Source organism: Abramis brama (genome assembly GCF_963993115.1).
Source record: "Abramis brama genome assembly, chromosome: 20".
Lineage (NCBI taxonomy): Eukaryota > Metazoa > Chordata > Actinopteri > Cypriniformes > Leuciscidae > Abramis > Abramis brama.
In genome coordinates, this window is record NC_139982.1 from 29,068,657 (window position 1) to 29,136,879 (window position 68,223).

Here is a 68,223-nt window from a genome sequence, read left to right on the forward strand (position 1 = left end):
ACTGGGGGCCGTTTTGATGTGATGCTCAATTGGCAAGCAACCAAGGCTAGAAAACAGGTCTTCAAACAAAGTATTTTAATGTGTCATCTTTAGTCTTTATTTCATTTAGGTACTCTTCTCATCATCCCTAAATTTTCACAGGTTGCGCGTCCAAGAATCGCAGGTATCCTTCGTTGCCGTCAATACCAGTCTTTTTGAATTGAACATATGCTATAATTTCCTTGATTCATTTAGAGAGAATGCATTCATAATTAAAAAATAAAATATTATTTGCAAATAGTTAAAATTATTTCAATAAGCCTTTCTTTTTCTTTATTCCCTTAAATCGCTTTTATAATTAATTAATTCCTTTAAATAAAAATACCCAATTTTAGTTTGGGCTAAAGCCCCGAATATCCACTGACCATAGATCCGCCCCTGATGATACCAGTTACGTTTAACAGTCATATAGGGATAATAAGCTATTCATTGTGGAGAGTGCATGATGAAGTGTACGTCTTACATAAAAAAAAAAAAAAAAACGTTTCCCGATATCTTCGGATCGGAAATGCGTCCGTTGTTCAAATTTCCCACGATCAAAGAGGACACTAGAGATCGGTTCACGTGCCGCTTGGGATCTGTCACGTCATATTTACAAACGCCAAAACGGTATTTATTGTTTGAATTTCGTAATAAAATTGATAGAATCTGAGAGCTTAATTTTTTTTTATATTATAACTAACCTGCTCTGTCTAGTCTGTCGGTCTCCGTGTCCTCTTTGCGTCGCGATTTTTCTGTGTGTGAGAAAATGGTGTGGCGTGAGAGCGTGTGAAAAGTGTAAATTGCGTGAGTCTCACGGTGAATGCGTGAGAGTTGGCAGCTCTGCACTTGAAGTAGCCTATCTGAATTAATCTGGCTGCAAGTACCTACTTAGCGTAGACCTATTTTTTTTTTTTTTTTTTCACCAGGGCGGATACAACATAGCCTGAGTAGCAAAACAAAATGAACACGGCAAAAGATACAATGTTCGTTTATATAGGCTACTAGTATTATAAATTAAGCAATTAGAATCGATTATTAGAATCAATAATAATTATTAAACAATCCAAGTTAGCCTGCTTGTCTTAAGGGCGCTTTCACACTAGCACTTTTGGTGCGCACCCGGGTTCGAATGACGTCAGAGTTCGGTTCGTTTGGATGATGTGAACGCTGTTTTCCGAACTCGGGTGCGCACCCGCGAACCGTACTCGAGTCCGCTTAAAAAGGTGGTCTGGGGTACGGTTCATGTGAACTCGGGTACGGTTCGCTGTTGATATGAACGCAATCGTACCAAATCGCGGAAGTGAACCGCTATTGATGACATATAATGTGGTGCGTGCCTGCGTGCATGTGTTTAACAACTGTAAAAGGGTCTATATACACTTACCTTGACGAAAAGCGGGATTGACGCACTGCAAGCAGAGAGATGATTTCTGCTTGCCTCCACAAAAATTGTCTTCGGCGGACATCCCGCTGTCTTTGGAACGGTTTTAATACTTTTGCGGCAGACAGACGCAAGTGTGTTTCTGTATCTTTTCTTTGAAAACAAAACCAAAGGTTCAAAAAAAGAAGAAGAAATGTGAAGCGAGCAATTCTATCCATTTTGACGCTTTTTCATAGCGGTTACCAAGCAACACGTGTACGCGCCAGCTGCAGTTTGATGACGCAAGCGTACCGCGGTTCGGATACAAATAATATAATGTGAACACAGTCCATCGGGGGCTGGGGGAGGGGGGAAGCAATCGAACTCGGGTTCGGAACAGGCAATCGAACCAAGTGTGAAAGCACCCTGAGTCTCGCCGAGGCCAGACCAATCTCCCAAAAGCTTCTCAAACATTCCCCAGTCTTCTCAGGTGGCTGGAAATGCCTATATTGCAGTCAACGGGCCTGTTACAAAACACGCTCACCTGCAAACAAACGTTGTTTTTACGGCGACGCAGATAAAGCACAAAAAGAGCTCTTTTCTGTCTGTGTCATATGTAGGTCACGTGCCCACGTCAAAGTACGCAGCCCTACACACAAGCACTGTCCCCACAGTTTCAAACTTCCGTTCAGAATGCTGACAACCAAGTAAATCCTTGTGCAAATTCGCCCAGGGGATTGGTTTTTCTCAGTGGATCTGAAAGATTTCAGAGGATGTTGGGTCTCATGGCCTCAGCATCACCAGTACTCCAGCTAGGACTACTGCACATGCGTCCTCTCCAGCACTGGCTAAAACCCCATGTACCAGCTCACGCATGGCGATCTGGCCACTTACTAATCAGAGTGAGTCACGGCTGCATCAAAGCCCTGGCTCCCTGGAAAGCGACCGACTGGTACCAGTCTGGCGCGAGTTTGGGTGTTTCGAGGAGAAAAGTGATCTCGACAGATGCCTCCAACCTAGGTTGGGGGGCCCTCTACGAGGGCAGGCCCGTCTCTGGCCTATGGTCAAGCCCGGAGAAGCACCTACATATAAACTGTATAGAGATGAGAGCGGTCGCTCTATCACTGAAAGCTTTTCTCCCATATCTAAAAGGCTACCACGTGCAGGTCCGAACGGACAACATGGCAGTGGTGGCTTACATAAATCGCCAGGGCGGTCTCAGGTCGAACAACCTGCACGCCAAGGCCAGGAGTCTCATTCTATGGGCTCAGCACAACCTGCACTCGCTAAGGGCAGCGCATGTGCCAGGCATTCTGAACCAGGGTGCGGATATGCTGTCCAGAGACAAAGTTCCCCCAGGGGAATGGTCTTTCCACCCTCAAACGGTTCAGCTAATATGGAGCATCTTCAGCAGAGGTCGACCTCTTTGCCTCAGAAGACAACGCTTGTTGCCGAACGTTTTTCTCAAAGAACAGGGACGCGCTTGCCCACGAATGGCCGAGCCATCCGCTATATGCATTTCCTTCTGTCACGATGCTACCACAGGTCATCAAACGGATCAGGGAAAGCAAGTGTGCAGTGGTACTAATAGCCCCTCTCTGGAAGACCCAGTTATGGTTCTCCGAGTTGACGCAACTGCTGAAAACAGCCCCATGGCCAATTCCGCTGAGGAGAGATCTCCTCACCCAGGCAAACGGGAAAATCTGGCATCCCCATCCCGACTTTTGGGCCCTTCATGTATGGCCCCTCAACGGGTACTGAAGCAAGAGTGCCCTCAACTAGGCGCCTCTACGCTTAGAAATGGGGGGTGTTCTCTGGCTGGTGCACAGCACGGAGCCTGGACCCCTACTCTTGCGAAGTACTAAGTATACTCGCCTTTTTACAAGAGCTCATGGACGCGGGTCGCACCCCCTCCACGCCAAAGTATATGTGGCGGCCATAACAGCATCCCACGCTCTTGTGGCCGGACAATCACTAGGAAGAAACGACCTTGTCGTCCCCTTCTTTAAAGGGGCAAGGAGGCTGAACCCTCCGTGACACCCCACTGTGCCTATCTGGGACCTCTCTACGGTCCTGGAAGCATTGAAGGGTGCCCCGTTTGAGACGCTTCAGTCTGCAAACCTAAAGCACCTCTTGCTCAAGACCGCTCTTTTACTGTCGCTCGCTAACAACTCCAGAGCCGTCCTTAAGCCAAGGCATGGTTATATTCCTAAAGTGCTCTCGACTCCATTCAGAGCACAGGTTATTTCCCTAGCAGCTCTTTCCTCACCAGAAGATGAAAGAGACGCAAATTTACTCTGTCCCGTCATAGTCCAGTCATTTTATGAAAAAAGGTTGAACAAATTGCAATAGAAGCAAACTCAACTGATTTTGTATCCTCAATACGTCCTGAGTAAGGGAAAAAAAAGCCACTAATGGCGCTTTTCCACTACACAGTACCAGCTCGCCTCGGCTCAGCTCGGCTCGACTCGACTCGGCTTTGTTTGGTTTTCCACTGTGTAAAAGTTGTACCTGTACCTGCTTCCAGGTACTTTTTTTCGTACCACCTCCGGCGAGGTTCTAAGCGAGCTGAGGCGATACTAAAATGTGACGTGAAAACACGACAGACTGCTGATTGGTCAGAGAGAATCGTCACTATTCACTGCGTCATCATTGCACGCGCCAGACGGAGTATCCTGAATAAAAAACATCAAAAACAAAAACAAAAACATCCAAAAACAGCATACACTCGATTTCCTCCATTGTCCTGTGTGTGTGGGTGTGTCTCGCGCGTCTCGCGTAGAAGATTAAGTCACGGCAGTTTCCTGCAGCGTCGCTATGACGACCAGGTACTATTGTGGAGGTACTATCTGCAATGGAAAACGGAGCGAAAAGCGAGCCGAGCCGAGTCGATTCGAGTCGAGTTGAGCTGGTACTGGTAATGGAAAAGCGCCAAAAGAATCCCATTAGGGGAAAGATTCGAAAAAGACCCAAATATAGCCTATTCATATGCCTATTCATTCTTTTTCTTACGTGAATAGGGTAAAAATTGTAACCTTTAGATATCACCATGAAAATTACTGAGTTGATTACTTACATCAAGACAAACAAAAAATGTATTACAAGTTTTTTTAAATTGTTTGTTAACATGGACAAACGGTGCATAATCTAATTACGTATGTGCTAATTTGCATAAATACCACAACATATCTAAACATTAGGTATAGCCAGGTCAAAATGTCACTGGGTCCGTGGGACTGTTTCTGGGGATTCACTTTTTATTTTGCCTACCTTTTGTCTTCTGCATTCTCCTTACCATTGTCTCCTGTTGAAAGATTTTGTATTTTCAGTCATCAGATTAATTTACATTGTGACTGTGTATCAGATGTAATGCAGTCTGTCTGTGTCTGCAAAGGTGTGTGCCAAATGGCCATGCAGATGAATGACCCATTCAGATGTGTGGCCCATAGAAACTGGTGTGAATGAATAAAGAGAATCAGCATTGCTCAGAGTGGATTAGCAAGTTAGATTGATCTCCTGTGGGAGGTCCTAACAGTTTTCCTTTGTTTGTAGCCCTTTTGTCTTCATGTATAAAGTTCTGTCTTAGACACAGAACTTTGGGTTAAGATTGTTGAAGGGCAACATGCTAACATCACTGCTGAAGGACTGCTACACTACAAACCTTCAATAAATTCTTCTCCCCACAAGAACTCTGGTCAAGCTTACTTATTTTATGTATTGGAGAAATCTAATACATTGGCGAGCCACCCAAACGACTGCTCGGCCAAATACACCAAAATCTAACACTGTTCTTCCCTCAGACTCGTCCCCCAGAAACAGTCCCACGGACCCAGCCCCAAACCCCATCTCTGCAATAATAATTAATAAAGGCTGGTTTAAAGTACTTCTTCCTGCCTCTATGTATTAATGCTCATGGGTAGCCTAAATGGGTTCCATTCAGACATTAACATTAAGTATTTTACTGTTATGTGTCGTCAAGATTCAACAAGACATTTTCACCTGGCTATACCCAATGTTTAGATCTGTTGTGGTATTACTCATATTTATGGAATATACCATGTCTGACAGATTTTGTTCACTGAATGGATAATTTTGCATGTGAACGCTCACACAATGAAAGAATGTTAAGAAGTTGTTACAAATTGCCCTGTATTTAGCACCACAGGTAATAGATGTATATTAGTAGGACTTTCTTGAATTGACACATTCAATGACTATGGACTGTCAACACCCCCTTGTGGAATAACAGGGTAATTGGAATGTGCTGGAAAGTGTGTTATTTGTTATGAATCCGTAGTGTTTTGTTTTGTTTTGTTGTTTTTGTTTTTTTTCAAAAACAAAAAAGAAGAGCATGTTACAATCAGTACAGCATTTAAGAAAATACAGCAAAAGTAACAGAGTTGCACACTAGGGGGATTCATGTAGATCTACTTAAAGACATTGACATTTTTACAAATTTTCAAAGTTTTAACTGCTTTTTGCTTCATAGAAAATCTAATTGAGTCAATATAAAGCTCATTTCTTTCTTAAATTATATAAAACAGTTTTTTTTACAGGAAAATTTACATTTGTGAACATGGAATTTTGCCATTAAAAGAATAAAATGTATTATATAAACCTGACTGTGCTTTGTCTTTATAGTTTTCCAAAAGACCAAATAATAGATGTTTCCAAAACAACACAAATTGGCCATCAATGATTTTGCCAAAATGGTCATGAATCCGTATGTGTGCACGAGAGTTTGCCTCTTTTTATAAAGTGGTGTTATTTAATCGTGTGCGTGCATCTAAAAGTAAGTTTCTAGGTTTATCGATCTTTTTCATTTGTTGTTTATGGGTTATCAACATAATTCTGTTTGTTAGGTTAAATAGGCCTAATTAAAGTCATCTATACAGCCGATCGACCTGCTTATATTATCTTATTGCATGTTCATAGTTGTTTACACAGTACTTGTGTATATTTATATTATTTGTTGATATTGTCGAGTATGCTAAAAAAAAGTGCTTCGTCATTCTGTTTTGCACGCGCTATCTATGTGACGTAATAGACGCAATGGCCATCGAACCGATCTCCGGTCTGACAAATTAACAATGTTATTTTAAGTGATTAAGTGATAAGATAAGAAACATATGTGAATAATATAATTTCTGGATATGTTCTAATCTATCTCTAACCAGAAATGGTTTATCTTTGTTATTGATTATTGTATTGTTATGCTATTATTTATTAATGTTTAGTACTTATGTAGGCCTATTGTTTTCCATTTGTCTTATAGAACCACACATACACCCAATAAATCCTCAACGAAACCTATGTGCATCTTCATTGCGTCCTGACCAGACATAGGCCTACCACAGTGATTAATTTAACCCGAGCCACGGTTACTACATAACAGAAGTTGTGAAGAGTTTGACAATTTCACTGAGAATCAACTCATTAGTTTTGATCAACAAGCCATGTGCATTTAGTCATTGTGCAAATTGTGTAGGGAACTCAGAGAATAGGAGGACTCAAATGTTGTGATGAACGTGAGAAAAAAGAAAACTTAGAGAACAAAACAGAAACAGTCTCTGTGACTCAGTGCAAAAATGTAGACTCTCTGTGGTTCCCGTGCGCACTGCCCACACTCAATGGACACACAGGTAGAGGAGACCACCGACAGCAGAGAACAACAAGGCGACCCACTGAATGACGAATCCCAGGTCCAGCAAGTGAGATGGCCTTGCTCACTGTAATTAACCATAAGTATATTTTGTTACAGAAAAGGTGATTGTCTTTTATTTTGAAATGTTTTGTATTGAAATGGTTGACTTCCGGTCTTAAGCTACACGCTTTTGTTTTCTTTTTGAATGCGCGCTCCCAAGCTAGCGCAGTTTATTGCAGCTTGTTATCCCAAATACGGCAATAACTTCGACACAGAGACCTGGTAAACGTCGAACTTCATGCTTGCAGCCCCTCCGAAGAGGCAAAAGGTGCGTTAATTAAATCAGTTGAGATATGAGCATTTTGTCTGTTAATATGTTTGTTTTTGCACAAATGTAAGACACCATGTGAATGTGAACAATGTTAGCTGATCAGTTACATGTTTTGTATACATTTCAGCTCTTACGTTGGTGATATGGTGAATGGATTAAGGTTCATAAAGGATTAAACATCATAAAACCATCAGTAAAAGTCTCATCCTTGTTCGGGGGGCATGCTACAGTAAGAGCTTCACCTCAGTGTGCTACATCGAGAGGCCCGTGAATTCTAAGGACAATGGCAACAGCACAGGCAGTGAGCTACAACAACACGGAAAATGGACGGCATCAAAGAGCAAACACGTAAGCTACAAACCGAAATCAATGAAACAAGAGCATTATTACATCAAGGAGATACAGAGAGCATGTCAAGGCAGGAATTAAAGGACGATATTGAACGCAAAGAAAAACAATTAGCTGAACTCCATAAAATGGAGGCTGCGACCGAGTTATCATTACCCAGGCGTTCAGAGAGGCCTAGTGTGTTAACGGAGAAAATGCTAGCTTACCAAACTCATTAAAAAGTACAAAAAACTTCTAAGTCTCTATGAACAATGGAAAGGGCTAATCAGAACATCCAGAGAAAGCCTAAAGACTGACTTAAAGTCCCACTCCGATCATATTTTGAGCTATTTTTAAACATTCTCAGTGGTCTTTAAATGATGATTATGCCGTTTTTAGCCAAAATCACAAAACCTGTGCCGTTTTCTGGGACTTTGCTTCAGCAGAGCGGCAGTAGCTCATTAGCAATTCGCCTCTGCGTTGTGGGGGGAGCCGTTGGCACGGAGACGACCCTCCACGTCGTTCACACGCCGCCGACTTGAGCTTCCGAGAAAACGGAGGAGAAGCTGATCATCGCCGTTGCTGGGTTTCCTATCATTATCGGATTAATTGCAGTTTAACCATCAGAGTGAAAGTTTATCATTTGCATGTGTTTTTAAGTCCTGCCAGTTTAACAGGGCGCGCTTGACAGGGCATATAAGAACGCAGAGAGATAGCAGAGAGAGAGAGAGAGAGAGCCTCGGCCGCGCGCGCGCACTCACTATTAATAATAATAAATAATAATGTGACCAAAACGGTTATACAAATGCTGTCATTATAAAAGGTTTCTAGTGTCAATGTATTGCTTGTTTATTTTGTTTACTTTTCATGGTGTGACACTTCTCTTCTCCCATGATCGAACATAGAATGCTGCTACGTCAGAGCGGCCAAAGCGTCAACAAGCTTCCTCGTACTTTTTGACAAGCGTCCTTGACAGGGCGGCCAGAGCTTCTTTGCCGCTCAAGTCGGCGGCGGTGTGAACGTACAGTTAGCATTGCAACCCGCTACCGCACATAGGTGTTGATCCGCCATCGTCTTCTCTACTCCTCAGAACCTGAGCCGCGCGGGCGGGGGCGGAGGGGAGTATGAGCTTGTGGCACCGCCCAGTGGAGTTACTACGTCACAACTCCAGTCTATTTTAGCTGGCATTTTAGCGTCTGCTACTGATTCACAGCCATTTGAATGCAGAAATACTCAGAAATACAACTTTGAACTTATTTTTCTCAAGATATGTCCTCTAACATCAGAAAAATGCCACAAGAACATGTTAACACCTAGAAAAACATGATTTTCATCGGAGTGGGTCTTTAACAGAGCACAAGTTGTTTGCAGTGGCCGATGACATTGAAAAAGGTTTGAACAACATGATAAAGATGTACATTGAAATAAGGGAGCGTACTATGCCATCCTCTGACACAAGACGCAAAATGGATTGATGCAGCTGTGGAGTTGGCTGCAAAGGAAGCAGAATATAAAATTGCGCAGGAGGAAATTAAACAAAAGGAAAAAATTAAAGATATAGATTCTGAACTTGAGCGTTTAAAAGGCAGAAAGGGAAATGCAAGCTGCTCGCGCAAAACTTGAGATCTACAACAGAGAAATGAACATGTACAACTGAAATACAACTGAATAATATGCCACCAATCTGTTAATAAAGCACCAGCTCTATCTAGTGGCTTACCTCCATTAATGCCACAAAACAATGTGTCTATCAATATGTCAAATCACACGGTGAACAATCCAAACACTCAAATTATTACCTCCCACAGACATTTCCCAGTTGGCCCAAGCAATTCAAAACAGTAAAGTCATAAACAGAATCCCAGTGCCAATGCCCACAGTGTTCAGCGGAGATCCAAATAACTACATTGAATGGAAGGCTTCATTCTCTTCACTTGTGGACTGCAAAGGCATCTCACCTGCTGATAAACTTCACTTGCTCAAATGGTACGTCACAGGCCCAGCACAAAAATGTCTTGAGGGCACATTCTATCGCAGTGATGAAGAGGCATACAAGGATGCATGGCAATAGCTTGACCAACGTTTTGGACTGCCTTTTGTCGTCCAAAGAGCTTTCAGAGACAAACTGTCAAAATGGCCTAAAATAAGCTCAAAGGATGCAGAAGGATTAAGGACATTTTCAGACTTTCTAAATGCATGTCTCCAAGCCACACCATATGTAAAAGGCCTAGAGATACTAAGTGACTGTGCGGAAAATCAAAAGATGCTGCAGAAAGTTCCTGACTGGCTGGCAGCTCGTTGGAATCGCCAGGTCACAGTTACACTTATGGACGGCAAGGATTTTCCCTCTTTTAAGGACTTTGCACAATTTGTGGCAGTCGAAGCAGAGATCGCATGCAACCCGGTCACTTCTTCATATGCTTTTCACTCATGCAGCTCATCCTACGAGAAAAGGACCACAAAGGACTTTAAACCAAACAGATCCACACAAGTCTTCACAACGCAAACCACGGTACAAAACAACAAGGCAAGGACAAGCAACACAAAATTAAAGGTACCCTGCATGTTTTGCAAAGATGAAAAACACCAGTTGTCAAAGTGCCCTAACTTTTCAGATCAGCCCTTAGAGAAGCGCACATATGTTAAGGACAATAAACTGTGCTATGGACGCTTAAAGGTGGGCCATAATGCCAAAGATTGTTGCCATCACCACACTTGTGACATTTGCAAAGGAAGGCCCACTTGTCTGCACAATGACAATCACAAGGCATATGAAAGGTCTCGCAGCTCTGACAACACCACTACAAGCACTCCAAATGAAACTGCGGCAGTCACAGCTCTCAACGTTACTAAGGTGGGTGAGTCAAGTAGCATATCCATGATTGTTCCTGTATGGGTGTCTACGGTTCAGAGCCCATCTAAAGAGCAATTCGTTTACGCACTATTAGACACACAAAGTGACAGCACATTTGTCTGTGAAGAATTAAGCAACCAGCTACGAGCGGACACTCACCCTGTAAAGTTAAAGCTAACTACCATGCTGGGTGTTCACTCTATTGTTAAGAGTCACAGAGTATCTGGACTGCGTGTGAGAGGTTATAACTCAGACATTCGCATCGACCTACCCCCCTCATACACCAAAGACTTTATTCCAGTTAACTATGACAACATACCCACTAGTGACACAGCAAAACAATGGCCCCACCTGACAGAAATTGCTGATAAGATACCACCTCTTCTGAGTTGTGATGTTGGACTCATTATCAGATTTAACTGTCCCAGAACTTTAGCTCCAAGACAAGTTCTACTAGGAGAAGGTGAGGAGCCATATGCCATCCGCACAGACCTAGGGTGGAGTATCGTTGGAGGCTCCACACCAGTGCTCAATGAAACTCAGTCAAGTTTGTGTCATAGAATCACAATAAAGGAATTACCCCCTGTAACTCCCATGGACGTGATTAATGTGCTAGAGTCAGATTTTAAGGACACAAAGGCAAGCGACAAAACAGTCTCACAAGAGGATCTCATTTTTTTGGACAAGCTCAAGGAGGGAATAAGGAAAAACGAACAAGGACACTGTGAGATGCCTCTACCATTCAGACAAAGGCCGCACTTACCCAACAACAGAAAGCTTGCTGAAATCAGACTCGAACACTTAAAGCGAAAGTTCAACAAAGATGAAAAGTACAAAAGAGACTTTATAACTTACATGAAAGACATTATTGAAAAGGGTGACGTCGAAGAAGTACACATGAAGGAAAACAAGGTGAACAATGGTACATTCCCCATCACAGGATTTATCATCCCAAAAAGCCCACTAAACTTTGTGTTGTGTTCGATTGTTCAGCCAAACAATGGTACAAGTCTAAACGATCATCTTCTCCAAGGGCCAGACCTGATTAACAATCTAACAGGCATCCTCCTACGGTTCAGACAACATCCTATTGCTCTAATGTGCGATATAGAGAAGATGTTCCACCAGTTTCACGTCCAGAGGTGCAACAATGATTACCTGAGTTTTCTGTGGTGGAAAAACGGCAACACAGAGACACAGCCACGGGTATACAGAATGAAGGTACATCTTTTCGGTGCGACATCATCTCCAGGGTGTGCAAATTACGGATTAAAGTATTTAGCTAAAGAACACTGTCAAACACATCCTGTAGGATCTGAGTTCATGGAAAAGGACTTTTATGTGGACGACGGAGTCACAAGCACAAACATAGTTGAAAAGGCAATACAGCTCACACAAGAGGCCACAGAGACATGCAAGCAAGGAGGGCTCCGTCTACACAAATTTATCTCAAATAGCCCTGCTGTTCTACAAAGCATCCCTCCATCTGAATGTGCAGTAGAGACAAAAACAAAGGACTTAACATTCAAAGACATGCCACAAGAAAGGGCCTTAGGCATCCAATGGAACGTTGAAAGGGACTGTTTCAGATTTGACAACACTTTAAAAGACCAACCAGCAACATGTAGAGGCATCTTATCTACTGTTGCATCCATCTATGACCCCCTTGGCTTCCTGGCGCCACATGTGCTTCACGGAAAAAGGATCCTGCAGGAAATGTGTCACCAAGGTATCAACTGGGACGATTCCCTGCCAGAAGCACTGAGGCCAAAGTGGGAGAGCTGGCAACGTGACTTTGCCAACTTAGACAAGGTAAACATAACTCGTTGTTACTTTCCTGCTAGTTTCAGTGAGCTTAAAGAAATAGAGTTGCACCACTTTTCGGATGCGAGCACGAGTGGTTATGGACAATGCACCTATTTAAGAGCCAAAAAAGTTAAAAAGGAGATTCACTGTTCACTGGTAATAGCCAAAGCCCGTGTTTCTCCTACCAAGTTTACTACAATCCCCTGACTCGAGCTAACTGCAGCTGTAGTTTCAGTCTCAGTTAGTAGCATGTTGAGAGATGAACTCTGCTATGCTCAAGTCAAAGAGTATTTCTGGACTGATTCAAAGTAGTTTTGGGCTATGTAAACAATGAGGGGCATCGTTTCCATACTTTTGTAGCGAATAGAGTCCAAAATATTCGCCAAAGTACAAACCCTCAGCAATGGTTTTATGTGAAGAGAACCCAGCCGATAGTGCATCTAGGGGTAAATCGGTCACTGAGCTTCTCTCATCCAACTAGTTCACCGGCCCCTCCTTTCTCTGGGAGAGGGACCTGCCCACAACACTAAGTGTAGAGCTGGAACCGTCTCTTGGAGATCCAGAAGTCAGAAAAACACAGACAATGTTAACCAAAGTTACAGTGACATTTAGCCTTGTAGAACTTTTGTCCAAGTTCTCGTCATGGTCCAAAGCAGTCAAAGCTGTAGCACGTCTCATAAGAAGGGCCAAGAAAGTCAAATCAAATGCACCAGCTACAGTGAGTGAACAAGAAAGTGCAGTGCATGTCATCATTCAGGATGTACAAAAACAAACATATTGAAAAGAGATAAAACTGTTAAACAAAGGCAACCAGCTTCCACATCACAACAAACTGTTCCACTTAGACATTTTCAGGGACACGGACGGTCTCATCAAGGTCGGAGGGAGACTTTCATCTATCAAGGACTCTTTCAAACACCCTACTGTGATTCCAAAGGAACATCATGTGACCAAACTCATAATAGCTCACTGTCACGACAAAGTAAACACCAAGGAAAAGGCTTCACCATAAACGAAATCAGATCCAGTGGCTACTGGATCCCAGGGATGAGCAGAACCGTTGCTTCTTTCATCCGCCAGTGTGTCATCTGTTGCAGACTCCGCAAAGCTCCGGAGGGTCAGAGAATGAGCGACCTACCTGCAGAATGCTAAGAGCCCTCTCTGCCCTTTACATATGGACTGTTTTGACCCTTTTGTAACTACAGAAGGCCGAAAACAACATAAAACGGTATGTGGAAACGAGTGGTAAACACTGTAAAGACGTAGTAATGTATAATACATTTAGTTTATACATGTATGTGTTTTAATATATTGTAATGACCTGGCAGTCAGCGCTAGCAGCTGGGTGCATTATGGGTAATTGTTTGTTGGGAGTTGATTTATGCGTTATTAAAGCAAGATGGTTGGGTTTTTGTGTTAGTAAAGTTATGTGTGTTTATGTTTAAGTTAGTTCAGGTGTTCTTGGTTCATTACTGCTTTGTTATGTAAAAATGTGGTTCTCACCGTCATAGAAAGAGATGTGTATGATGGTTTTTTTTCCTGTGCAGTTCTTATTCTGTGTTCTGAATTAAAAAAGGAGTAAGACGACAGTACTGCCTCCTGCTGGTTTGTTTTACTGATGCTCCACTTGCAGAGACATTCATGGTTGTGCGGTGTATGGGACACAAGTGCTCATAGTTCGCACTAGCAATTAGCTTAGTAAAAGAAATAAAGAGTAGTTTAGCTCCAGTCAGCTCCCACGTTTAATAACTGGCAGTTATTGCATTGGTGTCAGAAGTGGGATTTAGGCTGTTTAGAAGACGCCATTATGGAGCGAAGTATAGGTGAACTAGAGCGTGCCATTCAAGAGAACAGCATCATGCTAGAGCGTCTGACGAGTGAGACGACGCGGAGGAGCAGGGCTCCACATCGGCCTGACGGCGCCAGCATTCACCGGATAGTGTACCGCTCTCCTAGTCACAGGCAGAATGAATTTCCAGCCGACACTCCAAATCAATGGCCGGCCGGGCCCCCTCACACTATCACCCGCTAAGCTACCACGATATAGCGGGTTGATGCCCCTGGAGCCCTACCTGGTACAAGTCGACCTGGCCGCCCTCCACGATGGATGGAGCTGTGACGAGACAGCGATTCACTTGGCCCTCGTCTTGGAGGGTCCTGCACTCCAGGTCCTCATCGATCTGTCTCCTGAGGAGCGGTGTGATCTCCAGGCCCTCACCGCTGCTCTCCACCGCCGCTTCGGGCAGAGAACCTCCGCAGAACAGAGCAGGGAGGAGCTGAATAACCGACATCGACGTGAGGGAGAGAGTGTGGGCGCTTTCGCCGCTGACATCCGGGTTTACGCCCGGAAGGGCTACCCTACGTTACAGGCTGCAACGCGGGAAGAGCTGAGGAGCTTCCTGGGTCTGGCTTCGTATTACAGGAGGTTCGTCAGAGACTTTGCAACCATCGCCATCCCCTTACATCAGCTGACAAACAAGGGCTGGCGGTTTGGGTGGTCAGAGGACTGCACTGCGGCCTTTCGACAGCTAAAAGCCGCTCTCATCGACGCTCCTGTCCTGGCCTACCCTGATCCCAACCAACCGTTCCTTGTGGACACCGATGCCAGTAACGTGGGGGTCGGGCCGTACTATCTCAGAGGGGGGATAATGGAGAGCGAGTGGTGGCCTATTATAGTTGCAGCCTCAGTCGCCCAGAAAGAAATTACTGCGTCACCCGGCGGGAGTTGTTAGCAGTGGTCCTGGCGGTCCGTCACTTCAGGCCCTACCTCCTACCAGGTTCACACTGAGGACCGACCATGCTAGCCTCACTTGGATGTTGAATTTCCGCCAGCCAGAGGGTCAGGTGGCAAGGTGGCTGGAGATCCTTCAAGAGTACCACTTCGAGGTTCAGCACCGACCAGGCCGGCAGCATGCTAATGCTAACGCCCTCTCCAGACGTCGATGCTTCACTGACGAATGTCGGTACTGCAGTCGCCAGGAAGAACGAGGTCTGGGGCCATCGTCGGCAGCAGTAAGGCAGGGTGACAGCGGAGGAGATGGGGAGCCATTCACCACTGAGCAGCTGAGGCAACAGCAGGCGAATGATCGAGTTCTGGTGAAGGTGAGGGGCTGGTTGGAGGCCCAATTGAGGCCCAATTGGTTATTGTAATGACCTGGCAGTCAGCGCTAGCAGCTGGGTGCATTATGGGTAATTGTTTGTTGGGAGTTGATTTATGCGTTATTAAAGCAAGATGGTTGGGTTTTTGTGTTAGTAAAGTTATGTGTGTTTATGTTTAAGTTAGTTCGGGTGTTCTTGGTTCAGTTCTCGGGTGTTCAGTAGCATCCTCTACCCCAGATACAGCTCTGACAAGGATTGCAAACACTGGTCTCCTACCAACACCTATACATCTTGAGAACAGATCTGAAGTGCTAATGAATGTAAATGAGGAATCCCCAAATGTGATGAATGTGATCGAACACAGACTGAATGGGCCAGTAGCTAACACTGATGCTAACTGGCGCTCAAGGTTGAGCAGACAGCGGCACTCAGCTCAGAGCGCTGCCGAGCCCAGGACTCTGATAGTGGGGGACTCCATAATCAGAAACATTAGCAGCAGGGACACAACTACGTGCTGCCTTACACAAGCAACAACTTCTGATATAAACAGGGAACTTCAGAACATTCTGATGAAACATAAGACTGCAAATCGACTCATCATTCATGTGGGGAAGAATGATATTCATAAAGAGCAGTCAGAACTCCTTAAGAAGGATTTCCATGAACTTTTTGAAACACTTGAAAGACTGAAAGTTCAAACATTCATCAGTGGACCACTCCCAGCAAGAGGAACAAACAGGTTTTCACGGTTACTTGGGCTAAATACGTGGCTGCAAAAAACCTGCAATATAAAAGGAGTAAACTTCATTGACAATTTCAATCTTTTCTGGAGTCAGAGACAACTGTTTCATCGGGATGGCCATCACCCAAACAAACTTGGTTCAAGAGTGTTAAAGGACAATGTCTACTTCTCCCTCAATCATCCTTCTGCAGGGTGTGCCAATCCACTCAATCTGAACGGCACACACACACCTGGACACAGTATGAATGACCACGGGACTTCACTTCAGCAGCAAAATGGACATGCGGTTGACATATCACACAAGGACAATGATAACACCACTCCGCCACAACAACCTCTGCTCACGGACACAATCTCAGCTGAGGCCTACCCACAGAGCTCACCACAGACAGACTGTGACATATTAGAACTGCTCCAAGATTCAGAACCAAAAGACGACTTCCTGGAAAACAGCCAGGGAAGCCAGGACAGCATATCACAGCCTCCGATAACACCAGAGCAACAGCCCCTTTCACCAGACACGTTATCGCTCTCTCCAGAACCAGACTATCCCACTCTTTTGCTGCAAGCCCCCAGATAACAACCAAAAAAAGACAGGCACCATTACCACCCGCATCAAAGCCTGCAGCAAAGCCTGCACCAAAGCCTGCGGGCCCAGCTCGCCCTCCCCCCCCTGTGAGAGCTCTTCGGCCTCTGCCACAACGCCAGGGCCCACACCCTCCTCCATCTGCTCGAGGTGAACCGAAAACAACTGATACCAGCTCTCAGTGATATGTGTCGGGTCCCCGTTTTGTTAACAGTAACTTTCTCAAATGTTTACAGAACAAACGGGAACCCAGTGTGCCTGTATCTTCCTCTCATTAGGGAAGTCATTTCGAACAGGGTCCAGGGCGCCACTCAAATGACACGAAGTGGGACGCACTTCGTGGACGCTGCGCAGCGCCCCCTAGACGATTTTTGGGGGGCCCCGTGACGCCCCTTCCCGAAAGGGGTCATCCCCAAGGTCCCCTGAGAGGCGGACCCAAGACTCTAGACCCCCCAGGGGCCATATGGGAGGGGCCAGAAGTTACCTCCCCAAAACCGCAGTTCGGGCATCTGCCACCAGGTGGCTCACCGACGTCCCACCCGCAACCTATTCGACGGGCGTCGAATAAGTTGGGGGTGGGCGTCCACGGAGTGCCTAAACGTCCCCCTTACAGCCTATTCACCTTTACAGGCTCCGCGCCATTGGCCGAAGTCACGGGGTGGGCGGGGCCGTCCACGGAGAGCCTATTTGTCCCCTTACAGCCTAAATGAAGCCAGGGGGCGGGGATCGATCCCGGAAACGCCCTCTGTCCACGGACACGGACCTGTACAACACACTGATGTACATTTCACCCATTAATTGTGCAAAATTTGCATAAAAACACACTGTCCACGGACAGCCTAAAGGGGCCCTGTCAAATAAGTTGCCGGTGGGATGTTTTGAAGTCCCATCTGTAACTTATTCGACAGGGCACCTGTAGGCTCCCCGTGGACATTGCATTAAAAGGTCATATTTCATTAATAAAGTGGTTACTTGTGGTCAAACCTACTGTACACCACTCAGGGGACACTGTACAACACACTGATGTACATTTCACCCATTGATTGTGCAAAATTTGCATAAAATCACACTGTCCACGGACAGCCTAAAGGGGCCCTGTCAAATAAGTTGCCGGTGGGATGTTTTGAAGTCCCATCTGTAACTTATTCGACAGGGCACCTGTAGGCTCCCCGTGGACATTGCATTAAAAGGTCATATTTCATAAATAAAGTGGTTACTTGTGGTCAAACCTACTGTACACCATTCAGGGGACACTGTACAACACACTGATGTACATTTCACCCATTAATTGTGCAAAATTTGCATAAAAACACACTGTCCACGGACAGCCTAAAGGGGCCCTGTCAAATAAGTTGCCGGTGGGATGTTTTGAAGTCCCATCTGTAACTTATTCGACAGGGCACCTGTAGGCTCCCCGTGGACATTGCATTAAAAAGGTCATATTTCATTAATAAAGTGGTTACTTGTGGTCAAACCTACTGTACACCACTCAGGGGACACTGTACAACACACTGATGTGCATTTCACCCATTGATTGTGCAAAATTTGCATAAAATCACACTGTCCACGGACAGCCTAAAGGGGCCCTGTCAAATAAGTTGCCGGTGGGATGTTTTGAAGTCCCATCTGTAACTTATTCGACAGGGCACCTGTAGGCTCCCCGTGGACATTGCATTAAAAGGTCATATTTCATAAATAAAGTGGTTACTTGTGGTCAAACCTACTGTACACCACTCAGGGGACACTGTACAACACACTGATGTACATTTCACCCATTGATTGTGCAAAATTTGCATAAAATCACACTGTCCACGGACAGCTCACAGGGGCCCTGTCAAATAGGTTGCAGGTGGGATGCCGTTTTTGACTTAGACATTTTCAGCATGTGAGTTTTAAGAAAGATACGTGTGAGTTTTAGGGTGATTGGCCACCTGTAACTAACTACAGTGCTTTTATGTGGTCAAACCTACTGTACACCACTCAGGGGGCACTGTACAACACACTGATGTACATTTCACCCATTTATTGTGCAAAATTTGCATAAAATCACACTGTCCACGGACAGCTCACAGGGGCCCTGTCAAATAGGTTGCAGGTGGGATGCCGTTTTTGACTTAGACATTTTCAGCATGTGAGTTTTAAGAAAGATACGTGTGAGTTTTAGGGTGATTGGCCACCTGTAACTAACTACAGTGCTTTTATGTGGTCAAACCTACTGTACACCACTCAGGGGACACTGTACAACACACTGGTGTACATTTCACCCATTAATTGTGCAAAATTTGCATTAAAATCACACTGTCCACGGACAGCTCACAGGGGCCCTGTCAAATAGGTTGCAGGTGGGATGCTGTTTTTGACCGGGCATAACTCCAAAACCAAGCCGACTTGGGGCTCCATACTCCCGGCTTGAGGGGGGCACATGGGTACCTCCCCACACCCGGAGTTTGGAGCTCAAAGTCGGCGTGCTTTCCGAGATACACCCGGTCAAAGTTCCACAGGAAGTTGCCATATCTCTGGAACGGAGCCGACTTGGGGCTCCATACTCTGGGGTCATGGGGGGCCCAATGGTACCTCCCCATGCCCAGAGTGTGGAGCTCTAATTCGGCTTGGTTCCCAAGATACACACGGTCAAAGTCCCATCTTTGACCGGGCATAACTCCAAAACCAAGCCGACTTGGGGCTCCATACTCCCGGCTTGAGGGGGGCACATGGGTGCCTCCCCACACCCGGAGTTTGGAGCTCAAAGTCGGCGTGCTTTCCGAGATACACCCGGTCAAATTTCCACAGGAAGTTGCCATACCTCTGGAACGGAGCCGACTTGGGGCTCCATACTCTGGGGTCATGGGGGGCCCAATGGTACCTCCCCATGCCCAGAGTGTGGAGCTCTAATTCGGCTTGGTTCCCAAGATACACCCGGTCAAAGTCCCATCTTTGACCGGGCATAACTCCAAAACCAAGCCGACTTGGGGCTCCATACTCCCGGCTTGAGGGGGGCACATGGGTGCCTCCCCACACCCGGAGTTTGGAGCTCAAAGTCGGCGTGCTTTCCGAGATACACCCGGTCAAAGTTCAACAGGAAGTTGCCATACCTCTGGAACGGACCCGACTTGGGGCTCCATACTCTGGGGTCATGGGGGGCCCAATGGTACCTCCCCATGCCCAGAGTGTGGAGCTCTAATTCGGCTTGGTTCCCAAGATACACCCGGTCAAATTCCCATCTTTGACCGGGCATAACTCCAAAACCAAGCCGACTTGGGGCTCCATACTCCCGGCTTGAGGGGGGCACATGGGTACCTCCCCACACCCGGAGTTTGGAGCTCAAAGTCGGCGTGCTTTCCGAGATACACCCGGTCAAAGTTCCACAGGAAGTTGCCATACCTCTGGAACGGAGCCGACTTGGGGCTCCTTCGTCCACGAAGTGCCTATTGTGTCCCCTGACAGCCTATTCTTCATCGGTTTGTCCACGAAGTGCCTATGGTGTCCCCTGACAGCCTATTCTTCATCGGTTTGTCCACGAAGTGCCTATGGTGTCCCCTGACAGCCTATTCTTCATCCCTTTGTCCACGAAGTGCTTATGGTGTCCCCTGACAGCCTATTCTTCATCGGTTTGTCCACAAAGTGCCTATGGTGTCCCCTGACAGCCTATTCTTCATCCCTTTGTCCACTAAGTGCATATGGTGTCCCCTGACAGCCTATTCTTCATCCCTTTGAATATTTTTTGTGGTCAAACCTACTGTACACCACTCAGGGGACACTGTACAACACACTGATGTACATTTCACCCATTAATTGTGCAAAATTTGCATAAAATCACACTGTCCACGGACAGCTCACAGGGGCCCTGTCAAATAGGTTGCAGGTGGGATGCCGTTTTTGACTTAGACATTTTCAGCATGTGAGTTTTAAGAAAGATACGTGTGAGTTTTAGGGTGATTGGCCACCTGAAACTAACTACAGTACTTTTATGTGGTCAAACCTACTGTACACCACTCAGGGGACATTGTACAACACACTGATGTACATTTCATCCATTTATTGTGCAAAATTTGCATAAAATCACACTGTCCACGGACAGCTCACAGGGGCCCTGTCAAATAGGTTGCAGGTGGGATGCCGTTTTTGACTTAGACATTTTCAGCATGTGAGTTTTAAGAAAGATACGTGTGAGTTTTAGGGTGATTGGCCACCTGTAACTAACTACAGTGCTTTTATGTGGTCAAACCTACTGTACACCACTCAGGGGACACTGTACAACACACTGATGTACATTTCACCCATTAATTGTGCAAAATTTGCATAAAATCACACTGTCCACGGACAGCTCACAGGGGCCCTGTCAAATAGGTTGCAGGTGGGATGCCGTTTTTGACTTAGACATTTTCAGCATGTGAGTTTTAGGGAAGATACGTGTGAGTTTTAGGGTGATTGGCCACCTGTAACTAACTACAGTGCTTTTATGTGGTCAAACCTACTGTACACCACTCAGGGGACGCAATGCAACACAATGATGTACATTTCACCCATTAATTGTGCAAAATTTGCATAAAATCACACTGTCCACGGACAGCTCTCAGGGGCCCTGTCAAATAAGTTACTCAGGGTTATGGGGGACACCATAGGCACTTTGTGGACGACTTCAGCACATGTAAGCTGTTTGAGGACACCGTAGGCCCTTCGTGGGCGAATTCCACTCATATAGGCTGTTAGGGGACACCAGAGGCACTTCTTGGACAACTTCCGCACATAAAGGCTGTTAGGGGACACCCTAGGCACTTCGTGGACGACATCCGCACATATAGGCTATTAGGGGACACCCTAAGCACTTTGTGGACGACTTCCGCACAGATAGGCTGTCAGGGGACACTATAGGCACTTCGTGGATGACTTCCGCACATAAAGGCTGTTAGAGGACACCCTAGGCACTTCGTGGACGACTTCCGCACATATAGGCTGCCAGGGGACACTATAGGCACTTTGTGGACGACTTCCGCACATATAGGCTGTCAGGGGACACCATAAGCACTTTGTGGACAAAGGGATGAATTATAGGCTGGAAGGGGACAAATAGGCTTTCTGTGGACAGCCCCACCCACCCTGCGACTTCGGCCAATGGCGTGGTGCGGGTAGGCAGGAGATAGGCTGTAAGGGGGACGTTTAGGCTGTCCGTGGACAGGGGGGCGTTTCCGGGATCAATCCCCGCCCTCTGGTTACATTTAGGCTGGAAGGGGACAAATAGGCTCTCTGTGGACAGCCCCACCCACCCTGCGACTTCGGCCAATGGCGTGGTGCGGGTAGGCAGGAGATAGGCTGTAAGGGGGACGTTTAGGCTGTCCGTGGACAGGGGGGCGTTTCCGGGATCAATCCCCGCCCTCTGGTTACATTTAGGCTGGAAGGGGACAAATAGGCTCTCTGTGGACAGCCCCACCCACCCCGCGACTTCGGCCAATGGCGTGGTGCGGGTAGGCAGGAGATAGGCTGTAAGGGGGACGTTTAGGCTGTCCGTGGACAGGGGGGCGTTTCCGGGATCAATCCCTGCCCTCTGGTTACATTTAGGCTGGAAGGGGACAAATAGGCTCTCTGTGGACAGCCCCACCCACCCCGCGACTTCGGCCAATGGCGTGGTGCGGGTAGGCAGGAGATAGGCTGTAAGGGGGACGTTTAGGCTGTCCGTGGACAGGGGGGCGTTTCCGGGATCAATCCCTGCCCTCTGGTTACATTTAGGCTGGAAGGGGACAAATAGGCTCTCTGTGGACAGCCCCACCCACCCCGCGACTTCGGCCAATGGCGTGGTGCGGGTAGGCAGGAGATAGGCTGTAAGGGGGACGTTTAGGCTGTCTGTGGACAGGGGGCGTGTCCGGGATCAAACCCCGCCCCCTGGCTTCATATAGGCTGCCAGGGGACACCCTAGGCACTTCGTGGACAAGAGGAAGACTACGGTAGGGATAGGCTGTCAGGGGACACCATAGGCGCTTCGTGGACAAAAGGATGAAGAATAGGCTGTCAGGGGACACCCTAGGCACTTCGTGGACAAGAGGAAGACTACGGTAGGGATAGGCTGTCAGGGGACACCTAATGCACTTCGTGTACAAAGGGATGAAGAATAGGCTGTTAAGTGGATGGTATAGGCAGTTCGTGGACATAGTGGCCCTGTGGACTTCGTAAGCCATCTGTGGTCACCACCGTGGAGCGAGATCGCCCCCTAAAGGTGTCCATCAAGGGCCCTATGGGCAATGACACGCATTACTACGCATTACCCCTCAAAAACGCAAAGTGTCCATTTCGTCATTAACTTAAGCGGCAAATGGGAGTCCATTTGGAGCAGAGATCCCACCGAGTGCTTACGCGTCCAATGGCAACTTAAATGAATGGGAAGATTTCCACGAACAGCCTAGTTTCCCTTACTCTATTGCTGTTCTATTACAAGATAGAAAGTCTAAGGCCTTCAATAGCCGTACAGCAAACCTAACTAATCTGGAGCCCATTACACGTCAAACTAATATTGCTGTGGGGAAAAGTAAGACTGTTAAGTTAGCACTCTTTAACATCCGCTCACTTAAAAATAAATCACTTCTTGTCAACGACTTAATAACCACAAACAATCTGGATTTTATGCTTCTGAATGAAACCTGGCTAGAAGACAGCTGCAGTGCAACAGTCCTCAATGAAGCAGCCCCCCAGAACTTTACTTTTATGAGTGTCTGCAGAGCTGTTAAGAGAGGTGGGGGTCTAGCTGCTCTTTTTAAAGATATATATCAATGTAAGCAAATATCATTTGGGAATTACCCTTCTTTCGAATATCTGGGTATTGTGTTAAAAGGTGCTCCACGCATTTTACTTATCATTATTTACAGGCCTCCAAAATACTCTCCAGCCTTTGCTGAGGACTTTACAGAACTGTTATCAACAATCACATCAGAGTTTGACTGTTTTGCCATTGCTGGAGATTGTAACATCCACATAGATAGTGCAGAGAATAATATGGCGAAAGAAATCAAAAGTGTTTTAAAAACTTTTGATCTGACTCAGCATATAAATGGACCCACACACAATCGTGGACACACTCTAGATTTACTTATCAGTAAGGGTCTAAACATTTCATCGATTGTTATTAAGGATGTAGCACTGTCTGATCATTTCTGTATTTTCTTTGATATATTGATCTCTCCTGCCACTGAAGCTAGATCTGTGTCTGTTAAGAAGAGATGCTTAAATGAGAACACTAGTGTACTATTTATGAAGGCTATATCCTTAACACCAAGCATATCTGCTGACTCTGTTGATTTTCTCCTTGATTCTTTTAACTCAAAAGTTAAAAGTGTGATTGATGATATTGCTCCTGTGAAAGTCAGGAAGAAGAGTGGCAGACAAAAAGCACCTTGGAGAAACTCAACAGCAGTGCAAAATATGAAAAGACAATGCAGAAAAGCAGAGCGCATGTGGCGGAAGACTAAACTTGTAGTCCATTATAACATCTACAAAGACAGCATCCATGCTTTTAATATGGAACTAGGCAAAGCTAGACAGACTTTCTTCTCAAATATTATAAACAGCAATTTAAACAACACACGCACTCGTTTTGCTACTGTAGAGAGACTGACAAACCCCCCAAGCCAGATTCCCAGTGAAATGCTCTCAGACAACAAGTGCAGTGAGTTTGCTTCTTTCTTCTCTGAGAAAATCAATAATATCAGAAAGGTGATCAGCACATCCTTGAGTTGCCCTGGGGTCAGATAGATCAGACCACCTGAGAAAGTAGTTACTATGTCTGATTTCAAAGAAATTGATGGCAAAATTTTGGAAGAAACCGTACAGCAACTTAAAACATCAACCTGCGCTCTTGACACACTTCCCACATCATTTTTCAAAAGTGTGTTAAACAGTTTAGAAGCAGATCTTCTAGAAGTGGTAAATGCCTCACTTCTCTCTGGGAGTTTTCCAAACTCCCTGAAAACTGCAGTTGTCAAGCCCCTCCTGAAAAAGAGCAATCTGGATAAGACCATATTAAGCAACTATAGGCCGATCTCAAATCTTCCTTTCATAGGCAAGATCATTGAAAAAGTTGTCTTCAATCAGCTGAACAAATTCTTATGCTCGAATGGATACTTTGACAATTTTCAATCTGGTTTCCGACCGCACCACAGCACAGAGACAGCGCTCATAAAGATAATAAACGATATTCGCTTAAATACTGATTCAGGCAAATTATCAGTGCTGGTACTACTCGACCTCAGTGCTGCATTTGACACTGTCGATCATAACATACTTCTTGACAGGCTGGAAAACTGGGTGGGGCTTTCTGGGATAGTCCTAAAATGGTTCAGGTCATACTTAGATGGGCGAGGTTATTATGTGAGTATAGGAGATCATAAGTCTGAGTGGACATCCATGACATGCGGAGTCCCTCAAGGCTCAATTCTTGCGCCACTCCTGTTCAACCTGTATATGCTCCCAATGAGCCAAATAATGAGAAAGAACCAAATTGCTTACCACAGCTATGCAGACAACACACAGATTTACTTAGCCCTATCGCCTAACGATTACAGCCCCATTGACTCCCTGTGCCAATGCATTGATGAAGTCAACAGTTGGATGTGTCAAAGCTTTCTTCAGTTAAACAAAGACAAAACTGAAGTCATTGCGTTTGGAAACAAAGATGAAGTTCTCAAGGTGAACGCATACCATCACTCTAGGGGTCAAACAACTAAAAATCAAGTCAGGAATCTTGGTGTGACACTAGAGTCAGACCTTAGTTTCAGTAGTCATGTCAAAGCTAAATCAGCATACTATCATCTGAAAAATATTGCAAGAATTAGATGCTTTGTTTCCAGACAAGACTTAGAGAAACTTGTGCATGCTTTCATCACCAGCAGGGTGGATTACTGTAATGGACTCCTCACTGGCCTTCCCAAAAAGACCATAAGACAGTGTCAGCTCATACAGAACGCTGCCACCAGGATTCTGAGCAGAACCAGAAAATATGAACATATCACACCAGTCCTCAGGTCTTTACACTGGCTCCCAGTTAGATTTAGGATTGATTTTAAAGTATTATTACTGGTATATAAATCATTCAATGGCCTAGGACCTAAATACATTACAGATATGCTCACTGAATATAAACCCAACAGATCACTCAGGTCACTAGGATCATATCAGCTAGAAATACCAAGGGTTCACTCAAAGCATGGCGAGTCCGCTTTTAGCTATTATGCTAGCCGCAGCTGGAACCAGCTTCCAGAGGAGATCAGACGTGCTCCTACAGTAGTCCAGACTCAAAACACTTCTGTTTAGCTATGCATTTAATGAATGAGCACTGTGCCAATGTTCGTCCGACTGTTTGTACTGTACTGTATTTTATTTTTTATTCTTCTTAACTGTTTTAATTATTCTTATTTCTTGTTATTATTTTAATTTCTTCTATGTAAAGCACTTTGAATTGCCATTGTGTATGAAATGTGCTATATAAATAAACTTGCCTTGCCTTGCCTTTCTTTTTCTTTATTCCCTTAAATCGCTTTTATAATTAATTAATTCTTTAAATAAAAATAGCCTACCCAAATTTAGTTTGGGCCAAAGCCCCGAATATCCACTGACCATAGATCCGCCCCTGATAATACCAGTTACGTTTAACAGTCATATAGGGATAATAAGCTATTCATTGTGGAGAGTGCATGGAGAAGTGAACGTCTTACATAAGAAAAAAAAAAAAAACGTTTCCCGATATCTTCGGATCGGAAATGCGTCCGTTGTTCAAATTTCCCACGATCAAAGAGGACACTAGAGATAGGTTCACGTGCCGCTAGGGATCTGTCACGTCATATTTACAAACGCCAAAACGGTATTTATTGTTTGAATTTCGTATTAAAATTGACAGAATCTGAGAGCTGATTTTTTTTTCTTTTTTTTTTTTTTCTGTGCGTGAGAAAATGGTGTGGCGTGAGAGAGTGTGAAAAGTGTAAATTGCGTGAGTCTCACGGTGAATGCGTGAGAGTTGGCAGCTCTGCACTTGAAGTAGCCTATCTGAATTAATCTGGCTGCAAGTAAGCTATAGCCTACTTAGCGTAGACCTATTTTTTATTTTTATTTTCACTAGGGCGGATACAACATAGCCTAAGTAGCAAAACAAAATGAACACGGCAAAAGATACAATGTTCGTTTATATAGGCTAGTATTATAAATTAAGCAATTAGAATCGATTATTAGAAACAATAATAATTATTAAACAATCCAAGTTAGCCTGCTTGTCTTCTTATTTGCCGTTCGCTCTCATTCCGCTCTTTGTCACTTATAGGCGATGTTTTTGTGTTATTGCTTTATCTGGATACTCTGCTTCTATCAAGGGTTTAATGTCCACTGCCTGTGACTGTTTTAAAACACAACTCATGCTGTAACGCAGGCTACGTCTCTGGTTAACTAAAGTCAGAGATCGCGGAGTGATACGAGAGATGTAGCCTAAAAGTAGCACCGGTTGTTCGGCTAAGTGATGAATATCGTCAGATAAAGACGATCTATTTGAGTATTTGTCATATAGAAAACGCCTCCGATCATTAAACATATGCTTTTAAATCTATCAAACTAATAATCTAACGAGTAAATAAAATTATTCTCAAAAAAGTGTGTCCAATCCGCATCCTGTGAGTGTGAATCTCACTTCTCCGTTCCCTCACTGCGTCTCAGGGCGATGGAGAGCCACGGGTTCGCACAGGCTCAGGCACAGGCTCAGGTGAGTTCGGGTGTCGGTTCTCCGTCCTCTGGACTCCCTCACCGGGCGGCTCTGATTCTGGCCCGGGGTGGCAGTAAAGGAATCCCTCTGAAGAACATCAAGAATCTGGCCGGTGTTCCTCTCATCGGATGGGTGCTGAGAGCTGCCTTGGACTCAGGAGTCGTTGACAGGCAATTACATTTGAGCTTTTCTTAAATATTTTAATATTATGGCTTTAATATGATTTTTGGTGTTCGTTATACTTTTTTTGATTATTTTGTATGAAACAAACTAAAATTAATCTGGGAAATAAATGAAATAGGCTATTGGCCACGTTTAGCTTGTTCTAAATTTAGTCTTTTAACTAAGATAAAAATAGCCTTTTAGTCTTAATTTGTCTTTTGTAAGTAAAATTGAGTTAGGCCTATTTATTATTTTAATGACTGATGTTATGTGTGGCAGTGTGTGGGTTTCCACAGATCATGATGAAATTGAGCGTGTCGCAAAAGTCTGGGGTGCGAAAGTTCATCGTCGCAGTCCTGAAGTTTCCAAAGATGTTTCCAGCTCTCTGGCGACCATCCAGGAGTTCATCCGACATAGACCCGGTGAGACAGACCTTCAGCATCATCTTACTTTCATTTTATGCCTAAAAAAATTATCTAACTTGCTGACAGGTTTTGCATTGCAAGCAGCCTATGACTTGTAGAGCCTTTTATGAGATAAAAAAAATATATGTTTTGTCATTTAGCCTATGCTATAATTTTTTTGAACTGAGGAATGAAGAATATAAAAATATAAGCTAATAATGTGTGTGTGTGTGTGTGTGTGTGTGTGTGTGTGTGTGTGTGTGTGTGTGTGTACAAATGTGTACAGTTTGTACAGAATAAAAACCATTAAGTCTATTGAGAGTTCCCATAAACCACATATATATATACAAGGATGGTGATATCCCAAATCCTTGGACATGTTTTGGTCCCCATGCATGAGGAAAACAGCTTATAAATCATACTAAGTGATGTTTTTTGAAAATGTAAACATGCTGAAAGATTTCTGTGATGGGTTGGTAGGGTATGTGTATGGGGAGAGAAATACAGTTTGTACAGTATAAAAAACATTATTTCTATAGAAAGCCCCTAAAACAAAACACAAGTATGAATTATAACAAGGAACGTTGTTGAAATGTTGAGATGTTTTATAAGCAGTATAAATTTGTGTAATATAAAGAGGGAGACCTGGAATATAAAGCAATTACAAACAATTAAAATATGTAAAATATTTAAGGGTTTGCCTTTATTAATGGTAACTCTTTACAATAAGGTTTCATTTGTTAACATCTGTCCTTGTTACAGTGTAATTATACATTTAAGTACTGAGTAATATTAATTAGCTAAGTGTACTCACTATAGGGTTAGGGTTAGAATTAGGTTTGTTGTAGGTTTAGTTGCATGTAATTATGCATAATTTATAGTTATTACTATAGTAACAACATGTAACATATGTAACAAGGACACCGTAAAATAAAGTGTTACCTACATTTGTTACAATCTTATTTAAAATGTTAGATAATAAAAATCAAACTGTTCATGTTAGTTCACAGTGCATTAACTAATATCAATAAATGCTGTAAAATTATTGTTAATTCTTAGTTCATGTTAACTATGAAACCTTATTGTAAAGTATTACCAAAACCGGTTACGGCCCAGAAAGGCCTCCATCTTTACTGTATTTGTCATTTGTTTTGTCGCTGTGTTTTAGAGGTGGACATCGTCTGTCATATTCAGGCTACGTCTCCATGTCTGCACCCTCATCATATCAGAGAAGCCCTACAGATGATCACGGGACAGGGGTGTGATTATGTGTTTTCAGTGGTGCGCAGACACCAGTTTCGGTGGGTGGAGGTGGACGAGAAAGGTACAGTATCACGAAAACATCTCACAAACTCCAATAAGGAGACAATTACAGATTTTTGCTTTGTATGAATATAAGGCAAATAAGGACTTTTTATGATTACTGTAACATAAAATTTGATGTTTATGCGCAATCCTTTATGATCACTCTTTTTACAGCATGTTGTAAAAACAGAAGTGTCACATTAAATATACTTTGATATCATATTATAAATCTCTATGTCCCCTAAACCTGTTTCTATGAAAAGGTTTTATGTTTAGTGACAATTATAATAAAAGCTTGAACTACATCTGAAGGTTTATTAGAGGGTAAGAATCCGACTTCTCCGAACATCGATGTGGCGCACAGACCTCGACGCCAAGACTGGCCTGGGGAACTCTATGAAAATGGCTCTTTCTACTTTTATAAGAGAAAGGACCTGGAAAACGGCCTTAAACAGGTGGGTAGTTATCAAAATATGGTGAAAAACCTGTTCCTTGACTTCTCAGTCATGGAAAAGATTTTAATTAGCCTTGAAACACCATATAAAGACATAATGTAAATTGTACATGTTTTTTAATTATTAGTGCCTGAAAAGCCCCTTGTCCCCTTTCATTTGGTACAACACTTATGACATTTACAGTTATTTATTTGTTCATTTTTATTACCTTTTTTTTAGAAATATATCAGTATATCTGTATCGGCCGACATATGATCATTTCTAATGTTATAGTTATCGACGAAAAAAATTTGGCCACTATATTAAAGCCGATAAATCATTTCCTTCAGCTGAGACACTTCAGATGCGCGCTGTTTGCCATGATGGTTTGAATTGCTTGAAATATGATTGGAATCACTTCGAAAAGGAACATTTGCAGAGCAAGTCTGTCATATAGGCTACATAAAATAATAATTAAAACAATATTGTAAAATAATGAAGTTACACCTTCATCATGACTATACGTTGGCTTGTGCATTCACAGCCTCTTGTTTTGTGCAATTGTAAATTGTAATATTATGTTTATTTTGTATATATATATATATGTATGTATATATATATATATATATATATATATATATATATATATAAATGACTAATGATTATAAATGGTTATGAAGTTAAATATAAAAATAAAGAAAATAATCTTTAAAATAATAAAACTGGTTGTTGAAAACCCTGCTTAGATCCTTAGAAAAAGGTTTACTAATCACTGATATCACAACCAGTCCTTCATTTGTAAAACAAACTAAAAAAATAAATAAAATTCAGATGTAAAGATGTTCATAAATACTTGGCATCAGCTTTAATGGGAGAAAAAGTCAACATTTAAAAAAATACATGTCCCATGTGTGAAACCTCTCCATGAGAGCTCATGACCTCAATCGCTCTGCTTCGGTTATTTTGATCTGTTCTGTGTTTTAGCTGGGCAAGATCGCTTACTATGAAATGCTGCCTGAGCACAGCGTTGATATCGACGTGGACATCGACTGGCCTGTCGCTGAGCAGAGAGTTCTGAGGTGAGTATTTCATCAAACTCTGTTTGTGACTAAACACAATAATGCAGATATAAATGCTGCCCTGTTCTGCAGGTTTGGCTACTTCGGCCGAGAGGAGAAAGCGGCGGTCAGGCTGTTTCTGTGTAAAGTGTCTGGCTGTTTGACGAGCAGTCAGATATACATGTCGGTTTCTGGAGAGGATCTTGTGGCCTTTAATGCTCGAGACGTGGCAGGCGTACAGATGCTAAAGAGAGAAGATATAGAGGTACAGTTGTGTAGCCTGGGACAAATAATGGGGCATAGTACCTTTACACTGTAAAAAAAATAAAAAAATTAGCAGTATAATACTGTAAAATTACTATGGTAAACACCTGATCATTTATTAAAGGGTCATGAAACCCCCCTCTTTCAGCTCAAGTCTAGCTCACAATCTTTTTGAAAAATGCAACTTAATCCACAGCGTGGATGGCTGTGAGAAGAAGGGAGAGGAGTGGGTGTGGTATGGGTGTGGTATGGCACGGCAGGGGAGAGGGGAGTGGGGGATAACTGTCATCCACCAGTGGCCCATGCATATCGACTGTCACTAACAGTGGTAAAACGTGAGGAAATGCTAGATTTTTTATAGCTGGCAAAGTTAAAGTCTAATGAAATACACTGACACCTTATTTTTGTCCTTTCAAAAGTAACTGAATGCCCTGCTACATATATTAGCCTACAGTAATCATAATTGTATTTAAAACATATAAATGTACATGTATATGTTTAATTATGTCATTATAAAATATATACTTGTTTATATAAATGCATATATTTGAAAATAATACATTTTCCGCCTAAAAAAAAAAAACGTTCCGTACATAGCCTAGATCTACGCGCCCCCTAAACTCACATAATAAAGATGGACAGTGACATAGAAATTGGCACAAATTAAGCATACGTTCCATTGAGGTATTTTCGAAAGACGCACTGGAACTTTTGCACCACGAAAACAAACGCGCGTCCTATCATTGCCTCTCTCATCTAATACGCAATATCACAGTTTGACATGTCTGTCATTGGAAAGTTCCACGTGGTGTCATGAATAATTAAGAGCATGTGTCTTCTCATTGGATAAGAAAACTCAGTACATGAATAATTATGAGACACCGATGAGTCATCAAAGTACTATAGTGCTCTGCAGTCACAGCCTGTGACGTGGACACAATGAAGATTTTAAACCCGGAAGATGAAAATAGCGGAAAAAAACTCAAATTTAACCATTTTCCCCCTATTAAATCTAACAGATGCTAACATTGTCTTCAATGGTGTTCAACACACATACCTCTGTTAAAATCTCAGAAAATTTGGTTTAGGGTTTCATGACCCTTTAATGGGAAGTTCCCTTACTATAGTAACAACTTTAAATATAACAGGACATTTTAAGTATAATTTTACATTAAAATACTTTAAAATGAACAGACTTTGGATGTAAAAACATAAAAAAATCATCTTATAATTTACAGTAGCTATGTTTCCATCCACCTATTTTTATCAGTGATTTTTATGCAAATTGTGGCATATGCATAAATGGGATACCATACACTGAAAAAAAAAAAAAAGTTCTGGCAACCACATCTGCCGTTACTTTCCCCTTTTTATAGAGTAGCAACACCATTTCATTTGTTCATACATCTATTATTGTCAGTAGCATGCAACGTTAAGAGCAGAAGAATATGTATTAAGAAAGTAAACAGGGATCATTTTGATTTCATGTTTCCTAACTTTCATCAGGTGATCCTCATATCCAGCGTGAACGAGCCGATGTCCAGGGGTCTCCTGGAGAAAGTGTCCCAGCAGGCCGGATGTGGCCTCAGGATTGCAGAACAGCAGAAAGGGTTTGATGTGGAGCGGCTGATGAAAGAGAAGAAACTGCGCTGGGATGAAGTGGCCTTCATGGGTGAGTGTCATGTTCAAAATCCAGCGAAAAAAGTTTTAAGCAGGTCAAGTAACATTTATTTATATAGCACTTTATATGCAATACAGATTGTTTCAAAGCAGCTTCACAGTAATAAACAGGAAAAAAACAGAATTAATGAGGGATAATCATGATATCATAATCATGAACCCTTCATCAAATATGAGACAAATTCATATTGTGCTAGAAAGACAATAGTGTCATTATTCAACTCAGTTTAATCTTGATTCAGTTCAGTTCAATGTCGATGTTGCAAAATCCATCAAAGTTATCATGAAATCAAATATACAATTCTTATTTTTATTGAATATTGCAGCGTTTATTATAAATGATTTTTAAAGCAAGATTTTAACTCTGACTATATTAGATGTGCTGTATAATTTATTTCCATTATGAGCTCCTGTATATTCAAAAGACCTTAACACATAATATTAAAAAAAATTAAATGCATTTTATTCTGCCTTGTATTGTATGGTATAACTATGGTAATTTTTACTTGTGAAATTACTAAAATAAATTGTAGCTCTTTATTAATTAATAATCTAGATTTTAATAATCTATGTATCATAAGTTGTCAGTTAAAGCTTCGATCTAGAGCATTTTGCAGTGTTTTACACTGGAAGACACGGGAACGTCCAAACAAATGGTGTAAATAAACCTGGAAACAATTTTATAAACAAACAATAAAAATTTTATTGAGCAGTCTGTGATGTTTTCCCTCACAGGTTCAGAAGCTGAAGACATAGAGATCCTGTCTCAGGTGGGGCTGAATGGCGTCCCATGTGACGCACCTGTGGCAGATCTCATCGCAGCGAAATACACCTGTCAGAGACCCGCCGGCCACGGAGCCGTTCGAGAGTTTGCCGAGTACATTCTGACGATGAAGAAAAAGAGCTCGTCACTCGTGAACCAGGATCGCATTGACAGGGCTCATTTTTAGAACGTATTTCAGTTTCAATTTTAAACAGTCAGTTTGTGTTTAACATGACATCGGATCCAATTTGAATTAATAAAACACCTGTGCGTGTCTGTGAGCAATAAAACAGTTGTGTTCTACTTTATCTTTTTACTTGATCTCTCTCTATATATATTTACTCATTTCTTCAAATTCAATATTCATTTACTTATTGCATATCATTTTATGGTTTCATATAATCTTCTGCTATGTGATAAGGAAATGTCCTGTCAATGTTATCAAGGAGAGTGTTGTGCAGACATATAGTTATAAGTCACTTATAAGTTATTAGTTATTAGACGTGTGGAATCCACGTGTACCAGATCTGGGCCAACACTATGATCCCTGTTCCCAGAGGTACACGACAAGCAAATGTTCTACTTCTAATCAAACACACCTAATTATCGTCTCAAACTTAGGGAAACATTGGATATTTGTACTGTTGCTGTGTCACCAGGAACAGGGTGGGCAAACACTGCAGCAAAAAATGGCGGCCCACTGTTCCGGATGTGTGTGTGTTCACTACTCACTGCACCTTGTGTGTGTGCACTCATTTGGATGGATTAAATGCAGAGAACAATTTCTGAGTATGGGTTCCCACACTTGGCCTTCACATGACGTTATGATTACTGTGAAGTAAAAGTCCAAAAGAAACTGAAACTTAATTAAAACCATTAAATTTAGAATACGTAACTAAATTATCTTAGATTTGAAACAGAAACCCTTTTAAATTCTAAAAATAACAGATCTCCCCCTAATGATCTTGTGCAAAAACTATCATTTAAAAAAAAACACGTAATTTCAAAAATTTTACTCTCCTTACAGAGTTAAGCAATGCATGCTGGGAAATAGAAATCTGTTGTAACACACATGTTTGAGTTATAATTAACATAATCAGTTATTGAGTGCACAGCTCAAGTATACTAATAATGTCATCATACTTCCCCAGTTGATTGATTGCATTAAGAATTGCAAAACATTTTTCTGAAATGTTACGTTTAAATGTGCAGATGCGCATTCATTTGCACTAATTTGCATACTTTCCAAAACAGAAATCTGAATGTTGGATAAAGCCAGGTTCAAAATTTTGTTGATACTAGAGTTGAAGGTTTTTACAGAAGGTATTTTTATATCTCTTTTGATATCAACAGCCCGTAGAGCAGGGATAGGCAACTCCAGTCCTGGAGGGCCACTGTCCTGCAGAGTTTAGCTTCAGCCCTGATAAACACTCTGTATCTATCTAGTAATCCTGAAAACACTGATTGCCTTGTTCAGGTGTGTTTAATTAGGGTTGAAGCTAAACTCTGCAGGACAGTGGCCCTCCAGGACCGGAGTTGCCTATCCCTGCCGTAGAGGGAAAAAAAAAAAACGTTTTAATGAATAAAATGTTTAAAATCGAACAAATGATATATGAACAAACCCCTCTGGAATTTTTATTTTTTTTTAAATGGAGCAATAGGAATAAAAATGTATGTAAGTGCTGCTGAAGTGGATTTATGGTTCAGTGCAAAAGAAAAACTCATTTTGAGAAAACGTCTTTTAAAGATATGTACACTGTAAAGAAAAATAAGCAACTACAAAATGTTTTGAGTTTCAAATACTAAGAAATGCAATTTTTTTAAACTACATAAAAACCTTGCCTGTAGTGTTTTGTCTTAAAGTGTAATGAACGTTCAGAAATATTTGATTGAAATGAACTTGTTTCATTGAATAAAATTGACTGGTTTAACAGTTTAGTCTTGGCTGGACAGACAAAAATACCCTAATAATAATATCAGTTCCAGTGATTGAATTAGGGCTACAATGATCACTGTGATATGCCTATAAGACGTGTAACGTACAGTTTTGTTTTCAGAAGTAGTAAATGTTATATCGTTAACATGGAAACGAGATGGGTCCATAAAAGACATATGTCAACCTTGTAATGTTGACATTGAAAGTTTAATCCACAATAAAAGTCAAATTTGTATAACAGATGTTTGAGCTTCTCTAAAATGATTTGCACATCCCTGTCACCCTATCCACCATAAAATACTGTTTGTGGTGGATGGACTTTGGAATCTTTTAATGACACTTTTGGAATTTTTAAAGAGTAGGGGTGTAACCCCAGCATCCTGGCCAAAATAGCCCATTGGCCTCTGTCCATCATGGCCTCCTAATCATCATCCCCATATATACTGATTGGCTTCATCACTCATTGGTTCTTGCTGAAGCTCAAACGTGCTGTGTAACAGTAGACTGAAAAATATTGTCATAGTGTTCTGAAGATTTGACGGGTCTGGAACGACATGAGTAATTAATGACAATTTTCATTTGTGGGTGTAACAAGGCTCGACAGTGCGAGTATTTCCCTTGCATTCGAGACTAAAAATAGATGTGTGCGAACTGTAAAATGTATTTAGGAGCATGAGTGCGAATAAAACTTCTAAAATGTTACAACAAGCGTCTTTTCAATTTAAGTATTCAATTTGATTATGGAAAAACATCGATAAAGCCTAATATGATTATTAAACTTTAAAAGGCTATTATTTAATTAAGTAGGCTAAATAACACGGATGAGTAGCATGGCAGAACTAGTGGAGTTGCGCTGAATGAAAATACACATTCTCTCTCTGACAGCAGATGCGGTTACTTTCAGAGTGCCGCTTGCCGCTTTTGCGATTTTTTTTACTGTGTACATTATTAAAATCTAAATTTAAATATGCTAATATTAATGGACTTGAGCTAACAATAAACAGTTGTATTTTTATTAATTAACGTTAAAGAATAATAACTATCAAATGTGGCTATTGCCCATTGTTGATGTAAATCTTAATGCATTAACTAACGTTAACTAATTGGACCTTATTGTAAAGTGTTACCTATTGTTTTTTATAGTTCTTTAAATAGTTTGACACATTTATTTGCTTTATACATTTTTGTGTGTGTTGTTTTATTGAAGGCTACATTTAAAGGTTCAGAGTTCATTTTATTTTAAGAAAAAAGTTATTAAACTTGTTAGGAGGACAACACTTTATTCTAACCTAATTCGATATGTGACAATACACAGTGATAAAAGCTTTCATTAAAAAAAAAAAAATCAATTATCATTAAATGAAGATTTGATATCGTCACATGCCTATTTACAGTTTAAAGTGGGACTATAAATAATTACGATTATTGAAAACAGTTTGAAGCAGCAATATTTAAAAACCGTGTGTACTTTTTGTATTCTTCTAATAATGCCTCTTTATATCCTTCTTAATCCGGTTTAACATCTATATAAATGTATAAAAAATATATATATATTTGAGAAATGCGGTTTGTGGGTGGGGGTTGGCAACGGTTAGGGTGGAGCTCTTTTCTTATGGCAGCGTGAACTTATTTTCGGTCCCTTTACTTGATCCCAGAACGCTATTGATCACATCTCCAGCCTCTTAATGACTGATCTGTTAAACAACTCGTTTATAGCCTATAATGTCTGCAGAGTTTGAACTTTGTCCTAGAAGAAAAGTTTCTAATCTTTCTTTGAGTTCTAGTTCCTTCTCATAAACTCATATAACCATTGTAAAGTAATACATTTACTAGGGCAAAGTTTTGATTGCACTTTGTCAAAGTCGTTATTGTCCTGAAGTCATCTGTGGGCCTGTACAGGTGCTGGTGTAGCCTACATGGCACTGCTAAATAGTTTGCTGCTAAATACATAATGGCCTTACGTGATCAAAATTCAACGACATCTGAATTAATTCTTGGCTTAATATCCGGTTTAACATCTATAGCCTAAATGTATAAATATAGGGGCGTAAATTTCATCTAAATGTTGGGGGGGGGACAATTAACATAACTTTCCTCAAGAGCAATTTTTGAAGGGGACACCAATAATACAGGCAAAATTGTACTTTCTATGGATATGTGTAGTACACAGAGGAAAGCCTTACTACTATTATTAGTGTAGCTAGCATGGAGACCGTGCCATTATCCTTCTTTTCAAAGTTTCTCTCTGGTTCATTGAAAAAGCTGACTAAATTGACCAAAATATTCTTCATTGCTGTGCGAAATTGACAAAAAAAATGATCTCTATATTTTCAGGGATTTTATCGATAACAATATTTTGCTGAGTGTGTTATTGTGCTGGTAACTTGGCATGTTTAGGACTGCCGTGGACAGCCGACTCCTAAAGTTTTTGATATTCTTCATATTCTGTGTGGGGGTCAGTTCACAGCAGTGACAGAAATCATTTTTCCAATAAGTTTCAATAGATGTTTACCTTCATTGGCATTTTTATCTTTATAAATGTATTTTTAAACCTAATTATATGCATGCATCATCTTTTGTGTCAATTTCATACATTTAATTAAATTAAATGTAATTATAATAATAAGACACAATAGGGCTGTTACCAATCAAATTAAATAAGTATCAACAAAATCTTTGCAATGGAGAGGAAACACAGAAGCTGCATTTGAAATGGCATTTAGATGCTTTTATTTACACAGACATAATGTTTTGTTTAAAACGTTGAATATTGATATATAAAATTATTTAAAACATGAAAAGATCATGTAAATGTGGAATTAAAACCGCCAGTAGGTGGCAGCAATTCATTGGTAATGAGTGAGTCATTGAGATTCAACTGATTCGTTCAAAAAGCTGATTCATAATTCAGTAAGGAAATACCTCGTGTGCTTCTCAGAGACGCAAATACAGTGCTATGGCTTAGTTTTCAAATATTTTCGTTGGCGAAATAGAGTTAAAACAGGCAATATGGTGTCTAAAAGTAAACTTTTCATTTATCAATTTATTAAATCACATTTATTATCATGTTAATATCTGGAGAAAAACTGCACTCTTTGTGTGATATTATATTAGATTAACTATATTAAATGATATAAACTGACCAAATCACACAGTGAAAGCGTAAAAATGTAAATGCGCACCCGCACTTGTCTAATCTGCAAGACGTTAGGCCTACACGCATGTGTACACTAAATTGGTGTGTGTGAGGGAACGGTTTTAAACAATCGCGGTAAACGCACAGACTGTATAAAACAAGGTCACCAACATAGCGAGGCGGACTACATCGGTGACAAAAGTACATTGCTTATCATTAAAAAAAAAATTTAAGTGAATAAAATAGCCTTGACTTACTGGAGTTTCACAACTAAAAAAACTTGTTCTCTCCCACTATTTGTGTTTCTGTTTGTGATGAGGTAAAAGGGGAGCAGGCAGTGGACCAAAGCACTGTGAGGGAAGGGAGGGGGACTCAAAATGTTAAAACGTTTTTTTTTTTTTTTTTTGCCCCGTTTGCATTTTTATTGTTTTACTACTTAAACAGTTATTTTAAGTATATATCATTATATTATTTACAATACACATATTTTAATTATATTTTTAGGAGGGGACAACCCTCAGATGGGGGGGTCCGGACCCCCCCGACCCCCCCACGATTTCCGCCTATATAATATAGGCTATTTGAGATATGCGTTTTGTGGGTGGGAGTTGGCAATGGTTAGGGTGGAGCTCTTTTCTTTAAATGGCAGTGTGACCTTCTTTCCGGTCCCTTTGCTTGATGCCAGAACGCTAGTGATCACATCTCCAGCCTCTTAATCATAATCATAGTCTATAAAATGCCTGCAGAGTTTGAACTTTGTCCTGGAAGAAAAATCGGGGGCTCCAACCCCTGTTTTATCATCGCTGAGATTGGACAGAACCATCAGGGAGACTTAGAAATCGCAAAAAAAATGATCCGAATGGCAAAGGTAAAGTACAGCTTTATCAGATGTGAAGTTTGATACCGTGTTGATGTCAGTTATTTTCCAGGGGGGGGGGGGGGGGGGGGGGGAATTACAAATTAATTAAAATTTGAGAAAATATATATTTCAAATATCAGGTCAATAATTAAGAGGGGACGTTTCTATAATCAGAGGCGGCCTTACCTATGTTTCACCCGTTTCAATTGAAACGGGCCCCGCCCTCCAAGGGGGCCCCCAACAGAACAGGAAAATCCCATTCATTTTCTCCCTAGGATATTTATTTTCAGACATAATGTCTAAAGTGGTCTCCAACACGTCGCTCGCGAGAGTAGCTTGTGGCCTGATTGGAGGTAGCTCGCCAAGGGCCGTTCACATATTGCGTCTTTTGCGCGCTCAAGTTCGTTATTTCAAATAATTTAAGCGACGCGCTAATTTTTTCCATGCGCAACGAGTCAATATGAAGGATGGGGGTGCACCCAAACTACGGGTGTTTTTTTCTTCTCCGTAAATAAATCTTCTAGCAGAGCTACAGCAAGCGTTTTTCGGTGGTGGAAATCCATTAGCTATTAAAACTTCTCTGTCGTTGTGGAGAGCGCATGGTATAGCAACGACAGACGCCACGGGAAAATCGGACCGAATTTTACTATTAATAATAAAAGATAAGCTTATGTGTAAATGTCAGTATTTTCCCAGCAAACACAGAACGTTGGCACAACGTAGCCAACCTTCTAACAACGTTTTAACAACATGGCCAAAAGGTTGCTATAACTACGTTGTGTGGTGAAGTTGTTACAGCGTTGTCACAATGTTGACATTAAACCATCGTTCAGGGCCATTGCTTAAGGTTGTGCCTAGGGTGTCTTGACAACCACTGGACTACATAATGTACTCGTCACTGCCCTGAAGCGGGAAAATCAGACTTTTAAATTCCAACCACCTGTTGTTGGGCTCATTGTGTTCTCATTCATCATCGAGCAAGGATACGTGAGTATTGCGTTTAGCCTACTTCAGCTATCAAACACAACCTACAGCTTTAATTTCTAATGTGATTAATGAAGCATCGCTCGCACTGTTTAGTTTTTCGTTTGATTTTTCCGCTATTTAGTCTCATTCGTTTCTTTGCTCCTTTGCTGGATTTGTGGATGTTTCCCCGGTGACACCTGCTCGGCTACTGTCTGTCATACATACCCGGTTTTGTTCATTAAATGTTCTGATCTGCCTTTGATTTTCATGTTTTATTTATTATACTTAAAATAAATGTGTATTCGTTTATTTCTTTCTTTTTTTCTTTTTTCACAAATGTATGACTTTTGGAAGTGCAATTTGATTATATGCAATTTTAATAAAGTTGAATTAACGAAACCTTCTGTCATTTTTACTCTTTAAAGTGTAGGCTACACTTGCAGGTGTTGATAGCCCCATTAAATAATATAGATAAACAATAAACGATAAAAAGTATATAATTATCTAACAAAATACACCATATAAAAATATTGTCAGAACGTCGTCTCTCAGTTGCTGAATGTCGCGCAACAACGTTGCTATAGCCCTGTCACGTCTTACAATTCTACGTTGTTACAATGTTGCGAGCACGTATACAGCGACGTTGCCATAGCAGAAATGCAACGTGCCAGAGACGTTGCCACAACGTAAATGTGTTTGCTGGGTTGTCTTTTTTGAATCATTCTTTTTATAAAAATGATTTAAAGGCTGAAATATGCGAGGTTTATCTTTTTATAAAAACTTTTTTGTCAAAACTTTATTTGAACTTGTACATGTTAGTAGATAACATGTTGCAAGACACTCCTTTCAAATTTGGCCATCATTTTTAATGTTACTATTTTAATGTTTATGTAAACAAAAAGTGCATGTTGATGGTAAGTTTATTTGTTATTTGCTGGTTTTCCACATAAAACTTGGTGAATTGATTTTATTGTGTAGTATTAGTACTTTTTGAACAGGATTATGTGATAACCATGCTCATTTTGTTCACTATAATCATGAAATTACATTTTCATACCATTTCATCTCTAGTTATTATGATGCACTATAAAATCAACAATAAATATGTGTTTGTGCAGTATAATAATTTTTTTATATATATATGTCAATTAAGGGTGACATATATAGGCCTACAATAACTCGTTTAGGTCTAAAACAGTTAGCATAGTTGTTAATATGAGAGTTATGAGACATTATTTAAGAGATTTAATTATTGCATATAGCTCTCGGCCACTTTCATTTTTAAAAAGTAGCTAAAAAAGGTTGGAGACCCCTAAACCATCCAAGTTAGATTGACCATGAGCTACGAGGTTGTGAAACGAAAGTTTCTGCTCCTATAAAAGCCACAAAGTATAAAAATCAACCTTGTTATTTGCGATCTTCTGGAGAAATACTACACTACCCATAATTCTAAGCAAAACACTGACGTCTCTGATTGGTCGAACTTGAGTCGCGCCGCGGTTACCATGGCGACGTTTACCGCCCCCGCGAACGGTGATCTGAAGTAAATAAATACCGGTAGTTTATGTGTTTATACTTTGCCTTTTTTCCGTAAGGTTAAAACGTTGTTTTTTTTTGAGCAGGGAAATAATTTGAATAGGAAATGAAACGTACATGCCAGTGGTGCCTGTTCATGAAGCTGAAAGTGCGCGTAATAAAATAATATGATGCAAACCAACAAGAATCCTTGCTTTTTCTGCTCATGTTTACATTTTATGTGGGCAGGGCCCCATATTAGTTATTGAAACGGGCCCCCAGATGCTTAAGGCCGCCCCTGTCTATAATACAGCTCCTGAGCTATAACTCACACATTGTATCACATTAAATTAACTTTTAGATTTCTTATATGGTGAAACTCATTTTTGTTGTCATCCAAATCCACTTCTGCTTCCTACTTTAACTCCACACAGGACTGTGGAGCTGATTGTGCCAAGTTTCAAAAGAGCGAGATCGAACACAGATTCACCAAGCTCGCTCTGGAGCGTCTCTATACGTCCCCTCACGCCTGGGGCCCGACCTACGGGGCTCATAAACACCATCTGGAGTTCAGTCACCAGCAGTACAGAGAGCTGCAACAGTTCGCCAGTGAAGTTGGCATCTTCTTTACTGCATCAGGGATGGATGAGGTGAACAGATGAAAGAGGGTCTCAACGTTTCCCTTACGAAAAAGAAGTATACTTCAAGTTAATTTTATGAAGTATACTTAAGAAATGTTCAAGTATATTTTTAAGTATACTTTATGTAGTAAGTATACTAATATCAATGTGTACTTGTAGTTAACTTCTATTTCAATACTGCTTGGGACTAAATTGGCCCACTTTTAGTATATAAAAGTATAAGTTTAAGTGTACTATAAGTGTAAGAGTAGTAAACTACTTAGTTTACTATTTTAATACAAGTAGTACATTCTTTTGTTTATGAAAGTATGCACTGAAGTGTAGGCCTACTCTCAGTAAACTATAGTAGTTTTACTGCAAGTATACTTGTAAGTTTTCTTTAAGTGAACATGATACTATACTTATTTTAAGTATAATATCATGTTATTTTTGCACTTGCAGTAGCCTATACTATTCAAATGAAGATATTATTTTTTATCAAATCAAATCAAATCAAGTATATTTGTATAGCGCTTTTCACAATACAGATTGTATCAAAGCAGCTTCACAGTATTAAAATAAAATAATACAACAAAGTTTGTTTCTAGTGGAATTTATTGATTGATAGAATAAAATTAAATATCCCCAAAATATCCCCAACTGAGCAAGCCAAAGGCAACAGTGGCAAGGAACCGAAAAAACTCCATCAAGCGGCCTAATGGTGTCCTAAAACTCCATCAGGTGACCTAATGGAGAAAAAAAAAACCTTGGGAGAACCCAGGCTCAGTCGGGGGCCAGTTCTCCTCTGGCATTTATGAACTAGAGGCCGGATTGTAGTTTGAAACTGTGAGATTAACAATATTATATGAATGCCTGGCTGAAAAGATGCGTCTTTAATCTAGTTTTAAACTGGGAGAGTGAGTCCAAGCAACGAACAGTATCAGGAAGGCTATTCCAGAGTTTTGGAGCCAAATGTGAAAATGCTCTCCCTCCTTTGGTTGATCTGGATATCCTAGGTATGACCAAAAGCCTTGAATTTATTGATCTTAAAGAGCGCGATGGATTATAGGGTGATAGAAGATCCGCTAAATAGACTGGAGCTAAGCCGTTTAGGGCTTTATAAGTCAGTAGCAATACCTTGTAATTAATACGGAACTTTATAGGTAGCCAATGTAGTGATGATAAAATCGGTGTTATATGATCATATTTTCTTGATCTAGTAAGAACTCTAGCGGCTGCATTTTGGACTAACTGTAGCTTGTTTATTGAGGATGCAGGACAACCGGCTAATAAAGCATTACAGTAATCTAGTCTTGAGGTCATGAATGCATGAACTAACTTTTCTGCATCAGAAACTGATAGCATATTACGTAGCTTAGCAATGTTTCTAAGGTGGAAAAAGGCTGTTTTTGTAACATACGAAATATGATTTTCAAAAGACAGGTTGCAGTCTAATATAACACCCAGGTCTTTTACTGTAGAGGATAAAGTAACAGGACATCCTACGATGTCAAAGTTGTATTGTGAGAGGTTCTGTGGGCGGTTTTTTGAACCGATGATTAGTACCTCTGTCTTGTCTGGATTTAATAATAGAAAATTACGCGTCATCCAATCTTTTATATCTTTAACACACTCTGTCAATTTGGATAATTTAGCGTTTTCATCCGGCCGTGATGAAATATAGATTTGAGTGTCATCAGCATAACAATGGAAACTAATTCCATGTTTCCTTATAATATTTCCAAGTGGCAGCATATATATTGAGAATAACAGAGGGCCTAACACAGATCCCTGCGGCACTCCATAGTTTACTGGAGTTATGATCGATTTTTCTCCATTTAAATAGACAAAATGGTAGCGGTCAGATAAATATGATCTAAACCAGCTTAATGCTTGTCCTTGAACACCAGTATAATTTTGTAGTCGATCTAAGAGTATTGTGTGATCTATAGTATCGAACGCAGCACTTAGATCCAGTAAAACTAGTATTGAGATACAGCCTTGGTCAGAAGCTAAGAGTAAATCATTTGTGATTTTAACGAGCGCAGTTTCAGTGCTGTGATGCGGCCTGAAACCAGACTGAAACTTTTCATAGATATCATTTTCTTGCAAGAAAGAGCCCAGTTGAGTGGACACAACTTTTTCTAGTATTTTAGACATAAAAGGTAGATTTGAAATGGGTCTATAATTTGCTAGATTATGCGGGTCTAATTGTGGTTTCTTAATGAGAGGTTTTATCACTGCCAGTTTAAATGTTCTTGGAACATGACCTAAAGATAAAGATGAGTTAATAATATTGAGGAGAGGCTCTTCCACTACAGGTAACACTTCTTTCAGTAGTTTAGTTGGTATAGGATCTAATAAACATGCTGTTGTTTTAGATGAAGTGATAAGTTTATTTAACTCTTTTTGTTCTATAGTTGTAAAGCACTGTAATTGTTCTTGCGGGGGGAAAATTGAGGCTGAATTATAAGGTGCGATTGAGGATTGAACGTTTACAATTGTGGTTCTGATGTTTTCTATTTTCTCAGTGAAGAAGTTGATGAAATCATTACTACTAAACTGTAACGGGATATTTTGTTCGGGTGACGTCTGTTTATTTGTTAGTCTAGAGTATTGTGTGATCTATAGTATCGAACGCAGCACTTAGATCCAGTAAAACTAGTATTGAGATACAGCCTTGGTCAGAAGCTAAGAGTAAATCATTTGTGATTTTAACGAGCGCAGTTTCAGTGCTGTGATGCGGCCTGAAACCAGACTGAAACTTTTCATAGATATCATTTTCTTGCAAGAAAGAGCCCAGTTGAGTGGACACAACTTTTTCTAGTATTTTAGACATAAAAGGTAGATTTGAAATGGGTCTATAATTTGCTAGATAAAAACAATATTATTATTTTATACTTGAAAAATGCATTTAAATGTAGGCTACTTTAATTTTAAAAACATTTTATTAGCTTCATGCATTCTTTTTTTATTAAACATTGTCGGTAAGTTTCATAAAGAAAGGCAACATTTTTTTTTTTTAAAAGTTGAGAAAATCACATCTTTCTCAAAGGCTGTGCCTTGATCAGATTCAGAACAATGATCAAAACACAGATGGAGTAGATCGAGTCCAACACCCCCAAAGCTTCACTGTTGTTTTCTCTTCATGGGTTACGCTTTATTTCATTTGGTAATATTAAGTTTTGATTTACTTTTTAATGTTTGATGATCACGTTATTTTACATTTGCTATCTATCACTTGTTTCAGCTCATTCTCCTGTATTTTGATCCGGAGATTCTGTGCTAAAAGATGTGTCATAGCGCCCCCTACCGTATAACAGTGAAAACATGGATAGCTGGAAAATTCTGTCAATGGTGGGAAAAAGTAGCCTGGCAAGCCAGACCTACATCAAGATGTTAGGTCTGGAAACTCACCATAGACACGCTCACTCCGAGGGGCGGGATAAACGGTTGTCTTTCAAATTCCCTCTGCACGCAATAGGACAGCGCTTCAACCAACCAGAGCGTTTTCCCAACAGCGGAGCTAGTTGATAGATTCAACTTTTGCCATATCTGGCTGGCAAAACTACGAACACATCTTCCTTTTTTTAAGAATGACTTAAGTGCCGTTCTTTGCTCTTTTCTCAAAGAAACACTTAACTCCAAGTCCTCCAGAGTCGCGGACAAAGCCGATTCGAAAGACTGTTCTCCAGCAGCAGCTGTCATTCTTTGTTTTCAAGTGGCAGCCAGGTAACCGTCGCAACTCTGTCGTCATATGTTAAGCCCGCCCCGCCTGCTCTATACGCGACGTGATTGGCCTGACCCAGTTTAGGTTTTTGCAGCTCGAAAGTCAATGGAGAGTTGCTAGACCGACCTGGCTGCAAAATACATTTTGCTGCCGCTAGGGTGCGTCTAGATTTCTAGGCTAGGGAAAAAGTAGAATTAGAAGGTGTGTTCGACATCGGCTGCGGCTGGATGCACCCGATCGGCGAGAGTAGCCGCGTGCAGGCGGGGAGGAGCTGCAAACGGAGACGTGAAGTCGGACACTTTCTGGTTCCCGTAGTGACCGCTCACGTGGTGTTTGCATACTTTACCACAGCTGCAGTGAAATAAATGCAATATTTGCCAAATAATGCACAGATGTTTCAGAGACATTTTAATTCAATACTTTATGTAGCCTACTGCTTCATCCAGCGTCTGTTTGAACAAGAATAAAGTTCAACATAAGCTACTATCAATGAAGTGGAGTCTACGTTTTTTAAGCAGTTTTAATTTGATAAACATGACACAATATAACATGACAACAACATGAAAAGAGTGTTCACTGTTATAATAAACTGATTTGAGAGCTTTAGAGGAACTAAAGGTTTTCGAATAAACACGAAACACACGTGATCGTTGTCATGCAGTGAATCCGGCCAATGGTGGAACAGCTGTGTCGTCATCAGCCCTCCTGCAGCCCAGTGCAGCCGCTCTTGAGAAGCTGCGCTGGCTGAGTTCTCCGGCTACTCTCGAATCGCTCTCGCGGTACTTTGATGGCATACGTCACAGTCACGTGGCGTCGGCGCTGTATCAAGTCGGACAAAATTTCTAACCGGCATGCACTGCTTTAAGTCAGCCGCCGATCGGTCTGCGCAGAGCTGCATGAAGTCGAACAAGCCTAGAGTAAATTCCTGTATAGATAGATTTCCGATGACGTCACATTTCTCCCGCAACTCCTTACGGCGCCATCTTGTGTGTCAAGTGGGTCAAGCGTTTGTGTTACGGAGCATGATAATATCCTGAATCGGCATTGTTCTGAACATAAAAATCATACGATTATTCTCCGTTTGGCTGGAGTTAATATTCAGTGCTGCTCTTGTGAACATTTAGAGGTTTTGTGCTCTGGAGATGTGACACTTTATCTAATCATTTCCAAGATGGGCTAGCTAAATGCACTAGCTCTCATCGGCTGTCAAATCGCTGTACCCAGGCGGCTACTATCGACACAGCCCTTGAGAGGTGTTGGCTGGGCAGAAGCACACTCTGACGATTGTCCACCTTCATCACTTTCTCTGTGGCCACATCAGCTGGTCGAGCCAGAGGCAGAGGCTACACCTGGAGCACATCGCTCCGTGCCTCTGCTCTCCATCTCTCTCCTAAGTTACACTAAATTAGTTCGGAGCGTTGTGTTGTTGTTTTTTTACCCAGATGGTGTTGTCTTGACACTGAGTCTAAATGTACCATATAATAAGGGCTGTGCAGATATCAGCCGCCTGGCTACAGCGATGTGAACCGTCAATGCAGGGCTCCAGACTAACATTTCCACGAGGGAGAGAGAGCAAGACAGCGCTTAGTTTGGAGACGGTGAAGTCTTGTTTACATGTTCGCCTGGCTCCGAAGAGAGAGAGAGAGAGAGTGCGCGCGCGCGACCGGCTCTCTCTCTATCTGCTCGTTCTTTCAGTTAAACATGCACCCAGTTCATCTACATTACTCACCGATCAAATAAGACTTTGGCGGGACAAAAATTCACTTTGGCGGGCGCTAAAACAAGTTCAATGCAGGAGAATTCATGCATGAATTTAAGTGTAGTGTATGACCATGCACTCGCACAAATGCGACCACTCAATTTCACATCATATCTTGCCTTGCAAACATCATCTAATGTATCCCTGTAAATAACCTTAACCTTGTCGCCAGGTTTGGAGGAATTTGTCATCGTTATCTCACACAAAAGAGTCAAAAATACTTTATATTAACTGGCTTTCTATTAATGCAGCACAGTGAATGAGCCGTGTCTCCCAGTGGCTTACTGACAGCTTTGACACACAACATGGCGGCGCGCCGCAGAGGATAATGGGTAATTCGAGAAACGGAAACCCATCTATACACTACCAGTGGACTAGCCTACACAAAAATTCAGATACGCAGAATTAGAAACATATCTGTTTTATATCAATATTCTAATCAATATTTTCAAACAATGTAAGTTTCATAAGACTGTATATGAAAAACTATGTAAAAAAAAAAAAGTATATTTAATAGGCTACTTGATCAAAAGGTTACAACTACAAGCCAAGTATACTTTGAATACTTAATTATACTTTTAAATATATATCGATCAAAAGATTGAGTAGGCTACAAGTACAGGCCAAATATACTTGAGGACTTTTCTCTCAGTATAAGTCAAGTACACTTGTAATTTTAAGTATATTTCTGAGAAGTACATAAAGTATATTTTTGAGAAGTATATAAAATGTAGACTGAAAGTATACTTTCTTATTTTTAGTTTAAAAGAAGTATACTAATAGAACACTTGAATAAATTTCTTTTTCGTAAGGGTTATTATATATATCAAGAGAATATGTGCATATTAAACCCAGTAGATTGAAATGCTTTTCATAACTTTTCCTCTCCCTACCTCAATCAGATGGCTGTAGAATTTCTTCATGAAATCAATGTGCCGTTTTTTAAAGTTGCCTCAGCTGACACCAACAATATCCCTTACCTGGAGAAAACCGCCAAAAAAGGTAAAACTCACTGACGCTGACACACATTTCAAATGAAAAGTCCAGAAGTTGTTGTTACATAAACTCAAAAGTGTTGTTGCTGAAAACTCGTTCTATGTATTTGTCAGATTCACTGCCAAGGTCACAATGTTCCTCTATTTACACAACATTTATCAGACACTATCCAGTGACTCGCAAATGAGAAAAGTACAAGCCCAACCGAGAACTGAATCTGAGAAGCTTCTCTTGTGCACTTGAAGTCAGTTATTCTGGAGCATTGAGAAATTAGGTATTGACAGTGCTGATTGGCCAGAGAGCAGAGCCAATGAAACCTAGAAATCCTGGTGTGGATTTTCTGGAGTTTCATGTTGCTGGCTTTGAGTCAAGAGAATTTGGCATGTGTGTAATGTGATAATGACTAAAACTTTGACCTGATTTTCTCCCAGAAGCAGCCATGTCTTGAAGCTGATGTTTTGGTGTATTTGTGTAGGTCGTCCCATGGTGATTTCTAGCGGAATGCAGTCTATGGAGACCATGCGCTGTGTTTACCAAACCGTCAAGCAGCACAATCCCAATTTCACGTTCCTGCAGTGTACCAGCGCTTATCCGCTGCCAATAGAGCACGTCAACCTCAGCCTGATCCCTGTAAGGCACAATCACTTTACTCGCATCTTCATAAACTCCATAAAATGATTGTTTATGAACGCATTTTCAGCTGAGTAGTTTCGGTTTGGCTTAGAATCTTTCGGTTTCCTTTTTCCTACGCAGGAGTTCCAGAAGGAGTTTCCGGACATTCCCATCGGCTACTCTGGACATGAGGCGGGCATCCATGTGTCTGTGGCCGCTGTGGCACTCGGGGCAAAGGTCCTGGAGCGTCATGTGACCCTGGATAAGAGCTGGAAAGGCAGTGACCACGCAGCATCACTGGAGCCGGCGGAGCTGGCGGAGCTGGTGAAAGCCATCAGGACGGTTGAGACGGCAATGGGTTCGCCGGTCAAACAGATGCTGCCCTGTGAGGCTTCCTGTCACAGCAAGGTCAGATAAAACACTCATTCTGACAGATTATAAAACCAAAAAATGATCAAACGTCATTCAATCAATGGTTATGTTCTTTCTTGCAGTTGGGTAAGTCAGTGGTGGCACGGAAACCACTGAAGAAGGGTGAGACATTAACTCTCGACATGCTGACAGTAAAAGTGGCCGAACCGCACGGCATGAGACCAGAGAACATCTTCAAACTGGTTGGCAAGAAAATCACTGTGGACCTGGAGGAAGATGCCACCATTACTGATGCCATGATAAAAGACTGATTATCTATCTATGCATCTTATCAGTCATTATTAAAAAAAAATGTAATTGCATTCTTATTGTTTTGACATCAGAAATATGTAAATATGGTATCTTGTATTGATTTTGCAAATGCCTAATGTCCTGTCATAGGTTTGCTCTATGTTGTAACCAACTGCTCTATGTTGCTCTATGTTGTAAACTATGTTGTGACCAAACACTTGTCCAATAAATTGTCTCTCTCTCAATTGATTTCAGCTCAACTTTGACTCTTGGGTCTTTGTTCATATTGGTCTCTCAAGCTATGTTTCCCAAAAGCAAGATGTTTTGTCCTATAATTAGTTTAAACCACATAATGCCTGTTAAATCATTTTTTTATTCAATGATACCCTTCCACAATGCCCTCCAGATACATAGAACATATTTATAAAAAACAGGATATTGCACTTGGACCATAGTTAGTTCATTGAGCGATGTGCTGAAAGTCACACAGACAGGATCAAGTCTCAGCTAGACAAGAACAGTCTCAAACAGGAACAAAACTTATCAGCAGGATGCAAACTCGAATGGGGTGATAAACAGGCAAAAAATAGAACTTAACAGAATTATCTTTCCAAGTCCGACTGGAGCCTGTTTTTCTTTTTTTATACCTCCCCCATTAAACTGGTTTTGTTTTTAATGGAAAAGTAGTTCCCTTTCAAGAGGTCTCTCTTATTATGTAAGTTAGCTTACGCTATGGGATCCTTTTCTCGAGAATATTGAAGCCAAATCTTTAAAACGCAGTGCAGCTGCACAGCATACACAGATGAACGGCGAGAGCAGTCATTGGCTGTGTTGCGGCAACTGCACAAACCTATGACGAGGCCAATCAGGGCACTTCGCGCCCTGGCACGTCAGAGCCCGCCAGAATGGGCATGGCCTATGGCTATAAAAGCGCCCATTTTCCGCCTAGGACCTCAGATTTGATCTCCTTCAGCAAATCACCACTTCGCTGATCTCCGGAATAGAAGCCTTCTCGCCACCGTCGAAGAGCCTTCAGCGGAATAACAGCTGCTTCGCAGACCTGAGGACGCCGGCTTCCTTCGCCGCCTTCAGCCCGCTGTTCTGCTGTGCCATCTGGCGCGCCATATCCTTTCACGCTGTGTGTTCACTTTTCTAAAAGAGAAATTTCGTGGGCGTTGTTTCAAATGCCTCGCACCAACTCCGCCTCATGCAGAGGCCCTCTCGTCGGTGGAGACCGTCACATCCTCTGCGCTTCCTGCCTGGGCCGTGACCACGCAGAAGCTGCACTCGCCAATAGCGGCTGCCCTGAGTGCAACACGATGGATCTCCCCACTCTGCGGGCTCGACTTGCCATTTTCACCGAAGACGACCCCGCCTTTCCCGCTCTCTCTCTCCCTTTGCTTGAGCTGCGCAAAAAGAAGCGCCGTTCACAAAGGATGCCAGAGCAGATGGAGACGAGCGATCACATGCCGACCCAGTCCCCGCGTGCCTCGTTCTCTCTCTCTGCGAGCGGCAGGTCTCATCTCTTTTGGGGCATCGGACGAGGACGAGGAGAAGGATGGCAGCCTTTCCATCGCTGCATCCGACTGTGACGAGTGGGCGGGCTCCGCTTCTGGCCCCGCACCGTCAACACAAGCCAGCACGAGAACGGGTCTTGATGCATAGATTCTTCCGTGTGCTGACCAGGGCGTTCAAAGACCTGCAGGCCCCTCAGCAGAGACCCGCCCCCTTCTTCCCAGAAGTACACGACGAGCTGACTAAGTTGTGGAAAGCGCCGCACTCAGCGCACTTAAAGCCTTCCTTTTCCTCGACGCTCTCCTCTGTGGACGGCGCGACGGAGAAAGGCTATGAGGCGATTCCTCCCCTCGAGGAAGCGGTGGCCGCTCACCTCTGCCCGCCCACCGCTGCTGGATGGAAGGCCAAAGCGTCACATCCATCGGCGCTTCACACAATGGCTGTCCTCCAGGTGTTTCAGGCTAAACTTCTCCATTCGATGGACGAGTCTGGGCCTGAACCGGAGGCTTTTAGGGACCTGCACAGCGCCACAGACCATAAAATCATGAAATCAACAGGTCAATCAATTGGTCGAAGCATGGCGAACCAGACGGTGCTTGAGCGGCACCTCTGGCTGACTTTGACGGACATGAAGGACGCAGATAAGGCAGCATTCCTTGACTCCCCTATCTCCACCACCGGTCTGTTCGGCCCAACGGTCAAGGGTTTCACAGAGTGCTTTACTGAGGCTCAGAAAGCGTTGCAGGCTATGCGTCACTTCCTGCCAAAGTGTTCCAGCTCTGCTTCGAGCCACCAAAAAAAGGCGCCACCGCCTCAGCAGGTGAAAGCAGCGCCGCCGGTCTCTCAGCCCCGCCCAGCGGCTGAAGTCCGTCACCGCTCTCACTCTGCTAAGCGCCAGCAGTTCCCTGAGAGGCGGGGACCCCGACCCAAGATTGTGTTGGACTCCGAACCTCGCAAGCCTTCCTAGCCACAGGAAGGAAAAGGGAGAGTTTGAGTCTCGCCGAGGCCAGACCAATCTCCCAAAAGCTTCTCAAACATTCCCCAGTCCCCCCTTCTCAGGCAGCTGGAAATGCCTATATTGCAGTCAATGGGCCTGTTACAAAACACGCTCAACTGCAAACAAACGCCGTTTTTACGGCGACGCAGATAAAGCACAAAAAGAGCTCTTTTCTGTCTGTGTCATATGTAGGTCACGTGCCTACGACAAAGTACACACCCCTACACACAAGCACTGTCCCCACAGTTTCAAACTTTCCCCCAGCTCACGCTGGAAGTTTAATAAATGTAGCGCGTGTGCCTGGAAAGGCGCTATAATAAAACTTTTTTTTGTTGTTATTATTAAATTCAGAGAATATTGTGAGCCCAGAAAGAATCTGCCGTACATTCGCCATATGTTTTTTTTACAAATCGACACTTAATAAATAAATCTGTTGCGTCTACTGATCGACACAGAGCGTCTACAAATCGACACTTAATAACTCTTATACTCTAGCTCTTTGCGTCTTCTGTCGACAACTGGCTGAGTCTCTTATCCTAACTTCTTTGCTGCGCAGCATAAATAACAAACGAGACAGACTTCAGTAAATGTCCCTCAGATGGTTTATTCAAACGGCCGGGAGTTCTCGAGCAATACTCAGAGAATCTCGGCCCAACAGAAGAATACAACAGGCTTTATAGGGTAAAGCTTTATCAATATGATTGGTTAAATTGTTTAAAGCAAGCCCCCCCACCCTTTCATTACCCTTTGTTAGTGACATCAGCAAAATATAAAAAACATTGTAAGGGGTTAATATTCCAGTCAATCATTTCACAATACAGTCAAAATAAACAGGACATTGAGTCCATTTTCAAAGTTCCATTCGACCAAGGTTACATTGAGTCAAAAGTTTGTTAGAAGGTTAGATCATATCGAAATTTCGTCTGGTGGCTTGTTTTGTTTTATTGTTAGATCTGGAATGGAAAGTTAGTCACCATCAGACATAAAAATGGGAAGTGTGATAAAAGTTTATCATAAGTTTAAAATCTAAAGTCAGATTTCCATGGTTAGTAACATAATTAATCTTATCTATAAAAGATCCACTGCAATATATATCGAACGAAAGAAGGAAATGGATATTTGTTTCACATCATCATTTATATTTCACACTCACCACATGAGAGCAGCAGTGCCACAGCTTTTGCTTAACCAAAACAGAACAGTGTTTATGTGCTTGAAACGGTGAATCCAGTGCAGGTGAACATCCAGACAAGACGAAACCACGAAGACACCGAACAGGAACTCGAACCAGGAACAGGACTGAAGACGGGAACACGATGAACAAACACTGAGGACACCAAACAACGATCTGACAAAGAGAGGAGAGTGCGATGAGAACTTATAGGTGAGTGAATTGACAGCAGCTGGTGCGGGGAATGAGATCAGCTGGCGCGCTGATCAGCTGGAACGAGCGGTAACGCCCACTCACACACACAGAACAACAAATACACGCGACACGAAGAAAACAGTGAATTCATGAACCGTGACAGTACCCTCCCTCCTAGGAACGCCTCCTGGCGTCCCCAGACTCCCTTACCTGTCGATTGTAATCATCAATAAGGGAGTGATCCAGGATGTCTCTAGCAGGCACCCAACTTCTCTCCTCCGGACCGTAACCTTCCCAGTCCACCAAGTACTGGAACCCGCGCCCCCTCCGTCTTGAGTCCAGAATACGATTAACTGAATATGTAGGTTCCCCTTCTACGAGTCGCGGCGGGGGGGGGGGGGGACCGGGACAGGTGGATTAATACAAGAACGAAACACGGGTTTTATTTTGGAAACATGGAAGGCGGGATGAATCCTCCTGTACACTGGAGGGAGTTTGAGGCGGACTGCCACCGGGCTAATGATCTTGGTGACAGTGAACGGGCCGATAAATTTGGGAGCAAGTTTATTATAGACGGAACGGAGAGGAATGTTCTTAGTAGAAAGCCACACTTTTTGACCAACGACGTATACGGGAGGCCTAGACCGGTGGCGATCGGCTTTGGCCTTGGTGCGCGCTCCCACTTGGAGTAGAGTCTCGCGGGCTCTAGTCCAAGTGCGATGACACCTCTGGACGAAGGCGTGAGCAGAGGGGACCGCGACTTCGGATTCCAGACTCGGAAAAATTGGTGGCTGGTAACCTAGACTACACTCAAATGGAGATAGACCCGTAGATGACACTGGTAACGAATTGTGGGCGTACTCCACCATTGACAGTTGTTGACTCCAAGAGGAAGGATTCTTGGAGACCAAACATCGCAACATTCTCTCCAAATCCTGGTTGGCTCTCTCAGTTTGGCCATTGCTCTGGGGATGAAACCCTGAGGACAGACTAACAGTCGCACCCAGTAATCTACAAAACTCTTGCCAAAATTTGGACACGAATTGGGGTCCTCTGTCGGAAATCACGTCCGTCGGGAGGCCATGTAACTGAAAGACGTGGTTAACGACTGTTAACGCTGTCTCCTTGGCTGAGGGTAATTTGGGCAAGGGAATGAAGTGGACCGCCTTCGAGAACCGGTCCACCACGGTCAAAACTACCGTGTTACCCTGAGAGGGTGGGAGGGCGGTGACAAAATCTAGAGCGATATGGGACCAGGGTCTCGAAGGGATCGGCAGCGGTTGAAGGAGCCCATCTGGGGGTCGATTGGAAGTCTTACCAGTGGCACAAACTGAGAAAGCCAAAACAAAACTGTGAACGTCACGAGCCATACGTGGCCACCAGAATCGTTGCTTGACTAAAGATGTAGTGCGACTGACTCCTGGATGACAAGCCACATTGGAACAATGCCCCCACTGAATAACGTCGGACCGTAATCCCTCTAGCACAAATAAACGGTTCGGTGGACAACCGACCGGAGGCGTTACCCCTTGTAAGGCCGTCTTGAACTTCAATTCGACCTCCCATGTGAGTGTGGAGATAATTAGGGTCTCCGGAAAAATACACTCGGGAGTAGACGGGCGATCGGAACGGTCAAAAATATGCGATAAAGAATCGGGTTTGATGTTCTTGGAACCCGGACGGTACGAGAGAGTAAAGTCAAACGTGCCCGCGGAGTATCAAGACCTGAAGGAAGTGTTCAGTAAGTCTTGTGCTGCTTCTCTCCCTCCGCATCGTCCCTATGACTGTGCTATAGAGTTACTGCCAGGTACGTCTCCGCCTGAGGGCAAGTTATATTCACTTTCTGTTCCAGAGAGAGAGGCTATGGAGAAATATATTTCTGATTCTCTAGCAGCGGGGTTCATCCGTCCCTCCTCTTCTCCAGCGGGGGCGGGGTTCTTTTTTGTGGGGAAGAAGGACGGATCCCTGCGACCTTGTATTGACTACCGGGGGCTGAACAGCATCACGGTAAAGAATACTTATCCTTTGCCGCTGATGTCTTCAGCCTTCGAGAGGTTGCAGGGAGCGTCGATCTTCACTAAATTGGACTTCGGGGCAGAAGGTAACTTCATGGACTACACATTTGCACTCAAGATTCAGGCTCCCCTTCTACCCCTCACCCATACCATCGCAGTTCACACTCTCAACGGCCAAGCTCTTCCCACTATTTCATTCACCACTGGACCCATCACACTCATCGTATCTGGCAACCACACTGAAACCACTTCCTTCTACATTCTGGACTCCCCCCTCGCACCCATCGTTTTAGGACACCCCTGGCTAATTGAACACAATCCCAAAATAGACTGGCAGCAGAAATCAGTGTTGGAGTGGAGCAGTAAATGTCATGAGTCCTGTCTTGTGTCTGCTTGTCCGTCTGTTTCTGTTTCTGTGTTTCAGGGGGAAGCAGTGGATTTGTCAAACATGCCCGCGGAGTATCAAGACCTGAAGGAAGTGTTCAGTAAGTCTTGTGCTGCTTCTCTCCCTCCGCATCGTCCCTATGACTGTGCTATAGAGTTACTGCCAGGTACGTCTCCGCCTGAGGGCAAGTTATATTCACTTTCTGTTCCAGAGAGAGAGAACAAACACGATGAACAAACACTGAGGACACCAAACAACGATCTGACAAAGAGAGGAGAGTGCGATGAGAACTTATAGGTGAGTGAATTGGCAGCAGCTGGTGCGGGGAATGAGATCAGCTGGCACGCTGATCAGCTGGAACGAGCGGTAACGCCCACTCACACACACAGAACAACAAATACACGAGACACGAAGAAAACAGTGAATTCATGAACCGTGACACAACTAGGTCACAACTACAATTCTCATTTGTACTGCATCTGTACTACATGTGAACTTGTAAATATTTTACAGTTTTTCTCAATCGCTTTGGCACATTTTCAAAACAGTCTTAACATTTTCTAAACTGTAAGCTCAATTCCCAGCAAGCAATAGCCGTCATTTCAACGTCTCGGTTAAATATAGACCCGATATAGTCCGGCTATGTGTAACCCACTTCTAGCCAAAATAACATTGAATCATGGTTACATGTAATTTTTTTTCCAAAATAACTTGCAAAATGTATGATATTTCATCATGTAAGCAAAGTCAACTGTGATTACAAGGTGTTTGTTTCATTTCTTTGACATGTTGTAGGCTGTGCGTAGACACAATCTAGCTCGTAGGTCAGCCCGGCTATTTGTAGACCACTTATAGTCGAAACTGATTAATTGTAGTTTTAATTAATTGTTGGGCAGGCAACGCATGAGATGGTTGGTATCCCATCATATTCGCATTTGTAATAATATCTACAAGGTGCCAGTGTCATTTCATGACATGGTCGATCTGTAGTCACGATTCAGCTCTGAATTGGACGGGCTACGTGCTGTCTGCTGGTCAACGTTTAACGGCTTGGCTATAGCCCTGATTTAGACCAGCGATTAGAATAGTCAAAATAGTCTTAAAATTGTTTACATGTTTTTCGCCCACGCAGCTTCATGTTTGCTGTCACACATTCATAAAAAATCGACAATATTATTTGACTGTCTTTCATTTTAAATTAAAAATTTAATTTAAATTTAAAGAGGTCTCTCTCTCTGCTCGTTTTTTCAGTTAAACATGCGTCCTGTAACAAGCGCGGCAGTTCATCTACATTAAACGGTGTAATGAAGCATGTGGGTTACTACATCCAACAACCGAACATTTTAACTTACCCTCTCGTAACTTCTGCATCCTTTAGCTTGGACTACAAAATTGCAGCGAGAAATAAAAATAGCGGATTGCTCGAAGTGTTGGGCCGGAAGTCAATGTCCTTATTTGGCAGTTCCGCTGCAAATACTGTGACGTAATAGTTCAAAAAACATCATAGATAACAGAAAAATCGGAACAGGTTGAAAAATATGACCAAAACAGAATATAAAGATATCAACGAAGCACCTGAAGAGAATAATTTCATATTTTCTGTACTTCTAAACACTCCAAATATACAACAAAATGCATTTAAGGGCTAAAAAAGTGCATTTGGCATGATATGTCCCCTTTAAACTCGAATTAAGCACAATAAGATGAAGTTTCATTCAAAATGCCTTCATTCATTCAAGTTTGTAACTTTCAAATTCATTTTATTATACAGCATAAAAAACAAACAAATGATTGGCTATATAAAATTAGCAATTATAAAAAGTATCCGGCAGTATATCAATAATGCAAATAGCTCAGATGTGCATTAAAACCTAAACAGAACACATACACACACACACACACACACAAAAAAAAAAACAGTACAGGTGAATGTATTAGTCCATGCACACTTGAGGTTAAACTGTCAACAATGCTTTTCTTGTGCAAATTAATTTTTTCTTATTTGGCAGATGCTGTGATGACCAACTTCCCAGCAGCAACAGAGTTTTATATTTTATTATCTTAAATTGTTGATGTTCCATAATTTTTTATCATTTTTATTGTATTTTTGATATTTGATTTGGTCATTTTTATGTTTTGATCTTTTTGTAAGTTGTTAATGTTCTTTTTCTAAATAAAACCTTTATATTTAATTTGTTTGGATGGATTGTCATTTATGAGAACCTGTTATATTTGAGTGAAAAGAATCCTTTAGCCATCATTTTGTTGTCTATTACATGTATATGTAGTCGTTTAATAGCCGTCTAATTGATGACTATTCTATTCTTGGGCTATGGTTAGACGTCTATTAGATTTTCACTGACAGCCCAAATTCAGCCTTGTTTTAGCCTAGACCCATATGCACTGTCTATTAGACGTATACATGTAGTCATTCAATAGCCGTCTAATTGATGACTAGTGTATTCTTGGGCTATGGTTAGACGTCTTATTCTTGGGCTATGGTTAGACGTCTATTAGATTTTCACTGACAGCCCAAATTTAGCCTTGTTTTAGCATAGACGTCTGGGCTGTGTTTTGACGGCTATTAGACGTCTTTTAGACGCAAAATTGCTTGCTGGGTTGTCACAACTGTTTGCTGGAACATCAGAACTCTATGGCATGTCTGCAAAACATATAACTCACCCAAAACATTTAATTCATGCTTCAAAACCTAGTTTTTGGGTCAGAAAATTGGTCAATGCCACCAAAATAAAAAGTGTTTTTATCATTAAGCCACACGGGTCAAAATGTTTAGATGCTTTTTCACCATGGAAATATTTGTTATATAAATTTCATGTTTTTTTACTACTTTTTTGTTGACTCTCTGCTTTCTATACTGTAAAAGAATGTCAGTTTTGTCTGTGTAAATACAGATTCAGAGAGAAGGTGAAAATTGACTGGGAAAAGTCAACACTGTAGTTCACAAAAATAAAAAAAAGTTAAAGAAAATTTTTAAAAGAAAGAAAAACTTTGTATTTTTAGCGTATATTTATTTTTGCAGCAATGTGTTACATGTAAACTGAAAATTCTCAGTTGTTTGTTCATTTTTACACACTTTACACATGTAAGTTAGCATTAGTTTACTAGAAAAAAGCATATAATTTCTAGAAAAAAAAAAATACTGTTCAGTGTTGTGATGTTGAATATTCCTCCATGTTCAAAATGGTGGTGATTGTGCTGTCAGCAAACTCCATATATATAGGCTACAGTATATCCAAACTTTCCAAACTTGATTGGTTAGTTGATTGGTAAGATTGTGATTCCTATTTTATTACAATGGCAGGCCATTTGCCAATTTAGCAAACATTATGTAATACCCATAAACATTTATGGAATAGGCTATACCATGTCTGACAGATTTTGCTCACTGAATGGACCATTTTGCATGTGAACGGCGCTCACACGATGAAAGTTGTTACAAATGGCCCTGTATTTAGCACCACAGGTAATAGATGTAGCCTATATTAGTAGGGTTTTCTTACTGAGCGTTATGGTCCATAGGCTGTGGACTGTCAACGCCCCCTTGTGGAACGGAAAGTGCGTTAGTTGTTATGAATCCGTAGTGGGGTTTTTCTTCAACAAAAAAGAGCATGTTACAAACAGTACAGAATTTAAGAAAATACAGCAAAAGTAACAGAGTTGCACACTAGGGGGATTAATGTAGATCTATATAAAGACATTGAAACATTTACAATTTTTTTGCTTCATAGAAAATCTAATTGAGTCAATATAAAGCTCAATTTCTTTCTTAAATTATATAAAACAGTTTTTACAAGAAAATTTACATTTGTGAACATGGAATTTTACCATTAAAAGAATAAAATGTATTATATAAACCTGACTGTGCTTTGTCTTTATAGTTTTCCAAAAGACCAAATAATAGCCTAGATGTTTCCAAAACAACACAAATTGGCCATCAATGTTCTTTGTGATAAAATCGCCAATATGGTCATGAATCCGTACTAGTGTGCACGAGTTTGCCTCTTTTTATAAAGTGGTGTTATTTAATCGTGTGCGTGCATCTTAAAGTAATTTTCTAGGTGTATCGATCTTTTTCATTTATCGTGTATGGGTTATATCAACATTATTCTGTTTGTTATTTAAATAGGCCTAATTAAAGTCGTCTATACGGCCGATTGAGCTGCTTATATTATGTTATTGAATGTTCATAGTTGTTTACACAGTACTTGTGTATATTTATATTATTTGTTGATATTTTCGAGTATGCTAAAAAAAAAAGTGCTTCATCATTCTGTTTGGCACGCGCTATCTATGTGACGTCATAGAAGCAATGGCCATCGAACCGATCTCCGGTCTGACAAATTAACAATGTTTTTTTTTAATTGATTAAGTGATAAGATAAGAAACATAAGTGAATAATATAACTTCTGGATATGTTCTAATCTATCGCTAACCAGAAATGGTTTATCTTTGTTATTGATTATTGTATTGTTATGCTATTATTTATTAATGTTTAGTAGTAGGCTACTTAGGCAATTAACAATCTCAAAAATATATTGAGATTGTTTTGGTACTTATACCGCAAATATATATTTTCACGTTTTTGTCCTAAGACATAGTAGCTAAAAGTGATTGTGTGTCGTTATGCTGTAGGCTATTATTCTGCTTGTTAAAATGTATTAGGCTATGCAGTAATTTACAACAGGCGTGTTCGTATAACATACTATAAGTGAGTTGGTATAAATATAGGCTATGTTTAATACTACAAAATATGCCCGATGTTACAGTTACTGCACTTGCCACCCAGAACAAAAGGGAACATCCCAATCGAGTGAAGGCCGATTGCTGAAACTGAAATGGAAGCACACATCTTACCTAATAAAGACTAAAACACATCTATTTAGCCTCACATACTGACTTTATTTGTAGTTCATACTGTTTTAATACCCTGTATTTTCTTTCTCATTTTTAGAAAAAGCACTTAATTACCATTGTTCTATTTATATATAATAGCCAAATGTCATGTTGCAATGAAGCTAAAAACATAAACAACTACATCATTATGTTGATATCCTATATTTGTACAATAAAACTTACGACAAATGTCTTCTAATATCCTCAGTTGTTGCGTATACCGAGCTGCATCGAACACATTTGTAAATTACTTTCCTTGAACCCATTGTGCGAGTTCACTTTAATACCGCGTGCTACATGTTGCTGCTGATTGGACTGCAGTTCTTACACACCCACCAAACAAGAGAAAACGTATCTCAAACCCCGTTGCACACAAGCGGGAAGGAAGTCGACCGGAAGTTGAAGCCGGCCGCGTGCCACCATCTTGTAGCAGAACTTCATCTGCTGTTAGCATCCCATTGACTCCCATTCATTTTGGCGTCACTTTGACAGCGAATAACTTTACATCTGAGGCGTTTGAAGACTCCATTTGTCCATTATTTATTTCTAAAGAAACACGACAATGTATAAAATGCTCCATTACCTTGTAGCTTATGTTATGGCCCCGTAGAAGCAGTTTTTGTAAAAGTAGGCTAACGATTGCGTCATAACCACGCGACTCTCTGTCGCACAGTAGAGAGATTACCGTATGGACGGGAGGAGAAGCTCGCGGGCAATCGGGGGGACGTGGAGGCAAAATGACAAAATAATTAATCAGAATACCTAGCAAAAGTTGCTCCTGCTCCAAGCTCATGGACAGCTCCTACTCACACTCTCCGTCTCTGCAAGATTCGGAAGGGAATGATTCAGATTTCTCTTGGCACAGCTACTAGAAGACAGACGGGTTGCTCACGTGGTCCGTGTAACGCTTTGCTCGGTTTGAGTCTGCGCGTCAGGAAAGGAAGTGCTAAGAAATCGCTAAAAATGGGCTTCACTTGTCTCAATTGAGATCCAATGAGATGGCTCTGTCCACTTCTTATACTGTCTATGGTTGCACACCGGTGCACGCCGTTTCTAGGAAACATGACGTTCAACTAGTGCTGCGTTCCAGTCTACTTTTAGACACGCACTTGCGAACTTCCCTAAGCACTTCCCCTTGGGGGAATCCCTGCCGCCATTTTGAAGTGCGTTCCACTTCGTGAAGTGGACGAGGGAAGTTTATATGGACACACCCTCGTTCCCTCGATTTTGACCCGAGGGAGCGAGTCTGCTTCAAATGTACACTTCAGGCACCTATATGTCCCACAATGCAGTACGATTGTGACGTCACCACATATCTCGTCTAATCACCACCACAGACAACTCTATGATAATTATAATGTTTTAAATTTAAAACAACCCAAACACACCTATAAACATTTGGATGCTGCATTAAACAAATTATTAAAGGGAAAAAAATATAAATAATAAATCAACTCCACAGCTGATTCCAAGTGATCAAGGGCTTAGGACGTTCCAGTTCAGTTTCCGCCAGTAGTGGGCAGGGCACTCGCAATGACGTACATCCGAGTGAACGAGACGAAGGGAAGTTAGCGAGTGGAGGGCATAGACAGTATATAAACTGGACACAGCGACCCCATTGGATTCAACGGAGACAAGTGAAGCCAATTAGAAGCTTTCACTTCATGGGGGTCGAGCGTACTGCGCAGACTCAAACTGAGCTTGACGACGTAGATGTGACGTGAGCAAAACGTCTGTCTTCATGAAACAAGAGGGTAAGAAGCACCACTTTAATTTACAGCCCGCAATGCCATACTTACCCTGTAACTACATTTAACAAGAGGGTAAGAAGCACCACTTTAATTTACAGCCCGCAATGCCATACTTACCCTGTAACTACATTCAACAAGAGGGTAAGAAGCACCACTTTAATTTACAGCCCGCAGTGTCATACTTACCCTGTAACTACATGGAATACTTACAGTCTAAATAATTTGCCTAAATAATTTGTTATTTTCCTGGTTGTTACCCCTTTATTTCCAAAACTTTACATATTATTCCCCTATACTTACACGTACGTACTTTATAGGTGTGACCAGATTAAGTGTTTTAGTTGGGATTTAGACGCCTGTAGGCTATCTATACTTACTCCAGTCCTACAGAGGGCGTCTGTTGCAGGCAAACTTCCTGTGCTTAGTTTTCCACTAGGAAGTAGATAAAAAGCAGTGTGCAGGGTGGATGAATCGTTTTGGTTGGCCCGGTCAGCGTGCGTTATGCCTAGTTCACACTACATGATTTTAAGCCCGATTTAAGCCCGATTTGCAAGTTAACGAGCTCGCCGACAGGTCGGGCTGTAATCGCGTGCAAATCTGCGGGTGATCCGCGCTCGCCAATCTTTGAGTGTGAAATACTTAACGACGCATCAAAACCCCTCGCTGACACATCGCCGACGCGTCGCCGACGCCAGAAAAATATCTAGCATGCCAAATATCTGGAATTGTCGGCCGACTCGATAGCCTGTGGTGTCACGTGTCGCGACGAGCAACAGCCAATGATCATCTTGTTATGATATTACAAAAGCCCTTTGTATTTGTAACCATCGTTGCCAAACCACAACAGGCAGCTGCTTTTTCATTATAATGTTTTACTCACTTCCAAATCTCTATCTGACAGACAATCCCTGCTGCCCGCGTGTGCTTATCCATCCGTTCACCCATATTCTTTTTTTTTTTCTTTTTTTTCTTTCGGGGTTCTAAACAGATCATTGCACAAACAATATAGGCCTATATATATATATATATATATATATATATATATATATATATATATATATATATATATATATATATATGGGGTGTGCGTGTGCCGGTTTCAGAATTGGTGTGACGGTTATGACGTGAGTCAAATGACATAACTCATCGGTTATTATATTGCCTATTTCCTTTTTATTTTATAAATAGGCCTACATGCAATTGGTTGATGAAACATTTATTAAAATTAAGATACAATTTGTACAAAACGAAATTCGTTTTAAATAAATTATTTCTACAAAGCAAAGTGGTAAAAATCATGTCTGACGATTTACAAAACAAAACTTCATTAAGTGGTAAAACCCCAATATATAGCATCTTATGATCCTATCTTTTATTACAATTGTTTTTGAGCTAAAATGTAATACACATCATATATACACACTGTATATGTTTCTTTTATCAAACATGTTTGGGGCCAGTCAAGGGGTAATTAAACTGCACGATCAGTTATCGGTAATGATATTGTTTATTATTGCAAATGTTTATTGCTAATGTTTATTATTGGAAATGTTTTTCATTTGTTTAATAAATCTCATAATGATGGCACATCACTATATCATAGTCATAGCTTTTATTTCTATCTCAAATGATTGAAAGAATCAATTACAGTTGGAAACGTATAGACCAATAATAACACAGACTGTCAACAATTGTTTTTAATTAGTATTTAAACATTCTCTATAATAGAAAAGATAGAAATTTAAAAATATTTTAATAACACGTTTTTTTTGCGGTTATAGAGTTCTAATGACGGTGCTCAACTATATATATATATATATATATATATATACCAACAATTTTGTCCCGCCGTCCATTTGCCATTGGAATGCGCCAAGACTTGTTGTCAGCTCCTGTAGTGTGTAAGCCCCTGTTGCAGAAGATTTACGTAGTGTCACATAGTCTGAACACCACAACGACTTCAAGACTCCAGAGCAAGTCATGTAGTCTGAACAGCACAGCGATCTGCCGACGTTTAAAGTTGTGTAGTGTGAACTAGGCATTAAATGCGAGCTGAAAAGTTATTTATAGCAGAAATTTATCTTCGCGTCAGGCGCAGCTTGTTAAAAGTTGGACGAGTAACTGGTCGGCGCATCGCCTTTGTTCTCAATTAAAAGAAGGGACGCGGCGAGCTGGAGCAACGAGAGCTTTTCATTCATACGGGCGAATTGCTGTCGTAGCTGTAAACAGGAACGGTAAGCAGCTGTTTCTTGACTGTTGCGTGCAACTCAGAGAGCTCGGTAAACGAGATCGTCCTTTAATAGAGCTATTCTCCTCGCTCTTAGCTTTTTGGGGACTAAGCCGGATGCCGAGGAGTCGAGTGGAGCACCAGTAATTAATACAACTAGGAGCGGGGATCCTAAGTGCAAGTGATTCACTGATGTAATTTTGTAATGATTTAATATATTAATGTGGGATGTGCTGTGCCAATTGTTTGTTTGAAATTGTGAGTAGAAATAGATTTTTTATATTTATTTTGTGTGGTATGTTGTAAGTGAGATCTTATATTGTGTGAAACACTATTGTGTAAACCAGGGAAAGATAATACAGTTAGAAGGAAACGGGTGCAGTTGGTTTTATGCTATGTGTGTTTACGGTATGTTTGTGATTTATTGCAGAAACTGAGTGCTTCGGGGTGTAATTGCCGTGGTATTTGATACACTGTGTGATAGTGAGGTTTTGCTGTTGGCCATTTGTGTGCCTATGGACCGTATTATTTGCCAACCTTCAATATTTTAACTATACCATTTGTGATAATAAAGTAAGATATTATTTTTTGTATACCAGCCTCTGTCTTTCTTTGAATCCTTTAAGATACCTGTTGAAGGGAACTAGGCAGTGCTGATAAAGAACAGTTCTATAATGTTACATCGGTACACTGTATAATTACCGAAAGTTACACTGTAATTTCGTTTTAATTACGCAGTATTTTCCTGGTTGTTACCCCTTTATTCCCAAAACTTTACATATTATTCCCCTATACTTACACGTACGTACTTTATAGGTACACTGTAATTACCGAAAGTTACACTGTACTTGCATTTTAATTACGCAGTACTTTCCAGGCTGTAATCTAAAGCGTTACCTAAACTACTGACCAACAGGTGTTCGTTTGTGACCTTTTGATCTTCCGTTTCCGGAGTGTTTGTGTGTTTATGACCCTATATGTTGTGTGATAAGGAAGTAAATGTTTTTTCAGGTTGTCTTTTTATTGCTTCCGGTTAATGACCCCAGGTCATTGAATTTATGATCAAAAGAGATATGGCATAGGTTTGGTTTTCAGATTGCATGGCAACGTCCATAATGTCTATGTGAGAATGAAACAGCACAAATGAGTTTAAAGAAATAAGCAGTTCGGTAGTTTTCTATTTATATATTATTTTGCACTTTAAAGAAACACGCCGGCTTTTTGGGACTTTAGCTTATTCACCGTATCCTATACATCCCATATCCCATACATACCCTTTTCATCTCTGTGCGTGCCGTAACTCTGACGCACCCACCGCTAGCCTAGCTTAGCACAAAGACTGGAGGTAAATGGCTCCAGCTAGCCTACTGCTCGCAATAAGTGACAAAATAATGCCAACATTTACATGTTGTGATTTGTATAGTCACAGCGTGTACAAAAAACAAGGTCACATGAGACACAGCTATCTTCTAACAGTATATACATACTAGAAGCTTTATTCTCAGAAGGCAAAGCACTGCTACTTGGGCGGAGTGATTTGCTAGCAGCACCTGTGAAGCCCTGTGGTGAGGAGCAGAGTTCACTCAGAGTTTTCCTCTAGCAAAATCCCAAACAGTTTTCGTTCAAAAATATAGAATTATAGAAATCGATTTTTGACATTTGTGAATCGATTCAGAATCGTCCCTTTCAGTCCCTGAAAGTAAGTAGTGCATCCAAGTCTCTAACACAAGTGGAGAGCACTCAGCAATCAATGGTAAGAGGTGTATATACAATCAATCAATCAATCAACTTTTATTGACAGACTCAGGGTCCATTAGAAAACAGGGGTAACACACAGGGGTGCGTTTCCCATACAACAACGTCACTCGCTGCTTATCTACCATAGTGCGCTGCATCGTTGAAGAAATCAACTAGCTAGTCACAACTGTTTCTTGAACCCATATTGTCAAAAATTGGTCGTTCAACCACTTTGGCTTAGGATGTCCCGCACATGGTTCAAGGGTGCAAAAACGGTGTTTGGAAAGTGCTGTCAATCTAGGCTTGTTCTTATGTAGGCTATTAGAGCACATGCGCACACTTCAAAAATGATGCTTTATATCTCTTGACAAACTAAAAAACGTAAATGACATTTGTATGTATTCTAAATAAAAGATTGTACTGAATGTCAGCTTGCTTATTTTTGTATTTATGTCGTGCAAAAAAGAAAATAGGCTGCTGCTTGCGAATGTTCGTTGGAACGATGGTTTTGGGAAACACAGACTCGTTGAACTATGCTGATAATGACAGAACTTGTGAACATAGTTGGCTAACAATGTTTTTTGGGAAATGCACCCTTGGTCAGACAAAACCCAACAAACGTGTGAATTGGCCTTTATAATTATGAGTGTATAATTCTGTTTGTTAGCTGAGTGCCTAAGGCAGGGGTGGATTTCTGGTGCCAGTCTTTCCACCACAAGTGCTGTCAGCTGTGTCTTGAGTGATGGTATTGTGTACGTGTGCGTGAGAGTGTTTATGCACAGGCGTAAGGTGACTTGCGGTGGAGGCCTTTGTTCCCTGCTGTCATGCCTTGGCTCCTTTACCCTGAAACTCTGGGGTGTGTTTCCCAAAAGCATCATGAGCCAACTATGTTCACAACTACTTTAGTTATCAGTAGGGGTGCACCGATCCGATATTAGGATCGGATATCGGCCGCGAT

General features: G+C 41.6%; 2 protein-coding genes across 4 annotated transcripts; both read left to right on the forward strand.

Moving 5' to 3' along the window:
- The first annotated feature begins 234 nt into the window (after positions 1-234).
- Positions 235-33,874, forward strand: LOC311071425 (N-acylneuraminate cytidylyltransferase B-like). 3 transcript variants are annotated; one of them, XM_084095830.1, is made up of 9 exons: positions 235-648; positions 27,451-27,666; positions 27,938-28,080; positions 29,231-29,386; positions 29,680-29,822; positions 30,786-30,880; positions 30,953-31,124; positions 32,630-32,795; positions 33,539-33,874. In XM_084095830.1, the coding sequence occupies exons 1-9, from the start codon at positions 482-484 to the stop codon at positions 33,751-33,753; spliced, it is 1,473 nt and encodes a 490-aa protein (XP_083951956.1). In that variant the 5' UTR covers positions 235-481; the 3' UTR covers positions 33,754-33,874. The 3 variants fall into 3 exon arrangements, with proteins under 3 accessions (XP_083951956.1, XP_083951957.1, XP_083951958.1); XM_084095831.1 differs by having other exon boundaries at positions 29,689-29,822; XM_084095832.1 differs by lacking the exon at positions 235-648 and adding an exon at positions 26,589-26,611.
- A 5,431-nt stretch (positions 33,875-39,305) lies between these two features.
- LOC311071216 (N-acetylneuraminate-9-phosphate synthase-like) lies at positions 39,306-50,616 on the forward strand. Its single transcript, XM_084095444.1, has 6 exons — positions 39,306-39,506; positions 42,413-42,628; positions 48,990-49,089; positions 49,559-49,713; positions 49,837-50,103; positions 50,190-50,616. Exons 1-6 carry the CDS (start codon positions 39,375-39,377, stop codon positions 50,376-50,378), a joined length of 1,059 nt encoding a protein of 352 aa, XP_083951570.1. The 5' UTR covers positions 39,306-39,374; the 3' UTR covers positions 50,379-50,616.
- Positions 50,617-68,223: the final 17,607 nt, after the last annotated feature.

Coding starts and splice junctions, on each gene's coding strand:
- LOC311071425 (XM_084095830.1), top strand. CDS start 482: ATGATGAAGTGTACGTCTTACATAAAAAAAAAAAAAAAAACGTTTCCC. Junction 28,081..29,230: donor GTTCATCCGACATAGACCCG/GTGAGACAGACC, acceptor GCTGTGTTTTAG/AGGTGGACATCGTCTGTCAT. Junction 30,881..30,952: donor GCTGAGCAGAGAGTTCTGAG/GTGAGTATTTCA, acceptor CCTGTTCTGCAG/GTTTGGCTACTTCGGCCGAG.
- LOC311071216 (XM_084095444.1), top strand. CDS start 39,375: ATGCCTGCAGAGTTTGAACTTTGTCCTGGAAGAAAAATCGGGGGCTCC. Junction 39,507..42,412: donor AAATGATCCGAATGGCAAAG/GTAAAGTACAGC, acceptor AACTCCACACAG/GACTGTGGAGCTGATTGTGC. Junction 49,714..49,836: donor TCAACCTCAGCCTGATCCCT/GTAAGGCACAAT, acceptor TTTCCTACGCAG/GAGTTCCAGAAGGAGTTTCC.